The sequence below is a fragment of the Lycium ferocissimum genome, chromosome 10, assembly GCF_029784015.1.
Source record: "Lycium ferocissimum isolate CSIRO_LF1 chromosome 10, AGI_CSIRO_Lferr_CH_V1, whole genome shotgun sequence".
NCBI classification, from domain to species: domain Eukaryota; kingdom Viridiplantae; phylum Streptophyta; class Magnoliopsida; order Solanales; family Solanaceae; genus Lycium; species Lycium ferocissimum.
This window is the reverse complement of record NC_081351.1, coordinates 9,817,642-9,870,157: the sequence shown is the minus strand read 5'-3', so window position 1 is coordinate 9,870,157 and position 52,516 is coordinate 9,817,642. Positions and strand designations below refer to the sequence as shown.

The 52,516-nt window shown below is 38.1% G+C and overlaps 2 protein-coding genes across 2 annotated transcripts; one reads left to right on the top strand and one right to left on the bottom strand.

Annotated features, from left to right (window-relative positions):
- Positions 1 to 33,973: 33,973 nt before the first annotated feature.
- On the bottom strand, positions 33,974 to 42,757 carry LOC132032399 (uncharacterized). The gene is made up of 5 exons (XM_059422018.1): positions 42,602 to 42,757; positions 40,208 to 40,522; positions 36,618 to 36,819; positions 34,786 to 35,014; positions 33,974 to 34,446 (listed from the first exon to the last, which is right to left on the bottom strand). Exons 1-5 carry the CDS (start codon positions 42,668 to 42,670, stop codon positions 34,248 to 34,250), a joined length of 1,014 nt encoding a protein of 337 aa, XP_059278001.1. The 5' UTR covers positions 42,671 to 42,757; the 3' UTR covers positions 33,974 to 34,247.
- Positions 42,758 to 46,122: 3,365 nt separating this feature from the next.
- On the top strand, positions 46,123 to 49,174 carry LOC132032398 (adrenodoxin-like protein 1, mitochondrial). The gene is made up of 6 exons (XM_059422017.1): positions 46,123 to 46,182; positions 46,399 to 46,445; positions 47,589 to 47,695; positions 48,389 to 48,438; positions 48,700 to 48,782; positions 48,865 to 49,174. The coding sequence occupies exons 3-6, from the start codon at positions 47,650 to 47,652 to the stop codon at positions 48,977 to 48,979; spliced, it is 294 nt and encodes a 97-aa protein (XP_059278000.1). The 5' UTR covers positions 46,123 to 46,182; positions 46,399 to 46,445; positions 47,589 to 47,649; the 3' UTR covers positions 48,980 to 49,174.
- The last annotated feature ends 3,342 nt before the right edge of the window (positions 49,175 to 52,516 follow it).

Genomic DNA, 52,516 nt, shown 5'->3' with positions numbered 1-52,516 from the left:
GAAAATATAGGTTTTTTTTTTCCAAACTTGTTGGGAGGTGGTTGGTGATGATATATTCAGGATGGTATTTTCCTTTTTCCAAGGCAAAGAACTTCCAAGGTATATTACTCATACTAACCTTGTTTTACTGCCTAAGAAGAAGGATGTGCAGACCTTTGGTGATATGAGGCCAATTAGCCTTAGTAATTTCATTAACAAGGTATTCTCAAGGGTGATTCATAATAGACTAGCAACTTTACTGTCTGATTTGATTTCCCAAATCAAGCAGGATTTGTGAAGGGAAGAAGTATTGTTGAGAATATTTTGTTGACTCAAGAGATCATTACAAATATGAGGCATAGAACCAAGAGAAGTAATAGCAGATTGTTCCTAATGTATATATGAAGTTGGACATGACTAAAGCCTATGTTAGGTTGTCATGGGGATTTTTGACTAGTGTTCTAAGAAAGACGGGGTTTGGTGAGAAATTCATTGGTCATTTATGGGAATTGGTGACTAATAATTGGTATTCAGTATTGATTAATGGCCAACCACATGGATTTTTCCACTCTACAAGAGGGGTTAAACAAGGTGATCCATTGTCACCTACCTTGTTTATACTTGCTGCAAAAGTCCTCTCAAGAGCTTTGAACTCTTTGCATCATAATCCATAGTTCTATGGATTTGGTTTGTCACGACCCAACTAGAGGGTCATGACGGGCACCCGGAGCTAACACACCGAGCACCTCTAAACATACATCTCATAATCATTTCTGGGTGGACCATAAAGATAGCTCATGGATATCATAATCTGTAATGACATATATCACAACATAACGGCATATCTCTATACAATCTTCAACATTTATGTCCATCATCACCAAAATTGACAAGGCTACTACAATGTTATACAATGATATGACCCAGTAGGGTTATGAAACGTCTAACTGTACACACATGTCTACGAGCCTCTACATAGAATACAAGCGACCATAAGGACTAATACCAAACAGACTGCAGCTCCGAAGTAAGTGGAGTGCTCCTGAGAATCCGTTGATAAAAACACCTACTATACCCAACTGCTCCCCCTGCTACTGTGGCATGAGCACGGATCCACAAACAAAAGGACGTCAGTACGAATAATGTACTGAGTATGTAAGGCATGAATAACAACATAACAAGAAATATGGAACATAACATGAGATAAGGATAACCTGTACATCTGATTGCCTCATAAGGCGGATACCATGCATGCTAACTTTAACTTTTTAAATCAACATTATAAATATATATATATATAAACTGCTCGACCATATAGGTACGGTGTTATGTTACCCGTCCATATAGGCACGGTGTTATCATCATTAGCTCGCGTCCGGGCCTCCCGCGTCCGGAGTAATCATCTCATGCCACCCACTAGTTGTGTCTGCTCAGCTATGTAAGCATGGTGTTATCTTGCCCGGCCATATAGGCACGATGTTATCTTGCCCGGCCATGTAGGCACGGTGTTATCTTGCCGGCCATTAAGGCGCGGTGTGAAAGAAAATACTTACATATATATAAAGCATGCATGAGAACCCAATTAAAAGGCACAACTCTATCGGAGTGACGTAAGGTCAGTAGCCTCCGATTATATTATGGAACAATCATCATTGCTATATCTTACCTTGAAGGGACAACTATCATAAGGTGAGATCAATAATAATGAATAAAATTAAGGAAATCGTGAAATCTCATACTAGTATCAAATCCATAAGCTTTGGAATCTCCAAAAATGGAATCATCATCATCATCATTTTCATTATGGAAAACATCTATCTTAGCATCATAAGAACTTTGAGAATCATAGACTTCTAGCTTTTTGGGAATAAGGATATTATGGAAGTCATGTATGGGTTCATAAGAAGAGAATCATGCCTTTAGAAAGAAAGGGTTTAGCCTTAACATACCTTATCGCTTCCTTAACTACTTAACGCTTGTCCTTTCAAACTTTCAAATCTACATTCAAGATAATTCATACTAAGGTCAAGCCATTGAAACTCTCACAAGATCAAACTAGACTAATAAATGAGCCAACGAAAATCGGACAGCATTTACCCTATATTATCTACTTCCTCAAAATTCCAAAACATATACAAAAACCCACAATAACGACAACAAACTTACAAAAATCCTTAAATACTCCTTTTATTACCCTTACAAGAAGTATACATCAAACAACCCAAAGTTTATCAATATACAATAACAGTATACATTTCCTTTCTTCCCAATCAAGGAGCATAATCTCATAAACACACGAACAACATTAGATACCATCCATATACATGGAAATTAGCTCAACAACACAGCCACAACATGCTTAAAACAGTCCATAAACTTAATGACTACAGCATAATACTTTATGACCTTTCTTCCATATCTATCTTCACTTTTAAAACTTACTAAACCTTCAAATAAACTCAACATAAGAGATAGGATGAAGAACATACCTTATACTTGAAGAACTTAAGCCACACCAACTTTCTTCAAGACCAAACTCACCACAACATCAAGTGGAAACAAGAACAATAACTTTTCATGAACTAGTTTGGTGTAATCTTGTTGAATTCTTGATTTAAAGAATGTACTGTGTTTGAAAGTTTATGGATGTGTCTATAACTCAAAAGAGGTGTAAATGATGAAAAAATGGGGAATAATAAGGTATTTATACCCTTACAAAGTCAGTTCCACCGACTTTCTAAGTGGGGCCCGCGGGGAAGCCATTTGGTAGCTTAGAGGCTTATCTTGAAATGCCCATAACTCCCTACTTCAATTTCGTTTTGATGAACATTTTGTTGCGTTGGAAACTAGGCTTCCTAAAATTCAATTTAGGATTTTGTTTCACTTTAAAACTCCTGATATACTAGGAGATATACCCCTCTAAAGTTGACCCAAAATTTCTGTCCAAAATTCTGCCAACTTTTTTTAAATTTTCGACAAACTTATTTTCTTCAATTTGCTTGATCCCGAAACCTTTAGACACTTACTTAACACTTGTTAAGAGTATTTCTTAACCTTATAAGAGTTCCATGACCTCTCCGAGCTTACGTTAGTTTACTTACAATGCAAACGACGCGAAATTTTTTCGAGGTGTAACATGGTTTGCCCAAATGCAGTCCAAGAAACAATCCCTTATGTTATGCAGATGACACCATTATATTTGCCTCAGCTTGTGAGATTTCATTGAAGCTGATCATGGAAGTGCTTGCAGACTATGAACAGGCATCAGGCCAGTTGATTAACAAGGCTACAACTGCAATATACTTACATAATAGAGTTGAGGAGACTGAATTTCAAAAGGTTGAAAGGGTAACAGGTATTGCAAGACAAGCATTTCCTATTATCTATTTAGGTTGTCCCATCTATTACAGCAAGGCTAAAATGGTTTTCTACTTAGAGTTGATCAGAAGAATAAGAGATAAGTTACGAGGTTGAAAAGTAAAGTTATTGTGTTTTGGTGGTAGAGTTGTCCTGTTGAAACATGTATTGAAGGCTATGCGTATGCATTTGTTATTAGCAATATACACTCCATCTTTTGTGATTGAAAAGTTACACAAGATTTTTGCTCAATTCTTTTGGAGCAATTCTGCTAGAGAATGGAGAAGACACTGGGCTAAGTGGCATATAGTTTGCTTACCTCAAGAAGAAGGTGGTCTTGGATTATATCCTTAAAGGACATGTCTTTGGCTTTATTTGCCAAGCTATAGTGGAATTTCAGGACCAATCCTTCTTTGTGGAGTGCATTTGTGGGAAATAAATATCTAAAGAAGAATAATTTAGTCCTGGTTCCTTGGAAATAAGGATCTCTTGTATGGAGGAAAATGTTGGAGGCTAGAGACAATATTGATCATCATATTTGGTGGCAATTGAGGATGGGATCTTCACTATTTTGGTTTGACAACTGGACTGGTATTGGTCCTTTATATTTTATCAATCCACCTGATTTCTATTGTAATGAGGATATTCAGAATGTAAGTGATGTTGTGACACAAGGAAGATGGAATGAAGCTGCTTTGAGAAACAATTTGCCATCAGAACTAGCAGAATTCATCATTAATGAGATTAAGCCTCCTGCAAGAGCAGATGAGATTGATAAACCATGCTGGATGCTAGAGCCTAAGGGAGATTTCACTGTAAAGTCAGCATGGGATCTTGTTAGAAGTAGCGGTGAGAAATTGGAAGTGTATAACAAGATTTGGGTGAAAGGACTTCCATTCAAAATAGCATTCACTATGTGGAGAGTTTGGCATTTTAAGGTGCCTCTAGATGATGTAGTGAGGCGTTGGGGTTACAACATGCCATCAAAATGTTTGTGTTTTCCTAATGATCCCAAGAAAGAAACAGTTACTCATATATTTCTAGGATGTGAGCTTGCACAAAGAACTTGGTCTTACTTTTCTGCTGTTGCAGGTTTGAATATTACATAAATGCATCTACATCAAGTTATTATGACTTGGTGGAATGTTGATGTTTTACCTAGAGTGAAGCAGATGTTTTATACTGTTCCTTCTATCATCATATGGCTGTTGTGGAAGAAGAGGAATGGCGATATGCACAATAACAAGGTATCAAATGCAAGGGTGTTATATCAAGCTTCAACTAACATTCAGCAGTTAGTAAAGCTTAGAAAGCCAGGCATCAAGAATGTACCACACAGATGGGCTGCTATTCTTCAAATATTGGAGCAGTTTAAGCCTAAGTTAAAGGTGATTCAGGTTTTGTGGAAATTGCCTCCTAAAGGATGGTGGAAATTCAATACTGATGGTGTTACTAGGGCCAATCCTAGTAGAAGTAGTTTTGCATTTTGTGTTGGAGATGTTGTTGGTGATCTTGTACATGCAAAGGCTAAGAAGATGGGTGAAACTACAAACACAAAATCAGAAGCTATGGCTCTTTTGGAGGCTACTAAATGTTGTTTGTCCAAACATAAGTACTTATTCATTTTGGAAACAGATTCAAAGATGATGAAGCACATATTAGATAGAGAATGGAGACCACCATGGAATAATGCATTTGTGGTAGAGGAACTGCTTGATATAATTGACAATGCTGAAATTCAAGTGCGGAACATTATGAGGGAAGGAAACCAACTATCAGACCACTTAGCTAATGTTGCTCTTGATGTTGGAGAGGTGGTGGCTAATAGTTTTGCAGAATTGGATTCAAAGGGGAAGAGAATTCTTAATAGTGATAAGTTACAATGTCCCTATTTAAGAATAAGAACTCAAAGGAGGTATTGAGGAGAGTGGAATCTGGTGTGGTGGTGTGGATAAATGGTGTCCATTATACTCAAGTCCTTGTGGAGGAGAGCATAATGGCAAAGTTTTACACTAACTCTATGTTCTATTTTGCTGGTTTCAGGCATACTTGGAGTTTGCAGAGGAAGGACATATGTTGCACCAGGGCCACAACAACTACATATGGTGTGTGTATCAATGATCCTTCTTCTGGAAATGATTTGATGCATACAAGATTTAGAAGACACATCATTTACTGCTCCATTGATCCACACTGCATAGGATATGATATGGTAACTAATTACTTGGTGCGGCTCAGGTTTTATGGATCCAGTTCTTGCTCAAAGAATTGGAACACTACTGGTGTCTATTGGTGTATTGATCCTATCTCTATAGGATATGATATGCAGTGGGCACAGGAAACAAAAAACAAGAATGAGTACTGCAGGAATTTGGCTATACAGTGATGCAGGAACCAATATGATTTGTATATTGACTAAGTTGCAGGGTGTCGTATTAGCAATTATTGCTCAATCAGCTGCAACTGTGACAATACATGGAAAGTATTTGTCTCTTGTATAGGATGGGATTATGCAATACATGGAAACTACACAAAGGACTTGGATACTGCAAAGGAGAAGCTTCAGGACTGTCTTCATACTCAAATCCATGTGGAGGAGGGTATGGAGATAGATTGTTATAATTGTTTGTTCTATTTTGCAGTTCATCTAAGTAGATATAGTGGTATATATTAGTCACAACTCCTTATAGGAAGCAGGCATGGACAGTAGAGGATGATACACATAGCTATACCATGGATATACCGGTGACAGCAAAAGTGGAAAACTGCAGCATGACTAACAGAACAACATGGTTGGATGGTCATTTACCAACAACAAATATTTAGAGGTGGACTAGTATATGCACCAAGGAACTCATACTTGGGACACATCATTTTGATACACAACAAGGCACAAGGAAAATGACAGGAAATAGTACTGGTGGTGCAGCAACTGTTACTATCTACTGGCATATCTTTGTGCATGGTTTTATTGATTATGGACCATGCATGATGCACTTTTTACAATATATTTTAGTTTATAGCATACTTCATAATAATTCTCTTTGTAGTGCCAATTTAGGATATCCTATGAATCCTAGATTGGTCGTTGGATTACTAGGTACATTTTTTAACTCGTTTGGCTACATTTTAAAGACCTGGATGTGGTTAGTTTGGAGAAAATAAATAAAATCAGCCCTAGGTCCTCAAAAAAGCCTAGTGGAGTTTTAAAGAAACTATATATATATATATATATATATATATATATATATATATATATATATATATATATAGGTTCCGAAGTGACTTTGTGCTACCAGTAAGGAAGTTAATATAGCCATTGCCAAATTTAGCAAAGAATGTCTTATTTAGTAGTTGTGTTGGCTTGGACTCCAGTGGATTAGCCCAAAAACATTATTCCTATTTACACATAATTGGATGACAACAACAAAGAGTTCTCTGAAACAAGTTCTGGAGAGAGGAATGAATATTCAACCCACAAAGAAGGTGAAATTGGGGAATTCAAAGATGATGAATTTAGAGGTGCAATTGGTATTACACCAATTAACAAAGACCTCTCAGAAGAAGATGGTCCAAGTTTTGCTGATAGATAAAATACCACCAAGGAGATTCATGTTCATAAATCGTAATAGACCGGGTATGTAATTTACCTAAATCCCCGTTTAATTAAACCATAAGAGAACAAAGTATAAGAAGGGTAAAAAATGTGGACGGTGTAATTCGAAAAATAATCGAAGTGTCTGCTTGAATGAACATCAACTACAAAAATAATAAACTCAAAAAACTCCAAAAGATCAAGAGCAGAACACGTGACTTGCACGAATAAGATTTAAGTTCATAAATCGCAAAATATTGGGTATGTAATTTTTCACCTTAAAGCATGTGTTGTGCACATAAATCCTAGTCTTTATTCAAACTAGAAGAGAAAAAATATAAGATGGGTGAAATAATGTAGGCGGAAGTGTTATTAGAAAAAGCGATTAAATTGTGCAAAAAACTCAATCAAACATCTTTATAAAAGGGATTATTGAAAAAAAATCCAAAAAGGCAAAGCAAAAACACATGACTTTGGAAGAGGAGATGACTAGATATGACTAGGTTCAAAAGTGGCTTCGTGCTACCAGTAAGGAAGTTAACACAGTCATTGCAAATTTAGCAAAATGCCACTCAAAGAATGTTTTATTTAGTAGTGTTGTTGGTGTGGACTCCAGTGGATTAACCCAAAAAAATGTTCCTATTTACACATAATTGGATGATGACTATGGAGAGTTCTCTAAAGCAAGTTCTAAAGAGAGAAAGGGATATTCAGCCCACGAAGAAGGTGAAATTGGGGAATTCAAAGATGATATATTTAATGGTGCAGTTGGTTAGACTAGCTAACAATGACTAGCTAGAAGAAGATGGTCCAAGTTTTCTTGGTAGATATGAATACCACGATAGATTCGCTGTCTTTAAATACGTAACATATTAGGTATGCAATGTTTCCCCTTAAAAGCGTGTGTTTGTGCATAAATCATGGTCTTTAATTAAGCCAGAAGAGAACAAAATATAAAGAGGGTTATTTGTGCAGAGTGTTATTTGTAAAATTGTCGAAGTGCGCAAAAAATTGAATCAAACATCAACACTAAAAAAAGACAATTAAAAAAAATCAAAAGGCAAAGGGAAAACACATGACTTGGGAAGAGGATATGACTACATATGACTAGGTTCTGAAGTGGCTTCATGCTACCAGTAAGGAAATTAATACGGTCATTACCAATTTAGCAAAAAGCCCTCAAATAATATCTTATTTAGTAGTGGTATTGACGTGGACTCTAGTGGATTATCCCAAAAAGATGTGCCTACTTACACAGAATTGAGTGACGACAACGGAGAGTTCTTTGAAGCAACTTCTGGGAAGACGAATGGATATTCAGCCCACGAAGAAGGTGAAATGAGGAATTCAAGAGGATGAATTAAGTGGTGCGATTTTTTGATGTCATACCAATTAACAAACACCAATCAGAAGAAGATGGTCCAAATATTGTTGATAGATATGAATACTACCAAGAGATTCATGTTCATAAATCGTCATAGATCAGGTATGTATTTTTTTACCTTAACGAATGTGTTATGTACCTAAATCCTTGTTTAATTAAAACATAAGATAATAATATATAAGAAGGGTAAAAAACGTGAGTGGTGTTACTCGAAAAAATAGTCGAAGTGTGCAAAAACTACAAAATAAAAATAACTGGAAAAAACTTGAAAAAGGTCAAAGGCAAAATACGTGACTTGCATGAACAAGATTTATGTTCATAAAATATAACAGATTGGATAGGTACTTTTTCACCTTAAAGCACATGTTGTGCGCATAAATCCTGGTCTTTATTAAACCACAAGAGAACAAAAGATAAGAAGGGTAAACAATGTGGCAATGTCACTCGATAAATCATTGAAGTGAGAAAAACTGAGTCGGGCATCTCTATAATAAAAAGGGAAAACGTGTGACTTGTACGAACATATTCATGTTCATAAATCGTAACAGATTATGTACTTTGTTTATCACAAAGCACGTGTTGTGCACATAAATCCCTGTCTTTAGTTAATCCGTTGGATAACAAAATATAAGAAGGCTAAACAACAAGGGCAGTTACTCGAAAAAATACTCAAAAACTAATTAGGCGTCACTTTTTAAAAAAAGGATAATCGGAAGAAAAACTCTAAAAATGACAATGGCAAAACATGTGAATTTCATGTTCATAAAATGAAACAGACTGCGTTTATACTTTTTCACCTTGAAGAAACGAGTTGTCTTTGAACGACCTCCCGCCGTTATGAAAAATCCGGATCACCCTACCAGAACCCTTCATGGGTAGAACGAGCTAATAGAAACTCAAATGTAGAAGTCTAAGAACTGAAAAATTGGCTTATTTGTGGTTATTGTTTGGTTGTGTTGAGTTCATTGGGGTAGATATAGGGAATTAGTTCTCCGTTGGGGATTCTGAGGCCACAGGTGAGTCCGTATGGTGTTTTTACATTAATATGCATGTTTTGTTTTTGTTTGTGAGGCCTCGGATGAAGTGTTAGGTGGTAGAGTGAAAAATAGTGGAAATTAGCGAGCCTACGGAGCTCGGGTGGTACCGCCGCCGGATCGTCAGAAGGCGGACCTCTCACCGCCGCGGCTGAAAAATCGGGTGTCCGGTGTCCGTGATAGGCACTTGGACCCCGTAGCGCTGTATTGTAGCGGAACCAGGCTCTCCACAGCAGAGGGAAATATTTGGTTAGGTTCGCTACAGCAAGCACTTGCCGGCTATAGCGAGACGGCATAATGACCGCCACAAGAAGATAATGGCCATTGGCCGCGGTACGTAATCACGGTATTAAACACTTAGGTTCGAATTCTTTATTCATAAAACTCCAAAAGCAAGCCTCATGAGCACCTAGGGTGATGTTCTAAAGCTAGGGCAAGAATATTCTTGAAAGGTAAGTCTCAACCATTCCTTCTTTCATTGCGCTTCCATCTCTAAGATTATCATCATTCTAATGGATCTACAATGGTGAATTGAGAATAGTAACCTTAGAACTTAATAGACCTTCCATAGTTGGTGGGTTATGAGTATTATTGTGTGATTATCATCTAACGGCTTGGGTTATCACTTTCTAATCAAGAATTAAACCATTAGAGGCATGAACTAAGTGATTTGAGACTTAGGGTTTCATAAAAATGGTAGCTTGACCATAGAAACTGCTTTAAAGAGTAACTTAATTGAATAACCTTATGAATTGATAGTTTGTGGTTGCTAAGGCCAATGTTAGGATGTTTTACACCTAGTAATAATTCACCGATTAGAAAGGGGTAAGGTGGAAGGGTGTTCATTTTTTACTAGAGTGTTTTGTGACTTATTTAGCATCTTAATTGCTAGACTTGAGCATTCCAAGGCATTACGAGGAAAGGCTATAAAGAAGTAATTCGCGTTGTTCCCGATACTCCTGCATAGCTTGAGGTAGGTTACTACCTACTTGAATTAGACTTTGATTAGTTAATTGTATTGTAATGTGATTGATAGGAGAAAGCATGTCTAGTCTCCGGGCATAATGTGTGGTTGGAATTTCTATATGCTATTGATCGAGTGATAATGTGGGCTTATTGCCATTACGATGTGTTGTGATCTATATTTTGATGACAATTGTGGTAAGAAGTTAATATGATCTTCCTGATGAAATTGAGATATTACTTGATAATCGATCATAGAAAGTGATGTGACTATATATATATATATATATATATATGAAAAGGTACATTTCACCTGGGGTGAGGATGTGGCCTAGATATGAAAAGGCACATTTGACAGGGGTGAGGATGCGTCCTAGTTGTGAGCTCGTGGTCCGAGGTTCGTTCCGGAACCAATGGGACATGGACACCATGGGTCCCCTGCAGGTCATGGCTATTGGGCAAAGACACCAATTAACATATGTGTACATGAGTGATCAGTGACTGAGTAATGGAGAATATCGTTGGGAGTTTTATTTCATTTCTTGTGTCCCTTGATTTGATTATTAAGGTCATTGCTTGACTTGATTACTAATATCACTGATTGGCTTGGTGTTGGCTATTTGATCATTTGTTATTGACTAGTTTGTCTATTTTATTGATTTTATGATTCATGCATGATACTAATCTTAGTCGGCCTGTGATATCTACCGGTACGTAGTGTTTATACTGATACTACCTTGCTCCATTCTTTTGAGTGCAGATTGTGATCCAGAGACTGTTACCCGACCACACATTTAGCATTGAGGCCATTTGCTATCAAGTTGAGAGTGAGCTTTTATTCATGCCAGGCCGCCTAGAGATCTTCCTTATCTAATGTCTATTTTCATTCCAGACATTGATGTTTATTTTTTTTAGATAGTATAAATTCCTTAGACATGTTTCGGATTAGAGTCCTTGTACGGTGACTTTTGAATTTTGGGGTTGTGATAGTTAGGACTTTCGCATTTACGTTATTGTTTTATGGCATGACTACTTTTGATTAATCTTGGGTTTAATTTGTTATGAATTGGCTAAATAAAAATGGACTTGAATGAGTAGATGGTTACCGTATTGTTTCGCCCACTAGGAGTTAGTGTGGGTGCCAGTCACTGCGGGTTGGGTCGTGACATGTGCGCCTAAAATTCTCTTCTTTAATTAAACCATAAGAGAGTAAAATGTAAGAAGGGTAAGCAATTTGCCTTCATAATTGTTAGAACCCGTATTTTTGTACATTGGAACAATCCGGATTAATTATGATAAGTTAAGGACAAAACTATTCCGGGATACAAAGTCGGGATTTTTGACCTTCGATTTTATTTTGAGATATAAGTTGTGCATGAATTTGTTGGTATGGAATAATTAGGAGAATTTGGGACCAAAAGTGATAAAATTGGAAGTTGAAAATCATCCATTATTTCCATGGTTGGCCGTGTAAGTGGGGTGAATGGCCCACACAATTTTTGTGTCAACTTTTAATTGGAACAACACATTAATGTGGGCCAAGGGACAATTGTGCACTTCTTATATTAGTTAAAAGATGACCACAAGTCTTCATTTGCATTTCAACACTTAGAAAAAATAAAAGAACAAGAAGTTGAGGAGCATGAAGCTCTCGGCCAAGGGAGAAAAAAATCAACTCCCATTTTAAGCTCTTCCAAAATTAATTCCTTGGTGTAAACCCACTATATTGAGGTCCCTAAGTAGCGTGGAGGTGTCGTTGGAGCGATCAACCCATTATTTTCCATCTTTGAAAACCCTAAGCTATTAAGAAATTGAAGAGAAAAGGTAAGATTTGATTATGTTTTGTATGTTATAAAGGTTGTATACTTGTTGTAGTATGATAATTGGATGGAAAATCATGAAATATGGAATGTTGGAAGTGAGTTGTGTGTGTGGTGTTTAGTAGTGTAAGTATGTGTGTGTTGTGTGTGTTGGGTTGTGTTGAAACTATGAATTAATGTTTAGTTAGTATATTATGATCATTGTAAAGTGAAGAACGATTGAGAATTATCCATATGTGTATGTTGGTGTGCTAGCCGAAAATGGGTCATATTATATGACAATGAACGAATTAATATCGCTTAATGTTTTATTCGTCGTCGTTATGAATTCTATGTTGGAAATGAATGTTGAATGACTCAAACTGATTTTGTAGTTGTTGCGGACTGATTTGGAGACTGTTGTACATTTAATGTAAATTGTATATTGATGAGAATAGCATTGTTAGAATGTGAATTGTGGATGCAAATCATGATTTGAGAATGAGGAATGTGAAAAGTGGGGTTCTCGGGTTGGGCTGTTCTCGGTTTTGGGAAAATTTTGGATTGTTGGAAATGTTGTATGAATTGCTTAGAATGCCTTTAAATATTGTTGGTATGGGTTCGGGTTAGTATGTGAATGTATAAGCGTCGACGTTGGCTTGAATGCAAGTCGTCGAAGTGAATTTGTGAAAGTTGTTGAATGATGGAAAAGAGAGCTATTATTGTTGTTTTGCCTTTCGGATTGGTTGTTGATGTTGCTAGGTTGGTTTTTGTTGTTGTTGTTGATTGATTTGGCCGAGTTAAATTCTCGGGGTGGCCTATTTGCAGGGGAAATGCTGCCCAAATTTCTGTAGAATCAAGGGCAAATTTGGAACTAAATGCCCAAAAAGTCTTTAGCTAATGTTTGGCATTTTATGACTTGTTTATAGATCGTGGGCAGCCCGAGACTTAGGTGGGATCTAACTTGAGTTTGGATTCTATTGGAGAGCGTTTGAGGTATGTAAAGCGTAACCTTTCTTTTTGGCATGCCTTAGTTAAAGTAGGCTATGATACGAGCCTCGAGGAAACTCTATTCTCGCAATCCGAGCATGTTTATGAATCGCACTTGTTCCTTGGCATTCTTATGTTGACATTACAAAACATTGATCCTTATGTTCTTGGAATTCATAAGTTGTAAAGATTACATGAAAGCTGATTTTTGTTTTAAAGTTTATTCTTTAGCGATTCCAAATTTCAAACGCTCATAACTTTCACAGAAAAGCTCGGATTGCTTTGAGATTTTTGTAGGAGGTTGTATGACATAGGATGAGTACGTTTTTCATAGGCGGGCTCAGTTCGGGTCCTACTCGTCCGTGGGTCCCGCAACGTTCCTTTATGAAATTTCGATAACTTTTGAAAGAAAAATGTTGTAATTATTATTCCGATTTCAAATATGATTATTTTACTTATCAATGATTTTATGCATATGATTCCTCACTACTCCGTTCATGCATTCTGTTATACCCTTCGCCGAGTCCCGGCCGGTTCGTTGTCGTGCGCATTATGATATACTGCGTGTTGCCGTGTTCACGGTTCACCGAGTTCCTCGCCGAGGGCCGGTTCCACTTATATTTGGTGTGATGTCGTGCATGGTGATATGCTGTGTATGATATGTGACGGGGATTCGGAGATTTGAAACTTTCCGGTGTTATCTTGTGTTATGGCGCATCGACAGCGGCGACCATATTCCGTGCCCCATGCATGATTTATATTTTGAAGCAACACTTTGATATTTTGGAAATGTATTTACTTCGTACCTCTATTTCGATTGTGACTCGATTTGTATCTTACATTTTTACCTTTGCATACTCGCATATTTCGTATTCGACCCCCTTTTTCGGGGTCGCGTTTCATACAGTGGGCGGACGCATTACGCTTGGTGATCCACCGTTTAGACACCCTCTCTTGTTATTTGGAATGCTCCCCTCTCATTCCGAGCTTATATTTTTATATATATATTTGTTCGTGCATTTGTATATATTCGTTCGAGTACGCGGGGGGCCCCCGTCCCCGTCATCCGATTCCCGTCCGTCCGTTTAGAGGTCCGTGGACATGTTTGTGGGTTGTGCCTACTTACGTACGTTGTGTTTGTATATGTTGTGTTTGGGCGATTCCGCCGCCGTTGTGCCTTTGTCGGCCCGCATATGTATATATGTTGCTCGCGTCCCCGTGTGGCCTTTGTTGGTATTTTTAATCGCGTGCGGGTTATTTTGGATAGTCCGTAAAACAAAGAAAACTCGCCGAAATTTTTTCCGGAAATTTGTATATATTTGAAACACAAAATTGTCGGGCTCGTTATATACCCTGATGTTTGATATAATTTGAGATAGCGTTTGATATTTATACGTACATAAGCCATCTCGTGGCGCGTCCCCGTTGAAGTGTGCGTTTGGGTGCCCGTATCGGGCACTAGTCACCGCTACGGGGTTGGCCGTGACAATAATGTGCACCGCCTACTTGAACCTTTCCCTTATTCTCCTTCCTTTCCTTTTAGATGCGATAGTACTTAATTCATAAATTATGGTCAACAAACAATACGTTGGGTCAAATACACCAACCAAGGTTTCATGGGCAAAAAGTTATTTACTAAAATAGTTGAAGTCTTAAACTAAATTAGGCATCGTTTATGAAAAAGAAGTAACCGAAAGAAACTTCAAAAAAGGCAAAGGCAAAACAAGCGACTTGCACGATGAGGTTCATTAATATTTGACCGATCTGATAGTAGGATCACGCCACTCCTTCACCGTCAAAATATTACCACTTTTGCTAGTGGAGGGATGCACAATCCTATCGTTATGCAGAGAAATTTGGTGTTAATTTAAAGAAGAAAAACAATTCGGAAGGGAAGCTTTAAATTTCACACACAAGTCCCGTGATTGTTAAAATTAATATGACATTAACTTTCTGCTAACTATGAGAGTGGTCTAAACTCTTCCGAGGTAGTATAGACAAAAATGAAAAAAGAATTCTGGAGTATCTATATATATCCGTGGCGCTCTAAAAAAAGCAGGAATCATATTTATCCCTTTTCCTGATTTTTTGCCATTTTACTCTTTTTTGGGCCATTTTAAAAAAATTCAAAGGCCACGTCTCTTTATTTGCCAACTTTTAACCTCCTCTCTTAATTGGAGTATCTCTCTTCGTCTCTTCCTTTTCCAAGTAAAACTCATCTGCTAGAACGTCTTTCTCCTTTCCTCTCTTTCTCCCACCGCTCGGAGGTAAAATACTTCTTTTCATCTTTAATATGTTTATGTTCTACTTCATTTCTTGGTTTATTGTACTACTCAAGTTTGTATCTTTTAGTTGGTTTGTTGTCCAATAACATAATTAAACAACTTTAGTTTGATACAAAATGCTGCGATCATGTTCTGAACACGTCCACAAATACAATATGTGTACGGTGAGAACTCGGAGAGTTCACCTCGGTTCATCGAAGGCTCATACAGGATGACTATCGATCAGTCTGTGAAGACGGTGGGAACAACCCAGACCTGCACGAAGAGAATCCAAGAAGATAAGTCTCAGCTTATCCTTTTGCCGACTTCTCCAAAAATCGTGCCTTCAACCGACATGTCCGGGATTTTTGAAACTATTTACCCACGTTGCAGCTTGAGTCATGTAGTTAGTTTAGGACTCTAGCACTATAAATGCACATGTAACAACCCCATTAAAGGGCATCTTGATCTCATCTCCATCTCAAGTTAGCAATTGACATATAAAAAATTCTCTCTTAGTAAAGGCCCGATATTAGCAAAGTTAGTCTATTCTAGTTTATTTTTTGTCCAAGCAAGGGCACTAAACCTTCTCCCACTCGGACCCGTTGCTCGCTTTCATTGCACAGCCTATCTTCTTTTACGTTTTACGTTCATTCGATACTTTTTGATTATTCGTTTTGTATTGTTAACGAGCCCGGTCACATATACTTTAAACCGCGTACAAATTCAATTGTTGCTCCCTTTTGAGGGTAAACAGTTTGGCGCCCACCGTGGGGCAAAGGATAATAGTGACGGATTATTGACTAGACAACATTTACTTGTTTTACTCGTTTTTGTGATTTCAGGCTGATCATGTCAAACGTAAGACACTCCGTTCATCTCAACGAAGATGAGTCTAGTGAGCACAACGTAAACCTTAACGGGGCGCCACCCAACAATGCACCCGCCGTTGATCCAGTGGGCCCTGTCCAAAATTCACATACTGATGGAACGGATAGGCGTGGAGCTCCCGGAAGGGAGGCGGAGGAAATTAATTTACGTGTCATTTATAATTTGTTGCGATAACACCATGTCACCATGCAGCAACAGCAAGAAGTCATTGTTCGACTTCAAAGGGATCTTAGCGATGCGTTGGCACCAGAACCGGATCGAGTGTCATAACCAGTTCGAAGGGAAATGGAGGTCGGCGACAGCCATGATAGGCCGGCCATTAGCGAGTCTTCAGAGATGGTAAGAATGCTCGAAGCCTTGACCAAACGAATAGATTCCAACAAGAAAAAGGTAGATGACTATAACTCCCAGCTGGATCAAATCCCAGGAGCGCCTCCGATTCTCACCGGACAAGAAACCAAGTACATTGTGAGAAAGCCCATTCCTCCGAGTACCGCACCAAAGCTGATCCCGAAAAGATTCAAAATGCCAGATATACCGAAGTACGACGGAACTACTGACCCACAAAAGGACATCACCTTCTGCTAATACGTGCTATGCCGCGCAATGATCTCGAGGACGATGAGATCGAATCAGCAAGTTTGAAAAAGTTCGGTGAAACCTTAACCAAAGGGGCCATGCAGTGGTACTGTTCATTGCCCCAACACTCCATCCCATCCTTCGAGTTACTTGCGGACGCCTTCGTGAAAGCTCACGCAGGGGCACGGAAGGTACAGGCACGAAAGACGGATATATTCAAGATTTTCCAAAGGGACGATGAGCGACTCAGAGAGTTCATTACCAGGTTCCTGCAGGAAAGAATATTGTTACCCCCGATTCCTGATGAATGGGCCACCCAAGCATTCACGTAGGGGCTTAATCCAAGGAGTTCTAACGCTTCCCTAAAACTGAAGGAAAACTTGTTGGAATTCAGTGCTATAACTTGGGCAGATGTGCACAATAGGTACGAATCAAAAATCAGAGTAGAGGATGATCAGCTTGGGCTCCCACCGGGTCCAGTAACCCGGATAAGGAACAATAGATCAAAAAAGGTGTTTGAACCGGAATACAACCCTCCGGACAGGTATCATCCTTACCCGTCTGTAAGGCCCAGCTTCTAGTCAGAGAAAAGAAGTAACCCCGATCCTAGCATGAAACGAGGAGACAGGCGGATCGATCAAGGAGACAGGCGGATTGATCGAGGTTTATCTAGCAGAGGCCTCCATTACAAAACCAACATCGCTGCTGTCTCACATACGAGAAAAAACTAGGGTTGTCTTAAAATAATTTTATTGTCGACTCATCGGCCCCGGTAGCGAAAGTTGGAAAGATAGAATGAGTGACATGGCCAAAACCGCTCCGAACCGACCATTCACAGTAGGATCCAAAGCTGATATGTGACTATCATGGTACCCACCGGCATCGGACCGACGATTGTAGGGGATTAAGAGATGAAGTAGCCCGGTTACTCAAGAATGGCCATCTCAGAGAATTCTTGAGTGAACGGGGGAGGAATAACTATAAGAACAGGGAAGGCAACAAAAAGATTGAGCCGAAGGAACCCCAGCATGTAAATCAAAATAATCATTGGCGGGGTTGAAATACCTCAACGACCCATCATGAAGAGAACAAAATTCTCTATCATAAGGGAAAAGAGGAGCAGCGACTATGTACCGGATGGGTTTATTTCATTCAGCGACGAGGAAGTAGAAAGCATCACTCAGCCTCACAATGACGCCTTGGTAATCTCTATACTTACAAATAAAACTCACGTTAAACGTATTTTAATCGATCCAGGTAGCTCGGCAAATATCATCCGATGGAAGGTCGTCGAACAACTTGGTATGTTGGATCAAATCATACCAACAACCAGGGACTTGAACGGGTTCAACATGGCATGTGAAACCACCAAAGGGGAGATCATTTTGCCCGTAAACACGACTGGAGTTCTGCAACACGCAAAGTTCTACGTTATCAACGGAGACATGCAGTACAATGTCTTGTTCGGAAGGCCTTGGATACACATGATGAGAGCAGTACCATCCACGCTACACCAAATGCTGAAATTTCCAACCCTCAATGGGATAAAAATAATCGGGGGGGAGCCGCTAACTGCCAAAGAAATGTTCGCAGTCAAAGAGGCAGCACCAAAAGAAACCGCACCGAAGGATCCAACAGTAAGCCGCACTAAAAACTCAGACGCGAACAAATAGTAATCACAGAGTGTGGTGGCCGAAGAGGAAGATGACTTCGGCATACCAAGATCCTTCGTGTTGCCGGACGAATCAGATGCAACGAAGTTAACAATAGAAGAGTTGGAACAAGTTGTCCTCTTCGTTCATCTCCCGGAGAGAAAGGTATACCTGGGCACGGGACTCACCCCGGAGCTCAGGAATAAATTAATTAAATTTCTTATAGCTAATTCGGATTGTTTTGCATGGTCCCATTTAAACATGACAGGAATCCCACCGAAAGTAACCACTCATCGATTAAGCTTGGACCGGAGTTTCCCCCAGTAAAACAGAAATGAAGGCCAATGTCAGAAGTCAAACACGCGTTCATCAAAGAAGAGGTAACGAAGTTATTAAAAATGGGGTCCATCCGGGAGGTTAAGTACCCGAATTGGTTAGCCAACGTGGTCGTCGTACCGAAGAAAGGTAACAAATTTAGAATGTGTATTGACTTTAGAGATTTAAATAAGGCGTGTCGAAGGATTATTTCCCTTTGCCTCACATCGATCGTATGATAGATGCAACGGCCGGACATGCTCTATTAAGTTTTCTCGACGCATACTCCGGGTACAATCAGATCTGAATGAACCCGGAGGATCAAGAGAAAATATCTTTTACAACTCGATATGGAACTTATTGTTATAACGTAATGCCCTTCGGATTAAAAAACGTCAGGGCCACCTATCAATGCCACAGATAGGGAAAACGATGGAAGTTTACTTTGATGACATGCTAGTTAAGTCCTTGGAAACAGAGGACCATTTAAAGCATTTGCAGGAAACCTTCGATGTTCTGCGCAAATACAACATGAAGTTGAATCCGGAGAAGTGTGCCTTCGGAGTAGGGTCGGGTAAGTTTCTAGGGTTCATGGTGTCAAATCGAGGAAAAGAAATTAATCCGGATAAGATAAAAGCCATCAAAATCATCAGGGTGGTCGAAGATGTGAAAGGCGTACAGAGGCTAACCGGGAGAATCGCGGCCTTAAGCAGATTCATTTCCAGATCCTTCGATAAAAGTCATCGTTTCTTCTCCCTACTCAAGAAGAAAAATGACTTCGCATGGACGCCTGAATGTCAACAAGCCCTAGATGAATTGAAGCACTCTCTGTCAAGCCCGCCCCTGCTGCATACGCCAAAGGTCGATGAGCAATTATACTTGTACTTAGCCGTGTCCGAGATCGCAGTAGAGGAAAAAGGTACGCAATTTTTGGTCTATTATATTAGTAGAACTTTAGGGGACGCTGAGAAGCGTTATCCCCACCTGGAAAAGCTTGCATTAGCAATGTTGAGTGCGTCTAGAAAGTTGAAACTGCACTTCCAATGTCACTCCATATGCGTAATAACCACTTACCCGTTAAGAAATATAATGCATAAACCAGAATTATCTAGTAGGTTAGCAAAATGGGTGGTTGAAATCAGCGGGTGTGACATCGAGAACAAACCTCGTACAGCCATAAAGTCTCAAATCTTGGCAGATTTTACGCCCACAATGATCCCCGAGGTTGAAAAAGAACTATTATTAACCTCGGGTAAAACAATAGGGTCTGGACCTTACATACGGATAGTGCATCCGATGTAAAGGGGTCCGGACTCGGTATCGTGCTGAAAAGCCCAACCGGAGATAATATACGTCAGCCTATAAAAACATCATCAAAATTGACTAACAATGAAGCCGAGTATGAGACCTTAATTGCAGGTTTAGAGTTGGCCGGGGGACTGAAAGCCGAGGTCGTTGAAGCTAAATGCGATTCACTCCTGGTCGTGAACCAAATTAATGAGACTTTCGAGGTCAAAGAAGGTAGGATGCAGAAATATTTGGAAAAGGTTCAAGTGGTCATACACCGGTTCAAATAATGGACGATACAACATACCCCGAGAGAGCAAAACACCGAGGCAGATGGCGAACCTGGGTTCCTTGGTAGAAATCGAGGGACTAAACTCGGGCGTTGTTGTCCAGTTGATGAGTTTAATTATAGAAAGTAATCAAGTCGAAGTCAATGCAATAAGCTTGACTTGGGATTGACGAAATAAGTACATAGATTATTTAGTGGATGGAAAGCTACCCACGGATCCGAAGGAATCACGTGCATTAAGAACTAAAGCAGTAAGATACTGCATGGTCGATGGTAAGCTATACCAATGTTCCTTTTATGGCCCTCTCGCCAGATGTTTAAGGCCTGGAGAAGCCGACTATGCAATGCGAGAGGTACATGAGGGACCGTACGGCAATCATTCCGGAGCAGAATCGTTGGTCCAAAAGCTGATTCGGGCAGGATATTATTAGGATCATATGAAAACGGATGCGAAGAACTTCGTCCGCAAATGCGACCAGTGTCAGAGACATGCCCCGATGATACACCAGCCGGGCAAATTGCTTCACCCAATACTTTTCCCATGGCCTTTCATGAAGTGGGGAATGGATATAGTCGGACCTCTACCGTTGGCACCAAGTAAGGCTCGCTTTATATTATTTATGACTGACCAATTTTCTAAGTAGGTGGAAGCACAAACATTTCAAAAGGTCCGAGAAAAAAAGGTCATCAATTTCATATGGGACCACATTGTTTGCCGGTTCGGCATCCCGGCCGAGAACACATGTGACAATGGTCGTCAATTCATACGGGCCAAGGTAAACAATTTCCTCGAAGGACCGAAGATAAAGAAAATAATGTCAACTCCGTATCACCCGAATGCAAACGGACAGGCGGAGTCCACAAACAAAACCATCATTCAAAAGTTAAGGAAGCGTCTCGATGAGTCTAAGGGCAGATGGAGAGAGGTTCTCCCCGAGATATTATGGGCATACAGAATAACACCGAAGTTGAGCACCGAGGAAACATCATTTTCTTTGGTATACGGCACAGAGGCTTTAATCCCGGTAGAAGTAGGTGAGCCCAGGTTCAGATTCCAATACACCACGAGAGAATCAAATGACGAAGCGATGGCTATAAAGCTTGATTTAATGGAGGAATTGCGCGAAGCTGCTTTAGTCCGATTAGCAGCCCAAAAATAACGAATGGGCAGATACTACAACCAAAGGGCGAACCTCCGACACTTCCAAATCAGAGACTTGGTACTTCGAAAGGTAACGCTGCATATGAAGAACCCCAACAAAGGGAAACTCGAGCCAAATTGGGAAGGACCATACAAGATAACCGAAATAATGGGCAAAGGGTCTTATCAGCTCGAGGCAATGGACGGACAACAGGTGCCGAACAATTGGAATGTGGCGCACCTAAAGAGATACTATTGCTAAGGTACGAACTTAACCCTGGTAAATTTCTTAAAACATGTTATTTAACCCCTGCAGGTAGTAGCACAAACGAAGCTGTGATAGTGGGATTTAGGTCAAAGAACACGTGTTGCACTCTATTCCCTTAGCCCGATTTTGTCCCAACCTGGGTTTTTCGGTAAGGTTTTTAACAAGGCAACAATGTACAGCGTGTTACTTAAAAAAGGCGAAGACTGGCTACGAGCCAGGACTGGGGACTCCCCGGTAAGAACGATAGTGTTTTTCTTCTCATACTTTGAACATACACTGGGGGATTGGCCCCGTAAGATGTGGAACTAAAGGCATCGAAGGTTTTTTGTGTTATCTTTGTAAGGGACAAATGACCGAGTGAGTCGTGCCAGGATAGATTATTTGTAAGGCCCAAACGACCGAATGAGTCGTGCCCGAATAGGATATTTTGCAAAGGCTAAACGACTAAATGAGTCATGCCCTTAGGTTCTGTAATAATTTGTGATTATGAAATGAGAAAAACACTTTGGTTCAAACATTGTGAAATTTCAATCTGTTCATATTTTCGTTTACTCGCTTTTCGCAAGGGACTCACCGCTACAATAAGACAAAAATAAACCACGAACCTAAACAAATTCTAAGAGAATTTAACTCGATGCAAATATAAAGGCGTTAAAAGTCCGGACTAAGCCTGATCACAATAAGTTCTGAGATCAAAAAATATCGACCTAAAATGCTCAACGTGCTAATTCGGAGATGTCCAAATTCACGAACGAAAAATAGAGCCCACAATGTCGTCAAGGATCGTAAAATAGCCCCGAATTGATAAGACGAAGTTCACATTGCTCTTTAAATGAGCTTACTTCGATATGTTAGTCCGAAAGTATGCACATTATATTGCGCCCAAGCATCAAAAGGGGTTACAACCCAAAAATATCATATTCCGAATCATTCATAACTTTACATCGGCCCAAAACATGCCGAATCATTCATAACTTTACATCGGCCGTAAATATGCCGAATTATTCATAATTTTACATCCACCTTAAATATGTTGAATCATTCATAAATTTACACGAGAACAAACAAAAACAAAAAAGAGACGGGGATTACTCCTCCCCCGATGAGGCCAGATCATCAGAGTTTGAGAGGTCATCCCCGGAGCTTTCTCCGTTAATGGCCTTGCCCGTCTTGGCCTCTATCTCCTCGGCCTGAGCGATCTTAGCACCAATGCCCTCGAGACCTTTCTCCTGGATCTCATGAAGAGTGTGAACCCGAGTAAGCCATTTCATATGCTCGGCCTTCAAAATGGAACGATTAGTGGCAGCCTGGACATTAGCAACAGCCTGATCTTGGATCCGACGACGAGATGTCAAGGACTGGTTCAGTTGGATGGTCAGATCTTCCACGGCCTTGGCTTGATCATCCGCTGCCTTCTGGGCTGTTTTTAGAGCCTCTCCCTGTGCAGAACGCTCGGCCATCAACCTTCCAAATTCGGCCTTAAGAGCGTTAAGCTCCTACCTAAGTTCAGAGATGGCAGCCACCCGTTCTTCAAAGGCCTCGGAAGAAACCTCAACCTCCATGACTAGCCTTTCTTTGTCCACCTGAAGGATGGTGTATTTCTCGGCCATGGCCGCCAATTCATTCCCTGCTCGGAGGTTCTCTTCCCTAGCAAGGGCAAGCTCAGCTATTGCCACCTCGAGATCGGCTCTGGCAACATTAAGATCGGCCTTAACGGCGTTGACCTCGGTTTTAAGGACAGAGGCATCATGAGACTCCGATAGCCGCATTTTGGCCTCTTGCAGAAGGGTCTCAAACTTGTGGGTTTCACGACTCTGGTCATCAAATTGACCCCGGGCATCATCAAGTTGACTTCGCAGCTCACCCCTCTCCTTTGAACCTCGGAGAAATCCCTCATGCAGCAACACCACGGCCTGCATTTTAGAATAGGTTAATATGACTACAAGGTATGAAATAAAAGGGAAATTCACCAATATATACCCGGTTACTAGCGTGCATACTCTCGTTCAGGAGATACAGCCATGATACATCATCCATCTTTTCACGATCTTCTTGGGACATCAAAGGACGAAGATAGCTGGCCACACCAATCGGACAGGATAAAAAGTAAGTATCCTCCGGTACAGAAACAATGGTAGACCTTATCCTCCTTAGGTCAATGCTTGGAGCGGGAAACGTGCCTACAAGAGAACCCGATTCAGTAATATGCAAAGGTCGTCTCCTACCTTGGGGGATCGGCAGATTAAAACCCGAGGGATCAGCCCTAACAATGTCTGTCGGGGCAGCCTCTTCCAACATAGTATTGAGGTCTTCCCTATGTAAAGAACGGGAAAAAGAAGCCCAGGGCAAATTAGCCGCACGGTGGCATGTTCCTCACCGAATTGATCGTCCTCAATCAAAATGACGTCTCCGAGAAACCCGGACCGGCTCTCGAAGGGCAAGGGAGTCAACCTCGAATACCCCTGGTGGGTAGACACACTGCAAGTCTACACCGTTCACAGTAGGGTTAACCACGGGTGGTGCAGTTTGTTGCACTCGGAAGGCGATCACGAAGTCATCTTCATCCTTTTCGGGCACATCCTTCAGTGACCGTAAAGACTCACTACGAGCTGTGGTGGGTTTCCTTTTATTTGGGCCCGTGGAAGATGAAGGCTATGAAGATCTGCTCCGTTTTCTACTCGGGGCCACCTCGGCAACGAGTTGCTCCATGTCAGTTGGATCGAACATCGAACTCCTCCTAGGGGACACGGGCGGAGGATCCCTCATTTAGGTCTTGTTTCGCGTTATGCCTACAAATATAAGAGGAAGTCACGAGCCAAAAAAAAATCGTAAGTGTGAAGTCGAAGAAAACTCACCGTGATTTTTTACCTCCCATTTGCCCGCTAACAAATGGCTCCAAGATCGTAGCACATGGGGGCACTGGGCCATGAGGTCCTCGAGCCACTCTTTCAGGTTATCAATGGCACGGGGCACCCATTTTTGGCTATAAAGCAAAAGAAAAGCGTAAATAAATGCTTGGAACGAACCGAAGGAAATTCTTAAGCATCGAAGTCACTTACGTCATTTGTTCCACTTTTCGAGGAAGGGGCGATGGCTCGGAGGAATGATTTTCTCGGTCTTGACACGAACGTACCGTACCAGCCATCCACGGTCTTTATCGTCCACATTGAAAAGAATTGGGAACTTTCCACGCTTCAATAGCTTCACTATTCCCCCGCGAAAGAAACGGGTGAATAAAGCTAGATCAAATGATCAAAAGTGAATTCAGCATTGACTTCATTGGCTAAAAATCGAATGCATATGACCACACACCAGACATTCGGTCCAATCTGCCCGAGGCACAGTTGATATGTCCGGCACATATCCAGAATGACTTCGTCGATGGCCGGCTTTAAATTGAACGTGAAGGGGAAAGTATACACGCTTGAATACCCCTCCACGTAAGTCGTAATGTCATCGTTAGAGCCAGGGATAATGATCTCCGAGGGGCCATATCTCCACTCACCAACCGGTAGGGGTGTTGGACTGATGTTTTAGCCACACTCAGCTCGGACCTTTGACAGGACCACCTTGATTATTGCCGTAGGGTAACACCTCATGTCATAACCCCGGTCCACGTTGTCTCCCTTCGAGGGCTTCTCAGGAGCAAACTCCGATTCAAAATTATATGACAACGGCATCACATCCCTACCTCGAGGTTCATAAGGGTCCTCGGTATCTGCCTCAGTAACAGTACCGACGGCACGAGGGGAATTAGCAGGAGTATTCTCACGAGAGGAAGGTCTGGAACTTGAAGCCATAAATCAGCTTAGAAAAGAACAAACTTGGGAAATTTGGACGTTGAAATACGAACAGAATGAACAGAAGGATGTAAGAAATGTGAAGATCAAACAAGGAATTGTTGAAGATTTGAAGAAAGTTTTTGAAGTTTTTGAAGAACTGAAGGAAAGATTTGAAGGTTTGAACGTTTGAAAGTCGGAAGACTTGAAGATTTTTTAGGAAGACTTGAAGATTTTCGAGTAAGGAGAGGAAATCTTAGAAGAGGTAAATGGATGAAAGAAGAAGTGAGCGAGTATTTATAGAGGAGGGGGGAGCGTTTCCCATTCGTTGCCTCCCATACGACCAGTCGCGAAACGACGCATGCCCCGTGCTGACCAATCAGGGACTGACGCGTGCCCCGTAGCGACCAATCGGGGACCGACGCGTCCCCCGTGTCAGTAAGAAGAGACGTGATGGGACGTTTGGGTTTCCCGCGTATTCCTAATGTGATATCTATTGCTTGAGTTAATTTTGAAGGGCCTCCGAGCTTGATTAAGTTCGAAAAAAATAGTCGAGCTATGAACCAAATTAAGTTCGGAGAAGACAAACTGAGCCACGAGCCAACTTGAAAACAACTTTTATTCAATTAAGCGACCGTACAAGAAAATTGACATCGGTCAAACGACCGTATAAAGCAAATCAACAAGAAAATTGACATCGGTCAAAACGATCATACAAAGCAAGAAATCCTAAAACTTTCGGACTCTAGACTTCGTTCTTCGGCTCGTCACCATCATCGAATAAAGCTGCTTTAAATCGTTTATTTTCAACCCAGAGTCGGGCAATATCTTTGAGAAAATTCTTTTTTGTTCGGGCCGGAGGAGCACCATCACGGGGACTCGCAATAGCCTTTTCTTCGAAATCATCCTCGATCTCCACGATCGGGTGGGGACCTTCTCCAGAAGATGCTCTCCGGGAAATCCAGCGAGATTTGACTCTGGCACCAATTCTCGAACCAACGGCTGATGCCTCTGGGATGACCCTTCTCTTCGAATCCTTAGCTGAACCAGTAGCACTTCCTTCAGCCGCATCTTCGGGGTTTACTTTGGCAGCCCTTGCATACTTTGGCAGCCCTTGCCATTGGCGCCTTCTTCACCGGAAGCCCTGATACACGAAGAAACAAGTTAGGTTGAAGCACCGTAAATATTGGTAGCAAAAGAATGGGATTTACCATAATTCTTGCCCCTCCATCCAATCGAGCCTAGGTCTTTCCATGAACAACCTACGTGTTCAGCAGCACCCAACACGGTGGTTACCCATTTAAAGATCCCGAGTGAGAGTTCGGGTTCAACGGCAGTTGGTTCGAAATTTCACTCCTCCAGTAAAGGATCGGGGTTGGCACGTTGCAATTGGGTCGTTCTCATCATAACGAACCGATGCAACCATCCCTGATCAAAGTCATCCTCGAGATCGATCAGGCCCTGAGGGATCAGATGCACGATGCCCCCACGGATGACCCGGGGAATATAAATATGGATTAAATGGTCCAAGATAAATGGGACTCCAACCATACCAGCCAAAAATTGAATGCAATAAATGAGTCGCCATATCTGAGGTGCAAGTTACCTAACGAAAATCCGATAACGTCGGCACAGATCTTCGATCACCTGGGGGACCGGAAGCGTAAACCCAATGGCAAATGGATAAGTGTATACGAGAGAATAACCTGGGACGTGGGGATCAATCCGCACACCCTGTCCAACATGTGAAATCTCAACACCGTCATCCAACTAGCACTCTCTCCTTACCCTGGGAATTGTGGCGTCGACAACATAAGATTCAAAATGCCTCACATGGTCGTAGTGATAGCCAACCTTACAATCATTCTCATATTTGAACCCAGTCGGAACGATTTCAGCCGCTTGGAACTCGAGGTCTTTCGTGACAAAAGGTTCAGTAGGAGATGGTGGAGGAGAAGGTTCAGTAGGCGATGGAGGAGGAGAATTTGGAGGCGGGGCAGTGTCGGTCAACAATAATGGAGAAGAAGACATCATAAACGAGGGTATGGAAAGCATATAAACGTCCAAAGCCAAGATTTTCATAATATGTGAAGAACTGATACAGTGCATGGCTTTATATAATGAGGAAGTTGAATTTGAAAAGGTCTCTAGTAACGTTAGAATACGGAAGGCCAAAGGATTCTGACAAGTACACGTTTCCAAGGCAGATGGCGGCATAGCATTAATTAGACTAGGACTCAGGCTAGTTAGTTATGCGATCAAAATAAAGCACGGTCTTGGGGAACAACGATGTCTTTTCAATCCTTTCCTGCATCTATTTCTTTGCTCCAGAAAATGGAGGGACTATTTATGTACGGTGAGAACTCGGAGAGTTCACCTCGGTTCATCGAAGGCTCATACGGGATGATTATCGATCAGTTCGTGAAGACGGAAGGAACAATCCGGACCTGCACGAAGAGAGTCCGAGAAGATAAGTCTCAGTTTATCCTTTTGCAGACTTCTCCAAAAATCATGCCTTTAACCGACGCGTCCGGATTTTCAAAACTATTTACCCACGTTGTAGCATGAGTCGTGTAGTTAGTTTAGGACTCTAGCACTATAAATGCACATGTAACAGCCCCATTAGAGGGCATCTTGATCTCATCTCCATCTCAAGTTAGCAATTGATATATAAAAAAATCTCTCTTAGTAAAGGCCCGATATTAGAAAAGTTTAGTCTATTCTAGTTTATTTTTGGTCCAAGCAAGGGGACTAAACCTTCTTCCACTCGAACCCGTTGCTCGCTTTCATTGCACAGCCTATCTTCTTTTACGTTTTACGTTCATTCTATACTTTTCGATTATTCATTTTGTATTGTTAATGAGCCCGGTCACATATCCTTTAAACCGCATACAAATTCAATTGTTGCTCTCTTTTGAGGGTAAACACAGTAATTACTGACGACCCTAACTGGAAATCCAAGCGTGGACAAGCCCGTGCAGGCGTGCACTACTGGAATAGAAAGAATGGGATCTGGTAATTAAGAGGAATTTCATGAATTGATGCAACTTTTGAGTTTTTAGCCGAACCATTAAAACTGTTGAGTTTGATATGATATGTGCTTCTTAATTAATTTTGTAGAAGCCAACAAACACAGATACTTCAACAACTCTGGTCAGGCTAACAAGTTTGGTTAAGAGATTGGCGCTGGCGATGAAAGTGTTGGCGCCAAACATGGCAAGAAACAGAGTGTCTAACTTAAATGTGACGTGGAATTTGGAGTTCTTCAAAAATAGCAATCACATCACTGGCGTACGTATCATTCTAAGTTCCAAATTTGATTACCTTTTGAAGTCAAAGTAATCGGGATTGGTAGTTCCAAAGACCCATATGACAAACACGGCAATCTTATAACCAATAACCGGATGTTTATCCACACAAAATGGTTTGTCCCAAACCCATACGCTACTACTATGGTTCGATCTTTTGTTCCTAAAATCTTCATGCTATGCTCTCCTTCAACTATCCCCATCACACTTTTCCTTTAATTCTGTGGAAATCGAGGATTTGTATTTTTAGTTGTCTCTTACGTTGTTTCTGATATGTGAAAAAAGGGTGCAAGGGAAAGAAAAAGTCAGAACTTCATCTTCTTCTTCTTAACACTTTTTGCTTTGTTTATGTCTCGGCCTTGAGAATGAAAGGAAAGATGACTATAAGTATATAACCACATGTTTTGGTGTTTTATTGCTCTTTGTTGTAAGATACTCCCAAGTATTAATAGTACGATGGATGATTTCATCTCTCTCCTCCTCCTTTTTTTTTAAATCTTCTATTTGTCTATAACATTACAAATCCAAAAGTCATGTTGGGAAAAAAAAAAGTACAAGGGTCATTATTAAAGAAAGAACCGGTTCGTGCATTAGAGAACTCAATTAACCCAATCAAGAACAACAGTTTCATCTATTAGAGAGAGAGAATTAATATCACTTCTTTATGTTTACCGGGCAACCATGGTGGCTCTTGGAATTTTTACAGGAAATGAGAGGTTCATCTATTATGTATTGACTGATTTGTGAGATCTTTATGCATCAGGATTTAGATTGATCAATTTCTTACTAACTGATTTCACAATTGCCTAATTATTGCTTTCAATTTATTTGGAATTGTCGGAAAAAACTACGAGGTCCTTGAGACTTGAGAGATATGAAATGTTAATAGTGCACTTTGATGTTCCTATTCGTTTTAATTTATTTGTAATTTAGAGCCAATCCAAGTTAGTTTTCAAAAACAATTTATTTGGTTTTAAAATTATACGTTTACAAGTAATTGATTTTTATAAGTTTAAGGTAAGTAATTTTGCAATTGCTTTGAGTTTTTCAGTGGGAAAGGAAAAGTAAGGAAAAAAAAAAAGCTTATATAATTGTGTAGAGTTAGTAAATGAGTAATTATAGGGAATTCTTCTTTGTTTGTTTTACCCAGCCAAAGCCTAATATCTATGTAGTCCGGAGATGGGGAAAAAAGGCTTGGCCGGGATTAGACTCACAAACAAAATAATTGTGTCCATTCTTCTGGGTTGCTTCTCTGCAATAGGCTTCTGAGATTTATGAAGGCTTACTTTAGTTGAAAGTTGCAAAATTACTGAATTTACTTTTCATAAAAATAAATTTAGCTGATTATTTTTAGATGGGATATTATTAAATAAACAATATGATTAGCAAAAATTCTTTATTGGATTATCTATAGAAGCAAGTATGTAAATCTTATATATAGAAAAAGTACTATTTTATGATAGTGAAGTTAGCAAATGCTTTAAGGATAGTAAGTATTATTGTTGCTCTATTTTATGACTCCTCTTTACTTTGCTTTATTGCACATACTCACAAGATGAGGAACCGTGCGAGGTTGTAACAGATTTGAGAAAACAGACAATGGAAAACTCCATTTGAAGAACTACTAAGCCTGCTTTAGAATCAAACCTGCACAAACACTGTGTTTTGCAAACCTCTTTCACTATTTGCAGTAATACAGTGTCACTCATGCATTTTAAATGTTGAGTTACCAATAATTTGATTTCTTCTACTCAAAGATATGAAACTGTTATCTAAATAGCATTTGCTTATGAAAAAGTAATAATCATATGTTTTTTAAGCGTAGGATTGTTTTTATTCCACTCTTAGTGTGAAAATTGCTTAAATGCCAAGTGCTGGAGCTAACTTAAAAAATGGGTATATATGATAGAATTCATTTCTATATGCATATACATGAAAAGTTACTTTTATATCTATTAAATTTATCAAAAATTTATTTCATAAGTAATTTTTTTCATAACCGCACGAAGAGCGAGTAAATTTACTAGTTTAAAAGGATATCTTGTAAATAGGAGTAACTGATAAGGGTATGTCATTTTTCACCTTAAAGCACGTGAGAACAAAAATGTAAGAATAAAAAACAACATAGGCTATATTACTCGATAGAACAATCAAAACGATCAATCGTTATACTCCCTCTGTCCCAATTTATGTGACATTTTTCGCTAATCGAGGGTTGTGCCACTTCTTTATCCACCAAACTATGATTTTTTTTTTCGCTCGTGAAAAGGTAGCACAAATTTACTAGCAAATTTAGTAATTTTGGGTTGACTTAACAAAAAAAAAAAAAAAAAAAAAAAAAAATTAGGGAAGCTTTGAAATCTTAGGTGCAAGTCATGTGACTAAAGTGCGAGAGTGGCTCTCTTTTAAATAAATTGTGATGTTTATTGTTTATCCGGACATTTTACGGGTGTAATTTTAATTGTGAATATACTTCAGGTGTGTTTCTCAATTTTTATTATCTAGCCAATTATGAACGTATGACACAAAATAGTGCTGACATGAAATTTTGTGATCGGTTGATATACACAATAATTCTAAGTATTTCTTTTTATATCACATTATTAGTAAGGTAATTTAAAAAAAAAAAAAAATTGGCAATAATTCTATTTTTTTATATCACGTTGTTAGCAAGTTAAATAAAAATGGGAGAAATAAGCTGAGTGTCCATTTTAGTTTATCAATTTTGACCCAACTATCCATTTCTTACCCCAATTAACCCTTCGCCCATTTAGTTTGCAAGTCTCTCCTCTCTACTCATTCAAGTGCTCACTCTGCAGGATTCAAATTTCCAGCTTTTGCTTCTTCTTGACTACTTTGTAATTTCCTGTTTGCTGAGCAAATTCCATGGATGACTGCTCTGCTGCGTGTGAGTTTGTGGGTATTGGATTGGACTATGAAGATACTATAGAGAAGAATGAAAATCCTAGTTCAGAAACCTAATCGAATAATCAAAACCCTAAACTAAAAACAATTGAAACTAGGGGTAAAAGCTTACCAACTTTAATTGAAGGATTCAGGTAGAAGCGACGGTAAGAGCAGCAACAGAGGTGGTGGAAGATGCAGGTCGATGGAGCGGTGAATCAAAATATTAGAAAAAATTGAGCAACTTATATATGGCTATACAGAACAGATGCATTATGTAAACACTGCAATTTGAGTTTGTTTGTGTTTATATATGATTATACAAACTTATACATTATATATACCAAGTGTATGTGATGTTTATGAATACTATATACGAAGCAATATTGGTTATTTCATTATCATATATATACGTGGGCCGTGTGTATTTATATTTCCCCAAATCCTATACAAAACATGCTTTAAAAAAAAAATTTTTTTTTATTTTTAAAAATCGCTGATTGCCCTTCTTTTAAAAGTTTGCTCAAAATTTAGTTAGATTTTGGCTTAAAAAATCCGCTCATATTGTGTGTATGAAAACAATATGAAATTTAATCTTGCTTGCCGCTCGCGTAGTAAAAAGTTCATGATGTTACGAAATTAATACAACTACAACAACATTGTATATAACATAAAAATAAACTTAAAATAATTTCTCAAATTTTTGTAAGAAATGTGTATATCTTGCTTGAAAAAGTTCGCTCAAATTTTATGTATAAAGAACGTATGAAATGTGTATATCTTGATCAAGCGCTTAAAAGGCATGACTAAACTTAGAATTTCATTCACATTGTTTGTATATAAATTTCATATTAGGGTTTAAATTAATACAACTACAACAACATTTTTACATAGTTTAGTTAAAGTTTTTATTCAAAATTTTGTATATGAAAATTATATTAAAAATTTTGCTCACACATACACATTTCATACAACTTTCATACATAGAAATATGAGGTAATTTTTAAGCCATTGAGCAAAAAAAAAAAATTAATATTTAAAATATATATAAAAATTATTTTTTTAAAAAATAAAATATTTTTATAAAAATATATATATTTTACGGAAAATAAAAACGAAAAATATACTAAAATCCGTCATGCCAGTAATATATCGTTATGTTTTGTAAATAAGGAAAACTATCGTTACGTTTCGTAAATATTTCTCCTTAACATGTATATATACGTAGTTTTCCCATAAAAAAACCATTTTTTTTAAGGCATATTTTGTCCCCTAATTTGCGGTCTTAAGTTTTGCCCTTCGCGTAGAAATCCCGAGGTTCTTACCCCCGCTCGAGCATAAAAATAAAGATTGAAAAAGTTATGCCGAAGCCGGCATATGCGCGCTTAAGACATGACTAAAGTTATGCCGGATAAGTCAGAACTTTTTACATAGTTTAGTTGTGGCTTATGGGGCGGTAGTTAAGCCATAGCCCAAAAGTATGCTACGTAATCTTCCTTAAGGAAAGTTCCGCCCTAAAAATTTGTCTTGCAAAGAAAAAAAATATATATGCCTTAAGGCAGAGTTATGCCTTAAGCGCGCATATGCCGGCTCCAAAGATAAATTTCCCCAAGTCTTGCCTTATGAAATTATTTTTTATTTTTATGCCGGAGCAGAGAATCGAACCCAAAACCTCAAGATTTCTACGTGAACCTCAGGATATCTACGTGAAGGGCAAAAATTAAAGATCAGCAATTTGAGGGGCAACAATTAAAGACCACCCCAAAAGAAGGGCAAAGAATAGCCCCAAAAAAAAAAAAACGAATCAAATCGGCCTCTGCGTAAACCCCCACTTCTTGCCCTGTTATCATACTCCCAACTCGTCTCTTATAAAAACCATCACCCTAATAAGATGTCAAACAAATCAAAATTCATTGTTCTGAACAATTGAAAGAGTGAACCAAATAATTTCTGTAAAAATCTTAAAGGAAGAAGGAAAAATGTTAGTGAAAAAAATCATACGAAAATACAAGTGTTGAAGACCACGGTTCAAATTCCAGCAGAAGTAAGAACCACAACCTAAGCCTTGATAGGCATAGTTACCTATATCTATACTGATGGGAGGTAGCAAATGCTCATGAAATAGTTGAGATCCGCACTAGCCGGATACGACACCACTATTATAAATAAATGGAAAATAAAAGGGCAATTTTAACTTGTCATAAACTCTGAATTTCTTTCTATCAAACGTAGATTTGAAGTCTTGAAACAAAGCTTCAAAATACTACGTAGGGAACTCACCCTTCTTGGTTCTCAAATTCTGTAGTTGCTGTTATGTTGCCCATAATAGAGTTCTGCAAAATACTTGACGATAAAAGAGAATTAACAGTTGATACAAAAAAACAAAATCTTGAAATATGGCTCAACATTTATATAAATTACAAGTCACTTTGATGATGATCACTATCTTCTACATTTCCAGTAACATCCTCAATCTCTTCTTTGGGAATGGTTTTCTTCATCTAAGTCATCTGGGAAAGCAACTTTTTCACTGTCAGCTTTGCTATCAGCAGCTGCATTATCGTTAGAGTCAGTGACATTAACCACGGTTTCCATCATCCCTGACAGAGCCTGTCTAGGAGACCACTCGAGCACATCATCGATAATGTTGGAAACTCGCTTCTGATACCTGCAAGAGTGGATAATAAAGGTTATCATTTTCAGAGCGATGCACATAATAGATATAGGCTCTTTGGCAAGAAATGTCCAGAGAGAGAATTCTATATAGCAGAATGAAAACATATTCGCATCAGAAGCCTCTGCCAAGCCACCTAATTGCTGGCTCTCGGTTTTTTAGGCTGATTCTCAAATATGACACTAAATTGCAGAATATTTGCTACTGAAGTTAATCTTTTTGAAGGGATTTGGTTTCATGAAACCTCAATATATACAAATTGGTATTCATTCTATTTCTTCAAGTGAACTCCCAGGCTTAAGAGTTAAGTGATTAAAGTGCAAGCAAGCACACCTGGCTCTTGCAGCCTCGTCAGGAGCATGATGCCTCAGGACCAAAATAACAACCACAGCTACTATTGCATAGAAAAGCCTTGCTGTCCACTTAGGTCGCTCGCCTTCATCCTTCTGAGGCCAAACCTGGAACAAATCTTGCAGTGTTGCTTCCTCGGCAAGAATGTTGGGGAAAAACCACACACGCTTCCCAAATATTACCCAAATAGTGCCAAAGATCAAAGCTCTTACTGCAAGCACAAAAAATGTGTTTTGTAATGATGATTTGCTTCTACTAGCAGACTCTAAAATATACACATGACAAGCTTGATGAGCATGATTTGAACAACCCAGAGTAACCATCTTACAACAGAAAAATTATGCATAAATAAAGGAATTATTAGACACCACTTCTAGCACAACAACAACATACCCAGTATAATCCCATCAGGTGGGGTCTGGGGAGGGTAGAGTGTACGCAGACCTTACCCCTACCTTGGGAGGTAGGGAGGCTGTTTCCGATAGACCCTCGGCTCAAGAGAAGGTGCCAAGACAACAATAATAATAGGCAGTAATAACAACATATAATAAGATAAATGAAGTGCCAATTAGGGATTGGAGAATTCAAGTGAAGGATAACAGACTATGATACTTTCCACCCAGAGCTGTCATACACAAAGCGAAAAGAAGCTTTTGTAGAGTATTCTGAATTAACGAAAAAGTGTGCAGGAGGCGCCAAAAATCCTAGTTATTGAAAATTTGGAAAACACATATTTGTCAATTTTACAGGATTTAAATCACAGAACTGTGAATCCAAGACACACAACATTATGATAGAACTAAGATAGCATCTAAATGGTATGTAAAAAAGGTCAAACAGTATCCAAAGTCAACTACTTAATCCATGTTGAAGCCATAAATAGAATATTTCTCACCTTAAACAACACAGAAAGTATTACAACATCCTCGTTATAAAGAAGAAGTATCAGAACTAGCATAGTTATGTTCCCATAATACACATTCTTTTTTTAAGATAGTGGCATCTGGTTAGCTTGAGAGTACCTCGACTATTCTACCGGGTACGTGCTACCTCCTACCTCCTACCAGCACAGACACTGGGTACTCAGCCCACCAAGGCTTAGGCAGAGGGAAGAGATCACATAGTGTTTTTTGTCTCTCCTGAGATTCAAACCCTGGTCTCTAAGGTTTGCACCACTTCATTAATCATTAGGCCAAGTTCCCATAATACACATTAAAATAATCAGGTCTTTCTAGCTAGTCAAAACTTCGCAGTTCACAGGTGCCCTTCCACTAGCACCGTGGCCTGACTTCATAGTAGTAGGTATACTGTGTTGAATATAATTACTTTAAGCTTTAAAAAAAGAAAAGAAAAAAAAAAACGAAAAGAGTAGGCGTTTTCCAAATGAGAAACATGTGGGGAATAATAACTTGCAGTTCCCTTTTTTCACTTCTTTCATATATATGAATTGTAGACCGTACCTAAAGTCTCTAATGTCTAATCTAATGCAAGCTAAGACACTGTTGCTTTAGTAATCAACCATATAAGTATTTGGTGTTTATGTGATATATAAAACAGCTAATATGCGTTCAAAATCGTGATGCTGTCATGATAAGTGTGGGAAGCCAACAGCGTACTTGATGATTGAAGAAGCTTATCAACTTGCTAAATTATAAGACGAATCCCCCATATGTCACAATACTTTTGCCATAACCTGTCATGCTTTCAATTTTTAGAGTGGCCACATCACAGTGCATCATATAACTCTACACTTAGAAGAAAGTTGAATAACAAAGAAGCGTGAGAAAAAAGGGTAACAAGCAACAAATACTCACTGAATAGCAGACAAAGTATAAGGAGGAGGAGACCAGCACATGTATATAGTATAAGCAATTTGGCCCAATGGGGATAAACCGGAAACAAGCAGATCGCTAGTGTTAACACCGGCCAGAAGAATGAGAGAAGTGTTTGCCACAGGGGTCTTCTTTTCACAAATGCCCATGCAAAAAAGGCGTCATTTTCAGAAAATACTTGATCCTGCAGACATCAATTGAAGAAACTTAACATCAAAAGGTTGTAAGTTTGACTATTGAAAAAGAGATACTCCAGGTTACCGAAAAAACTAGAATTCAGTCAAAATGTGGAAAATTGTTATAGAAGCCATGAAACTCTTAAAGATTTTTTCGAGAAAAGAAATAGGAACTTTCTAAAGAAGTTTAAATAGGAACTTTCTAAAGAAGTTTACTCCAAAAACACCATTTTCAGATGTCTAGCTTCTTAGGTGGAAAGCATTACTTCTCTTTTCTACTTCTGGTATCAGAAAGAAAAAGTTAATACAGTAATTAACTTTGTTACTCAGACTCTTCAAAAATATCGACGGAGTGCGTCGGATCCTCCAAATGTAGTGTATATTTGGAGGATCCAACACGGGTGCAGCAACATTTTTGGACAGTCCGAGCAACTTAGGTAATTAACAAACCAGCTTCTATTAACAGCTCAGAACAATTGAACAACCACAACATGAAAATCATGGATCACGAATGAAGATAAATTTATGGGGTAGTTTAAATTTATGGGGTAGTTTGTCAGCAAATGCTGGAGGCCCTCAGCAAAGTGGCACTTCACTATTCAAGTGTTTATTATTGTTTTTTCTTCTGTGTGGAGAAGATCTATGTAATATCTAGAGAGGGAAAAAACAGGTAAAAGAATAGAGAGAAGAATGTCCTCAGTTCCTTCTGATTGCAATGATTTGATTTGTTCAAAGAACTGCTTAAAAAAGCAGGGGTGTGGGTGACGTGTAAGCCTTAAAGATTTCTATTTTATACTAAACTAAAAAATAATTTCAGAATGGAAGAACAAAATTAAAGCTGTATATAAATTGTAGAAAAATCAAGAGAATTACAAGACAAGGTGAAAGTAATTTTAACATTTAGCTTTCTATGATAAAGGCTTCCATTGATACACATCCAAAGGATGCAAACTATACTGACTTGTAGGTAAAGTGATGGAGTCAACAAAATTCAGACAGTGGTTCACATCATTTACATCAAAAAACTTTTCCCAACTGCAAAGATTCAAAAGCCATCTATCTTTCAAAACGGGGATTGAAGGTGCTTCTCCTTCGAAGCATCTTCTATTCTTTGGGGATGAACTGCCGGTCTGCCACCGCTTCCTCTTGTCCTTCTGAACTTCCCAAAGAGTCCAGGTGCTGAAGACTTCCTTTATATCATTAGATGTGGCAAGCAAAAAGGTTCAGGAACATGTCCTAAACTTCCTTTGTTACATTGGAATGCAAAAACAATTGGTGTATGAGCATATGGCACCTTCACATACGGACCAACAGAGGTACATCTATTGCTTAGCTTGAATTATCTCTTATTTTGATTGTCCTGTGTAAGACACATCTCATACATCAGAATCCATGTAAAGCACGGATACCCAAAGACTAGCTAGCTCTCTAGGCTGTAAGGTGGGCCTTTACCAAACACATACTTGGCTGGGAGCAAAGAGCAATTCTCAGCAGATATGAGATGATGTTCTAGAAAGGTGTGAAGAAGCTATCCAGATGATAATCTGTCACTAGGAGGGAGGGTTATACTGGTCAACAGTGTGTTAGACTCTCTTCCCGCCTACGTGGTGCCAATTTTCCCTTTACCAGTGATGTCGAGAAGAAGATCAATGGCAATTGGATAAGGAGAAATGGGTTTAACATTAGTTAAAAGGAAAACTCTTACAATTAGCAGGAGGGAGGGGGGCCTGTGGAGCATAACAAGAGCTTGCTAATGGAATGGCTCGGGAGACTTCCAATGGATAAACAAGCTTCGTGAAGCAAAGTGATAGGTGAAAAATATGAGGTTGAGGGAAGTGTTCATATTCAATGGCTAGCTCTTATCGAGTGAGTGTACAGAGTTCTATTAGATATCTCTGGCAAACCTTTGTTAGCAACATCAGTACCAAGGTGGGGAATGGTTTATGACTGGATAGGAAACTATCCCCTGACTTGGACAGCAGCCAGATGCTACTCTTGCTAAAACTTGGGAGTCAGCAGGGTTGGAATTTCAGTTTTAAAAGATTACTAAATGATTGGGAGGTGATCAGGGTGGCTGGGTTCCACAAACTTTTCGCTAATTACAAAGGACTAGTTGAGCAAGTGGACAAACTGGCATCGATAGCAACATTAGAGGAGTGTTCACTGTAAAATCTGCATATGGGGTCTTAAACAGAGCAGTTAAGCACCAAGGGTATTGGTTATGGAAGCATATCTGGAGGCTGAAGGTTCCCTTCAAAGTAGCAGTGTTTCGTGGGCTAGTGGTCAAACAGGTTGCCCTGACACATGAGAATTCGATAAAGAGAGGAATGGTACTGTGTTCCAAATGTTTTTTATGTGGGATAGATAATGAAACAAACAGTCACCTTTTCCTACATGTCTGTGGCAGTTGTTCATGAGTATGAATGGCCTGAGCTGTGCAATGCATAGATATACTGAGGAGTTGTTGGGTTGCTGGGACAACTTAGCTACTGGACAAGTTAGATGAAGTGGTGGAGTCTCATTCCAGCCTGCATATGGTAGACAGTTTGGAGGGAAAGGAACTCCACATGTTTTTAAGATTCAGCAATTCTGAACAGAAGATCAATGAATTGTATATGTTTGTTTCATTTTTTGTTTAAAGAAGCTTTAGTACAAGATGTAAAATCCTTAGTTGATCTCATTGGATCCCTGTAACTGCCACAAGACTTGGTTTTGTTTTTTTTCTCTCGTCTGGAAGTCTTGTAACTATGGTTTGTTTCTCGTAGCACTATCTTTGTGCTAAGAACTTCTCTTTAATATTAATGAAATCTGTTACCATCTCAGGGAGAAAAAAAGGACCAATGATACATGGATCATATCTGAGTTTAGGGTTCTAGAGCAGGTATATCAGTTGGACCAGCCAATCACATTGAAATTTAGCTTCTATGGATATGGACCGAAACAAAGACTCTTTTAATAAATGCATCAATATTTTCTTTTTGAATCTGAAAATGCATATCAATATTTCAAAAACTAGATACGTGTGATTCTTCTAGCACAAGAGTTAGCTCAATAATTGCCCCCAGGGGTTAGTTCAATTGGCAAAGGTTGAGGGTCTTGTCTTAGGTCACAGGTTTGAGCCCTGCACCAAGCAAACTAACTCTGATATTTAAGTGGAGAAGAATATATGGGGATGAGCCACATAGCATGTACAATATTTAGGAAGTTTTCACCATATTTTGAAGTGTATAAAGCATCCATATCTATGACATACCCACTGGTCATGAGTACAATTGAACCACAAATACATTCGTGAGCAGCATCACAGACTAGTAGATATTAAATTAAATTAAATTAACAGTAAGTCAGGAACTTTTTAACATCCCTAATAGTTGACTGTACCGAGAAGATACTCACATGGTATATCTCTAAATGTGCTGGCCAAGACGATAACTTTTTCTTCCCAGGCCGAACAGTTTTCACCACACGATCACAGCGGACTAAAAGATTCTTTTTAAGCAGCGTATTGGCAATATCTTCAGGTTCCAAACCTCTATCTGACTCTAGTATGTCTTTAAGTTCTGAATGATTTCTCACAAAAGCGACGAAATCTTTTCCCCTGAAATACTCTACCCGTGTTTCCTGCAGGACAGCCCAACGAGACACCAAGCCCTTATGATCCCTTACTTTCTCGGCAAACAGCTGGAAGATGTCCTTGTTCGCACCTTGTTTCTGAAAATAATAGTAAACAAAAAATGGATATGAAATTTCCAAAAGACATAGTTAACAAGAAATTTCAAAAACCACACAATCACAAACTGGAAAGTTAGGGGGCAGCTGATAACATCTTAATTAATTCAACAAACAAGTACCAAACAAAGGGGAACATGCAGCAAACAGTTACCTCAGACGCAAACTCTTAATCCTTCATATATAAAAATACTCTTAATTTCCTACGTGTCAGCCCCTACGAATATCTAAGCAGCAACTGATTTGAGAAAGGAAAACTTCTCACCTGATTCAATACAGCTTTACAACCTCAGAACATTTACTTTTTTTTTTCTCAGCAGCCGCTAATCCTAGTTTAGCAAATCTTCTTCATTCAGAGTAGCCAAACATAATTATGGAGGCTTTTATCAGTGACACAAGAAGGAAGGGAGATGTTCAACAGAAAAAGCAAGGGCTTTTAACACATTAAAATAATTACATTCGCTAGCCAAATATACACTAATTATGTAGTATAAGATATGTATATTATCATTAATATACAAAATATATACAGTGCCGGCTCTTATTTTGATAGGTGGATATACAGTGTAAAAATCCCAAAAAGAAGGAGGAGAAGTTGAACAAATGCCATTCTTTTTCTTTTTGAGAAAGGTAATATGTTATTAAGATAGCACTAAGGAAGTGAAGTGAAATAAATACTGGGACGTCACAGTAAAACACAGAGCCCAAAAATATCCTAACCTATTCCTGTAGGATTTCTATGAGATCAATCAAAAGCCCTTCTGCTTCTTCCTTCAAAACGGCATCATTTTCCTATGTTGCTCGGATCCTCCAAAAGTGGCGTCAGATGTCCGTCGGATCCTCCAAAAACAAAGCATTTCTGAAGAATCCGACACGAGTGCGACTGCATTTTTGAAGAATCTGACACGAGTGCGGCTGAAGAATCCTTTTCTTATTCATCTTTCTTCTTATAATGGTTTCAACATGGTTTAGAGTTTCTTCATTAATTGTATAGTTCAGCAATGCATTCACAAAATGGAGAAGTAAAGCTATTCATTTATCTATCCCTTAAAACTGGAGTATACCAGAACATCATTAGAAACGCATATCACGTATGTGAACTAGAAAACTTACATCTTAAAAAAAGTGCGAATATGTTGATCAACAGATACAATTGAGATTATCCACAAACCCACAACAAGAAAATTATAAAAAGTGCAACCTCTTTAGATTTAAACCTATAATATTAGGTAACAAAAACCTATGTTACAACCAACTTATAAATATTCTACTGATGGCATCATAATGAAACTGGAGTCTTTTTTAATGCTATGGCACAAATTTAGCAAATTTAGAAACATCATTAAATATTAACCACAATTTAACAATAGTTTAAAAACAAATCGCCTATCTGAAGAAAAAACTCAACGCATACCAGTAGTAACTCAATCGTTAGCTTATTTAGTGGCCGTTTGTCCATGAATATTTTTTACTTTTTCCTGAGTTGAATTCCGGAAATCATGTTTTGCTTCAAATCCTTTTTTTCCTCTAGCCAAGGGTCTATCGGAAACAGCCTCCCTACCCCACAAAGGTACAGGTAAGAAGTGCGTACATCCTACCCTCCCCAGACTCCACTTGTGGGAATACGCTGTTGTTGTTGCATGTTTGGCCATACAATTCCAGAATTTGAAAAGCACCAAAAAATTGTATTCACTTTTTTCACTCCAAATCACTCACAAAAATTCAAAAACAACTCCAATTTGTATTCATGGCCAAACACATCTCCAATTCTCAAATACCGTTTTTCACTTTGAAACACAAAAACTTCTTTTTTCAAATGTTTGGCTACTTTTAACCCATAGATTCATTTCTCAAAAATAGGGCACGAAAACATTTTACCACAATTCAGAGCAAAATAAATGAATTTCCCCATTAAAGCTAAACTGAATTTCAACAATCAAAATAACAGGATACAAAAATACAGATCCTTTTAGGAAAAATACAAGAAATGAACAAATTGAATTTACAGATATAAAATGAGAATAAAAATTAAAGACATATTTTGAAGAATGACGAAAATACCCTTGGAGGAGTAGTATTAGATGGGGATCGTTTCACTTTCTTCTTCTCTGCTCCACCTGGTTTCTTCATCTCTGTGGTTTCCCTCTCTCACACAGACACACAGTAGAAATATAGCATGCTCTTCGTGTAAAGCTTGAGTTTGACAACAGAAAATGATAAAAATAGTCCCCTATGTTTTATAGTAGGTTCAAAATGGTCCCTTAAGTATGCACTTAAGAGTTTAACACTTTTAGTTTACGGAAAAGGGCCAAATATATCCCTATACTATTGAAAAAGGGTCAAATATACCCTTCATTGTACTTTGGGTTCAAATATGCCCTACGCGCTATTATCTTTGAGTCCTAATATCCCTCCTCTAGTTAAAATTGTCAAGATGAATGACCACGTGACATGCCACCTCACTGAATTAACTCATTTACCCCTCTCTTCCTTTTCTTCACTGATCACCACTACCATCTCCTCTCCCCAAACATCGCCACGCATTAACCTACCATCTCTACCTTAACCTTCAGAAATAATTTATTCCTTCAATATTAATTACAAAAATGTTAAAATTATTAAATTTAGCATATCCATAATGCATTGGCACCCCCACTGATTAGGAATCATGTTTATCGTTTTTCTCCTCTTTTGGGGGTTTTTATTCCTATTAGTTATTTGTTTAACTTATTTTCAAAAACACAAAAACTTAAATAAAAAAACCCATATATACATCGTTTAATTTATTGAAGCAGCCCAAAATTCTGTAACTCATCCATCAGTTACTATGTAAATATTACTTGGACATTAAACATCTTTGTAAATGAACAATATAACTTAACTGAAATGAAAAATTGAAATGGCTAGAAACGGAAGATATAATGAGGAAAGGAATTTCTCTTGATGCGCCCGTCATGAATTTTGAGGAACCGAATAAGCTGAGGGAAGCAAACTTGTATCTATTTGACTGGTAATTGCCTAAAAGGAAGATCAGAAAGAGTGAAGGTCGAGATGGTGGTGTGGCAGTGGTTGTGAAGGGAGAGGAGATGGTAGTAGTGGGTGAAGAAGGAGAAGAGAGGGGTAAATGAGTTGGCTGGTGAGGTGACATGCTGCGTGGTGTCCACTCACCGAGCGATGTATATTAAAACGCGTCGGTCTACTGTCCTTTGAACAATTTTAACCAAGGAGGTATATTTAAACTCAAAGTATAACAGGGGGCATATTTGAACCCAAAATATAATGAAGGTTATATTTGATCCTTTTTCAATAGTACAGGGGTATAGTTGGCCCTTTTCCGTTTAGTTTATGTATAATTCTTGTTCAACTCAGCAGTTAGGTTTGACGAAAACAGTGAAAAAAAATTGCTTATAAACACGAAGAAAGTCATATCATATTCTAAAACGTGCAACACAAAAAATGCACTAGCACTAAAAACATATATTAAAAAACAGCAGGAATTAAACTTCAAAAAGCTACATCAATCTCTATAAATATATTAAAAAGAGCAACAACAACAAAAAATTGTACCTCTAAATGTGAGTTTGCACTAATTTCTTTTTTTTCCACAGTTTCCGTCAAATCTAATAAAAAGAGTGTGCTAAATATTTGATTGAGATTAAAAGTGTTATATGGAGACTGAAAATGTTATATTTACAAACTTAAAAGGACCGAAATTGTTAAATGCATACTTAAAAAAACTACTTTTAAACCTACCGTTAAATATAAGAGACTATATTTTTGTCATTTCCTGACAAGCTTACTGTTGGTATTTGGTCTAAATTTTCTTATACTAGGAAATTTTTAGGTAAAGTTTTAAATAACCACCGGCTATTATAATTGCAAAATAGTTATTGTTATAAGAATTTAAATTCCATGTAAGACTTTAGGAAATTATCAAATTTCAAGATTAATTATTTGTTAAATACATAATTTGTTACTCCATCCGTACCGAAATAAATGCCATCTCAGCAAAAATCATGCATATTAAGGAATCAGTAAATACAATGTAGAGATCACTTAATTATCCCTATTTATTAGATTTTTTTTAGAATTGAGCTATTAGTTGGAAACACTAGTTAACTTTTATCTTGAATTCCTATTATGACACTTATTTTGGAAAATTATTTTTTGATAAGATGACATTTATTTTAGAACGGAAGGAGTAATTATCATTAAGGATCAAGAGTCAAAAACACACATGAACTATTAGTTATTCTTTTTCATAATTTGATCATCTCGCCATTAGTTTAAGTGATCACAATGTAGAGATCACTTAATTATCATTAAAAATAACACAATTTTTATCGATAATTGATAAGGTGTATTTTAGAGACGAAAGGAGTAAATTAAAAATATAATAATTTAGGTATAAAACTGTCACATGATAACTTCAGGTAGGAAACAAAAACAAAAATAAAAAAAGGTATTATTTAAACGTGTATTCTTGACCATTATCTCTATCATTAAATATAAATTAGAATTACACGGAAATTATTTTTGGAAAACAAGTGTTTCCGAGTAGACAAAAGAAGGGGTTTTAGGTGGGTTTTTGCAGAAACTATACTGCTACTCAACCCTTCCCCCATTGCGCCTCTGAAATGGTGGGCTTCCGGCTTGCCCACCGGCTCACTCGTTACTCTCTTATTGTCAATGGTCCACCATCTGTAAGTTGTTCATTTTGTATAAATAAAAATTTCTGTTAAGGTGTTTATATACAAAATTAATTTAATTACTACTTTAATTCTTTATTGTAATTACAGACACACGAGTTATTACTGAAAGTGGGTTGTAGGAGTTATTGCACGACGAGCTGGAATTCAATTAGGAATTTGTTTCCTTTGAAATCTATCAGTGGTACGTTTTATTTGTATATGGGTTTCTTTATGTTAAATTTGTGGCTTTTTCTTTTTTCGGGTTCCGTCGTATGAATTAATGAAAAAAGTATAGGAGGGATAGGATATTTTGTTCTTAGATGGATTTTAAAGAGAGAAAGAAATATGTTAGACATATAAAACCTACTTTTGTCCACTGTCCAAAGTACGTTAAAACCAAGACGGGTATGTAAGTAAATCTAGCAAATGATAATTTTTGACCTACACATACATAGATTCTCCTCTACGTTTTGGTATACTGCTTCTATACAGGGGATTTTTCAATACTATAAAATTACTTAGAAAAAAAAAAAAACGGAGAGCTACACTATTCTGTCCCTTTTGGATCATATGGGTAAAAAATATATTAGAGGAAATTATTCCAAGACAGCGAGAATGATGCAAAGAACATAAAGTTTTTTCTTTAATTCTTTTGATGCATGGAAAAACTCTTTTTCACAGACAATCGCGTAACGTGATAAATGAATCTGGTTCACTCAAGCACCCAATTTCTATATAGTTGTCACTCTTTATTTATACAGACCCTGTTTGGTGTGTTGACTTATCAAAGTATTAATTCTATGATATATCAGTGTACTGCTATATTGAAGTTTACATTCATTTAATGTTCTGGATTACTTTTTTTTTTTTTTTTTTCCTTAATGAATTGCAGGTTCATTAGCTTGTAGGAGGACATCATACACACACTTGTTGCAATATCCTTTTGCGCAGGTCCTGGTTAGTAGCTTTCGTAGATGAATGTAATAGTTAGTACTGTTCTAGGAATCGTTGATTAGTTGCTTATGTTTTATGACTCTCTTTAGCACCCCGTTTTGTTGGTTTTTGTTCCTTTTTTTGCTTTTCTTTTTCAGTGTGAGGAAATGGTTTTGCTTTGTACCATCATGTTTTCACCGTTGTTGATGCCCTGAATTTTGTTTTGTTCTTCAGAGGCATGAACAATTTTGTACTACTGCAGGAAATGAGGAAAAGCAAAAGTAAGTTGTTCTTGCATGAATTGTTTATGCCGTCTCTTTTCTCTTATCCTCTTGCTTTCCCTCTTCAATGAGGGTATGAGGGTACTGATGGTTTCTGTAGACGGGAGATGAGATTATGTTGCTGGTTACAATTGTCCTTTCCAAAAAAGATGAATTAAATTGGTGATCTACTTGTTACAGGGAAAATCTTGAATGGAATTTAGGTTTCAAAGGATTCTTTCAACTTCTCTTTCTTTTTTCTTCTGAATTAATCGAAATCTAGTTTGGTCCAGGTCTAATTAGAGTACACTCTGTCGTGGCAGCCCGGTGCACTAAGCTCCCGCTATGCGCGGGGTCCGGGGAAGGGCCGGACCATAAGGGTCTATTGTATGCAGCCTTACCCCTGCAATTCTGCAAGTGGTTGTTTCCATGGCTCGAACCTGTGACCTCTTGGTCACATGGCAGCAATTTTGCCAGTTACGCCAAGGCTCCCCTTCATAGAGTACACTCTGTTATGGTACTTTTTTTTTTTTTTTAACCCAAGTTCCGTTTGAAAGGAATACCATATAAATTCTCCAAACTAGCACTACCTGGTGCTATGAACGTATAGTTTGTTAAATATGTATAAAGTAGGGCCTTTTCTAAACCAACTTATCCAGATTGAGATTGCTCTAGGTGTGTGTCGATAGAAATTTATTAACTCTAATTGGTTCAGAGCTGATCACCAAAAAATTAGATTTGTTCTTTTCCACTCTAGGATTATGAAACAGATTCACATTTACCCCTAGTAATCTAGATCTATGATCTTCCAAAAACTACCTAAAATTTTGGACAAATATCTCATTTTATTTTCTCCATCCAATGCATGATGTCATGTCACTGGGGGGATTTTTATTTTTTTAATAAAGTCCATTGTTTCCTCCTCAAACTTCTTTTTTTGACATCTAGTACACTATTTCATATAGATTTCTTATCAGAGATTTAATAGCCTTTTTTCTATATGATGGTAAATTTGAACTCATATTTTGTGTCGTTGACTTCATCCAACTTCATCTTGTCTTCGTTAGCCTCTACAATTTAGCTGATGGCATGTGATAAGATGATGCCCCACTGAAATAGTTACCACAAACTTAAATTTCCACGGTCTGTTTTTGTGATTCGCAGAATATCTGTAACTTTTGTTGACAAGGATGGAGAAGAGCAGCATATCAAGGTCCCTGTTGGAATGTCTATGTTAGAAGCTGCACATGAAAATGACATTGAACTTGAAGGTCAGCTTTGTTGAGGCGTCTTGATTCATATATCTTGAGCGAATCTTATCATCCTCAGCTACTTAAGTTAGCTGGATATTTGCCTTTTGAAAATGATAATGCGACTTAGTGAATCTTGGTACTACTTTCAGTCAGCTGGGATGCATCTATTGGATGTGTTGGTATTGTAATCTAACTTCATCTTTCAATCCTACCTATCCAGAAAGTTTTAAAAAAATAAAGAGAAGAGTAGTATTGACTTATAGATTTTGAGCACAATCTGTTGGAATTCTCAAAATTGTTTCGAAGTTAGTGATTATGTTCGGGCTCAAAGAGTTCTGGTAGGACCACCAGGACATTCTGAGCTCACCGTCTTCATACTAGAAGATACTACTGAAGTGGTGATGGTGATGGTGATGGTGATGGTGATGGGAGGAGGGGAAGCTTGTAATGCATCATTTCTCTTATGTTCTTGTTAATCCTTCCAGTCTTAGCTTCAGCATTATAAAATTCCATGAGCCACAGATGCATACTCACAGATGCATACTTCTAGGCAAAATTAATGACTGACACATGCATGTCTTTCTTATTGTGGTTTAGGACACTGTCGGATAAAAAACAACAGTGTTAATAAGAACACTTTTAGATATTTTTGTGGTATTAACACGACAACAATGCTATTAGCCTAACTAAATAGTATGAGCTTTGATGCAGGAGCATGTGAAGCTTCGCTTGCCTGTTCCACATGTCACGTGATTGTTATGGTAAGTAATTGTGATCAGGATATGCTGTATTTTTTTTTATGACCAAGAAATTCTCGATGATGCACAGCTCGAGACTGAGCAGAAAATGGGTCTGCCCTTTTATTCTTCTCCACTTACATATCAAAGCTTTTGTTTGTGGCATAGCTCAAACTCGTGATGTGCAACTAACCTGCACATCACATGTTGTGCTCTCACCACTGAACCAAAACCCTAAGCGCATTAATGTGATGCATTGCTTATCTTTTTTTTGACGTTTGACAGGATGTGGAGTATTACAACAAGCTAGATGATCCAACAGACGATGAAAATGATATGTTGGATCTTGCTTTTGGTCTCTGCGACACGTATGTCTCTTTGCTTTAATATTATTTAGCAGTTCCCATGATCTATGATGCTTCTCATTTTGTTTACATTCATCGTCTTCAGGTCACGTCTAGGTTGTCAGGTAATTGCAAAACCTGAACTTGATGGAATTCGGTTAGCTCTCCCTGGTGCCACAAGAAACTTTGCTGTTGATGGCTATAAACCGAAACCACATTAGAGTTTCTATATATAAAATAAAGGTTAGTTTCAACATGGCCATTTTAAGAAAAGATTGAGGGTACTTTGGTCATTGAACCGCACCCCTTGCACATTTTGCAAGATTAGCTTGCTTGGAAAGGTTGTCTTCGATGCTTTGTTATTTATACCTCATCATCAACTTCATAAAAGGTCCATTCTTTCATATTAAATTGTATGTATATATTATGCCCTATGTTGAAAAGTCATTAAATATGGTGGGGTCAGCGAAATTTTCAAACTGACACGTATAACACAACACGTGCTCAAACTTTAGTAGGACCTAAGTCTAATTTCCTCCATATATTCCATTTGAACCTGCTGAAGGGTACATAATTATCTATACCATGTTTACATTAAACTTTTCAAATCTATTATAATTAAGTAATTTAATAAGGTGATAATTCATATTAATTAATCACGATTTAATATTAAAAGTATATGTATAAATACATGTTATATATCTTTTTACTTTTCTTATACCAAAATAGATCATCCTTTATTTGCCTATTTTAGCAAATCAAGAGAGATTTATTATTTCAATATTACCCTTATCATTAAGTAACTACATAAAGTACTAATAGTCAAACTTATATTTTTAAAATATAATTAATAATGTTAATTTAGTAAAATATACTCCTAATAATTTCTTAAAAATGTCAAGTCAACATGGGCCAAGTAAAAAAGGAACGGAAGGAGTATTTATTAACTTGATGTAAATACCGAACACGGATGACATTTTACATTTGTGATGGGTAGACAAAATTCAAACTTAGATAATGTGTAACAATTCGCTATTCTTCTACATGCAAAACAATCAGCCAATATTTAATTAAGTCTATTACTCTATGATTTATTGATTATTACATATGCTAAAGCTCAATATTGAATAGCAGATTTTTACGGAAAATATTATTGGATCTCTCTTTTTTGCACATACATCTTCATATATCCTTTAACACACATAATAACAGACGAATGCCATCCTTTCATAAATAAGCTACTTTAGATCATACTATTTGCTTAGAGGCAAACAAGTTTACACAACGACCAAACTCGAGACACCATGTGAATGGTGTTCTACTTTATTTACCTCCTTTTATGGGTATTATATATATAATGTTAGAATGGTGTTACTAGATGGTGAACTAATGTCCTTTTGGACATATATTGTACATAAAAGTATCCTATTATACTCACTTATATAGGAAAAGTGTCACGTATATCATGTTTTTATTTTCTCTTTTTACGTACATTTTCATGTGAAAGCAAATATAAGACTCTTTCTGTCTCTATTTTTACGTGAAGGTGTTTGATTAGGTATAAAATTTAAGAATAGAATGAAGATTTTTAAAATTTGTGGTCCAAAACAAGTTATAAATATTGGTGTAACTATAAATCATCTCATTAAAAGTACAATTAAAAGTTTAAAATCAAATTATGACTACACACACAGAGGTGTCAACTTTCACGGTATTGGGCCCATGCTGGCATGGGCCATAACCACCTAGTTTTTAGGGAAAAGGACACAAATGGCCGCTGGGCCATAAATAATCCCATGCGTTGGCCCATCTATTCCCAAACCCAAAAATTAGCCCATAAATTCCCATCTGGTAGTCAAATTTGTAGCAGGCTTTTTGTGGCGATTTTTAGTCGCCACAAAAGATTTAAAAGGTCGCCACTAAAGGCTGGGTGGTCCAACAGTCCCATAGGTTTTTTTTTTTTTTTTTTTTTTTTTTTATATAAAAAAAATGTCGGACTTTTTTTTGGCGACTTTTTTTAGAATTGCTACCTGAAAAATCGGGCTTTTTAGTGGCAATTAAAAAAAGTCGTCACTAAAGGTTAAATATCCCAAAACATATATAATATGTGTATATTTAATAAGAAATATCCCAAAAAACTCTGAGGTGATTTTTGTATATAATATGTATCGTTTGTGTATAAAAATATGTATCAGTACATATCATAATGTATAGAAATTGTATAAACTATGAATCACTAGGATATGTATCATTTTTGTATATAATATGTATCATTTGTGTATATAGTGTGTATTATAGAATAGAAAATTGTATCATTTGTGTATATAGTGTGTATTATAGAATAGAAAATTGTATCATTTTTGTATATAATATGTATCATATAGAAAGTGTATATGTAAATCCGGCATGTGTATATAAACTATATCGGTCTTGTATAGAAAGTGCATCATACGTATAAAAAATGTATCATAGAAATCGTATCATTGTGGTTTATAATATGTATCACTATTGTATATGTTAAAAATAAATATCATATCATTGTTGTATAATAAATGTATAATTAACGTATAATTTATATATAATAAATGTAAGATTAATTCCAACATATGTATATAAAATGTATAATTCTTGTATATAAAGTATATATATAATTCCAACATAAGTATATATCTTTGTAGCATCCCTTTAGTGGCGACGTTTTTGTGGCGGCTTAATCGCCACAAAAAAATCTTTTATTTTTTTAATGTTGGGCTATTGGGCCGCCCGGCCTTGGCATTATTTTGGGCCGGCCAATTTACCATTTTTTGGTATTATTTTATGGTAGAACGGACACCTAGTGGGATTAATCCCAAACGGTGATTAAATGTGGGATTAGTTTTGTCACGACCAACCCCCCAAGTAGTAGTGACTAGTGCCGTAGGGCGACCTAAAACACATTCATTAATCCGAATCACATACAGATGACTTATGCGTATACAAATATCAAACGCTGTCTCAAATTATCTCAAACTGTCTCAAACATAAACGTATATATACATCAGAAGCCGGCAAGGCTATCATATGGCGCAACGGCCCAAAACATGTACAAATGCAAGCCGACAAGGCTGCCACGGCGAATGGGATCGCCCAGAACATATAACATACGAACACACTCGTATTGCATATAGCCTGACCCACATATACGTCTACGTACCTCTAAAACAGACCAACCGAGAATCATATGACGGACGGGGCCCCGCCGTACCTCGAACAAACAAATACATATGCAACGAACGAATATATACCAAAATGTGGGCTCGAATAAAGGGAGCGCTCCGAAAAACGACGAGAATGGGTGTCCACTGCAGCCGGATCACCGAGCGTGCGTCGGTACACTGCGGGCATGAAAGCGCGGCCCCAGAAGAAAGGGGGTCGATGCAGATATATCTTGCGTATGTAAAACATGGCATACGAACACGAAGTCATAACGTGGGGTAAGAATCTGAGGAAAGTGAGCATAATAGCCGAATACCAAGGGCTTGCATGCGAAACACAAATCATACATCGGTACGGAAGACAAATACAATAATCGAATGCCAAAATGCTTGCTCACCGAAATAGAATGTGCATGTGATATCATGTATCATGCTCAGAGCCCACGTCACCCAATTCGAGTGTCGTAAATACTTCGGTCGTCTTAATCGTACGCGTAACATGTGCATCATAACCTATCATATGAGAGTCTTAACCGTGTGGGATTTGCCGACCGGGGGGGATTT

What these genes read in the sequence shown, in the direction of transcription:
- LOC132032399 (XM_059422018.1), bottom strand. Translation starts at nt 42,670, where the DNA reads ATGAAGAAACCAGGTGGAGCAGAGAAGAAGAAAGTGAAACGATCCCCA. An exon ending in CACATTTAGAGATATACCAT is followed by an intron (nt 36,820 to 40,207) that starts GTGAGTATCTTC and finishes TGATGTCTGCAG; the next exon opens with GATCAAGTATTTTCTGAAAA. An exon ending in TATACTTTGTCTGCTATTCA is followed by an intron (nt 35,015 to 36,617) that starts GTGAGTATTTGT and finishes TTGTGCTTGCAG; the next exon opens with TAAGAGCTTTGATCTTTGGC.
- LOC132032398 (XM_059422017.1), top strand. Translation starts at nt 47,650, where the DNA reads ATGTCTATGTTAGAAGCTGCACATGAAAATGACATTGAACTTGAAG. An exon ending in AAATGACATTGAACTTGAAG is followed by an intron (nt 47,696 to 48,388) that starts GTCAGCTTTGTT and finishes GCTTTGATGCAG; the next exon opens with GAGCATGTGAAGCTTCGCTT. An exon ending in CATGTCACGTGATTGTTATG is followed by an intron (nt 48,439 to 48,699) that starts GTAAGTAATTGT and finishes GACGTTTGACAG; the next exon opens with GATGTGGAGTATTACAACAA.